Source organism: Telmatherina bonti (assembly GCF_933228915.1).
Source record: "Telmatherina bonti genome assembly, chromosome: 9".
Taxonomy (NCBI): Eukaryota; Metazoa; Chordata; class Actinopteri; order Atheriniformes; family Telmatherinidae; genus Telmatherina; species Telmatherina bonti.
This window is the reverse complement of record NC_136627.1, coordinates 11283467-11355555: the sequence shown is the minus strand read 5'-3', so window position 1 is coordinate 11355555 and position 72089 is coordinate 11283467. Positions and strand designations below refer to the sequence as shown.

At 40.3% G+C, this 72089-nt stretch overlaps 4 protein-coding genes across 7 annotated transcripts; 2 read left to right on the top strand and 2 right to left on the bottom strand.

Moving 5' to 3' along the window:
• Positions 1-1141: 1141 nt before the first annotated feature.
• On the top strand, positions 1142-2349 carry her8.2 (hairy-related 8.2; the record flags this gene model as incomplete). The annotated part of the gene is made up of 4 exons (XM_079246678.1): positions 1142-1204; positions 1341-1436; positions 1520-1598; positions 1982-2349. 4 exons carry the CDS (start codon positions 1142-1144, stop codon positions 2347-2349), a joined length of 606 nt encoding a protein of 201 aa, XP_079102804.1.
• Positions 2350-5820: 3471 nt separating this feature from the next.
• her13 (hairy-related 13) lies at positions 5821-7814 on the top strand (the record flags this gene model as incomplete). The annotated part of the gene is made up of 4 exons (XM_079246487.1): positions 5821-5907; positions 6130-6216; positions 6298-6379; positions 6661-7814. 4 exons carry the CDS (start codon positions 5821-5823, stop codon positions 7125-7127), a joined length of 723 nt encoding a protein of 240 aa, XP_079102613.1. The 3' UTR covers positions 7128-7814.
• Positions 7815-13069: 5255 nt separating this feature from the next.
• Positions 13070-31733, bottom strand: LOC306760453 (period circadian protein homolog 2-like). Of its 2 annotated transcripts, none has more exons than XM_079246291.1 (22): positions 31615-31733; positions 26327-26895; positions 24215-24307; positions 23836-23990; positions 23559-23680; positions 22643-22844; positions 22012-22063; positions 21333-21475; positions 20475-20553; positions 20248-20354; positions 19992-20145; positions 19797-19905; positions 19451-19718; positions 18992-19151; positions 18764-18900; positions 18445-18651; positions 18076-18330; positions 16849-17915; positions 16528-16747; positions 16207-16438; positions 15961-16111; positions 13070-15865 (listed from the first exon to the last, which is right to left on the bottom strand). In XM_079246291.1, exons 2-22 carry the CDS (start codon positions 26779-26781, stop codon positions 15710-15712), a joined length of 4524 nt encoding a protein of 1507 aa, XP_079102417.1. In that variant the 5' UTR covers positions 26782-26895; positions 31615-31733; the 3' UTR covers positions 13070-15709. The 2 variants fall into 2 exon arrangements, with proteins under 2 accessions (XP_079102417.1, XP_079102418.1); XM_079246292.1 differs by having other exon boundaries at positions 18076-18324.
• Positions 31734-39496: 7763 nt separating this feature from the next.
• pik3cb (phosphatidylinositol-4,5-bisphosphate 3-kinase, catalytic subunit beta) lies at positions 39497-63834 on the bottom strand (the record flags this gene model as incomplete). Of its 3 annotated transcripts, none has more annotated exons than XM_079246247.1 (22): positions 39497-39745; positions 42318-42450; positions 44931-45076; positions 45173-45296; positions 45403-45570; positions 47760-47838; positions 47973-48082; positions 48189-48385; positions 48866-48965; positions 49108-49251; positions 49435-49556; positions 50788-50976; positions 51821-51871; positions 52182-52312; positions 52436-52532; positions 52624-52878; positions 53042-53131; positions 54885-55055; positions 55405-55584; positions 58718-58947; positions 60202-60430; positions 63676-63834. In XM_079246247.1, the coding sequence occupies 22 exons, from the start codon at positions 63832-63834 to the stop codon at positions 39608-39610; spliced, it is 3243 nt and encodes a 1080-aa protein (XP_079102373.1). In that variant the 3' UTR covers positions 39497-39607. The 3 variants fall into 3 exon arrangements, with proteins under 3 accessions (XP_079102373.1, XP_079102374.1, XP_079102372.1); XM_079246248.1 differs by having other exon boundaries at positions 54888-55055; XM_079246246.1 differs by having other exon boundaries at positions 54897-55055.
• Between the last annotated feature and the right edge of the window lie 8255 nt (positions 63835-72089).

Here is a 72089-nt window from a genome sequence, read left to right as displayed (position 1 = left end):
ATTTTCTTTGCCAGTGCCTTTTCTGTGCCATGAGGACCGAAAGCCAAAATGTGTCTGCTATCTGACTTCTGTTCAAAGTAAGGATTCATGTTATTTTTTAGTGGTTTTTTTCTGATCCTTTTGGGATGTACGTATGATCTATCGCATCTTATGACAGTACTGGTCATCTACTGTTCACCTGCCAAAGCTCGCTCCTCCTTCTGCCCCTCCTGCTTGGCTGGACCGTCCATCCTCTCTGAATGTTATTACTTTCTTCAGGCCGATTAGGTTTGAATGAATTGAGCCCTTTGTTTGGTCTCGTTTCCCACGACCCGGAATTCGCCTGCCAGTCGCGTGGCTCTGAAATGGGGGCCCCAGCTTTGAGGTTGAGGAGTAAGAGGGGGGACATCTGGTCAGTCTGACATCTGTTCACCAACAGTTAAAAGCAAACGTCTAACATTTGGGGGAGCAAAAAGGAAGGTGATCGAAGCAGGCCGCAATGGGACTGCTGTGTGAGGTAGATTGCAATCAGAAGTTCCTTGTAGACCAAATTCAGTGACTTTGGATTTGCTGATGGCACATGGAGCCTGGAGAACATGAAACAATAACTGATTTTGAGAAAATCTGACCTGCAGGGTCAGAAATGCTCTCATGTGATTTGTCGGTCTATTGTATCTTCCTGTGAGCATGGAGGAAGCAGGTTTTGGCCCATTGGAGGACAGTGTAGTGTAATGTTGCTTCAGAAAAGAATGAGCAAGGGGCTCCCCGGAGTAAAGCATGGTAATTGCACACTCTTGTTCATCACTGGGAGAAAAGGAAACTGCAGATTTTCTGTTGCTGGGTGTATGGGTGGAGGGAGAGCAGTGCATGGTTTCAGGCTGGACATCTGTCGCTTGTGAGCGTTTTTCTTCTGGTTTTTTTTTTTTTGTGTGTTTTTTTTTTTTTTGTTTTTTTTTCTAGGCCGGGTCTCTTAGTCATTGAATGGAGCCAGTGACCTGTCAGTCTTGACTGATGGGACCCCGTGTGTGGGAAAATCCTGCAGGCAAAGAGTTGAAGTATTCACATGCTAATTGCGCCCTATAAATAAGAGGGTCGTGCCGCGCCGAGGACCCTAGAGACGCGCTGAGATTTTAGAGAAGACGGGACAGAACTGGGAAAAATCATGACTGCCACTTCTACGACACACAACGTGGAGAAACACTCCAGTGCGAAGGAGGAGAGAAAGGTATTTTTAATACTTGGAATCAGTGTCGATAAGTTTTTCTTTTTTTTAAAGTATAGATGAATTTTCAGCGCACTTTTATTCTCAATCTCTACATTTTTTTTGCCTCCATCCAAACACTATGTTGTTACGTTTACAGCTGAGAAAACCGCTCATTGAGAGGAAACGACGGGAAAGGATAAACAATTGTCTGGATCAGCTGAAAGAAACTGTGATCGGAGCGTTTAGGCTTGATGTAAGTGGGAGCGCACGTGTCTTCTTCCAGTAAACAATGGTGGCTGAGGAAACACATCATTAAAGTTACTTTTCTCTCAACAGCAATCCAAACTGGAGAAGGCAGATATCCTTGAGATGACAGTGAAGCATCTGCAGAATATCCAAAATAACAAACTCAACGGTGAGGAAAGCGGTGTTTTTGACACTGTGAGGACTATTAAGTTGCTTTTACCACGTTGTTTTTTAAACCTCTCTTCCACTGTAAAGTGACTGGATGGAATAAACATGAACTTATGATGTTTTGTTTAGAAGTTAGTTTAAGAAGAGGAGGTAGAAGGCAGCAGCAGCACGTCACACATTGAGCTTATATGTTAAAAAATGCTTTGACATGTGTAGAAATGTTTTTATTTTCTGAAAGAGCAGTTTTTTTGGCTTTACTTTATTGTAAGCCACTCTCAAACAACAGGATCAAATACAAGTGGTTTGAAATGCAGTTCGCACGATAGCCACCAGGGGTCACTGTTACATAAAATTCCTTTTCCATTATATCTCCCTCCCACCCAGACCCAACAGCAGGCCTGGAGGCCCAACAGAGATACAGTACAGGTTACATCCAATGCATGCATGAAGTCCACAACATGCTCCTCACCTGCGACTGGATGGACAAAACCCTAGGTTCCCGTCTCCTCAATCACCTCCTCATGTCTCTGCCAAGGACCACTGACGAGCGTACTCACTCCCATCCCACATCCAGACATGATGTCCCTCCTTCTGCCAGTCAAGTTATGCCAGGCACGCCTGTCAGGGGGAACCTCCTGCCCAGAGGGCAGCTGCAGATGGAGGCTTCTGCCTGCCAGGTGGCTGGCCAGCAGGAGAAACCATTGCTCCCCACCTCTCACCTGGGGATGCTGCAGATGTGGAGGCCCTGGTGAACTTGAGGATCAATGATCTTGTCCATTTATTTTTGTTAGACCATCCTCTGTTATGTATCTTATAGATATGCTGCTCAGAAGACAAACATGGGACGGTTGTGTTCCAGTGGTTATTATTGTAGGTGTGCTATAATAATTCTATATAGACACTTTCTCAGTACTTCCCTTAAGAAGTTGACTTCTTGTAGCCTGCTTAATAGAAGGCTCTTATTAATCTTTCATGTATTTATTGTATTAACAGCTTTATTTATTTAATAATATAAGACACGACTTTGCTTCTTAGACCACTTGTGTGGCATTGCATAGATTTCTTTATCTTCCTCCTTTGCTGAGTAATTAACCTAAACATTAATAATAATAAAAAAAATTACAATGAGTTTTTCAGTGCTATGAATTTTGTCAATCTATAGTTGTTAATTGTGTTTTTATATTTCTACTAGTCTGTAGCATAAGTCAGAAGGACCAGAGAGACCTGTAGCTTCTTTTAGTTAAACAAAGGGACCCTAAAGGTTTGTGTTTTAGGGTTTTAAGAGGCAAGGAATCCTAACTTAGACCTATAAAACATTGGTATTCAGTCATTTTGGAAAATTACTACAGGTAAATCAGACCATTTTAACATATAACAGGTAAAACTGAGGTAAAGTAGATTTTGTTAACACTTCATTTGGCCCAGTTAATATCCTTAAAAGCCATAACCCATGCATCAACCAGAAATATAAACCAACGTTGATGGCAAACAAAGAGCCATAAGAAAGCTGGACTCCCGAGGCTATCACCTACACTCAGAAATGTTAGTGCTTCCTCCTTTAGCTGAACCCAAGCAGCTAAAAGGAAAAATTAACATCACCCAGCAGTTAAACAGAATGAAGAAGAAACTTGACAGTGAAGCACTCCCATCCCTACACAACACCCTGGAACCAGCTAAGCTGCATAAGATAAGGTCCTTTAATGGCATCAGCATCACCTGTGCTTGCTTACAACATGGTTACCACGGAAACATTCGAGCAGGATAACACATGTCAAAACTGAATAGAAGAAATCAAATTCAGCCGTAACCAATTCTGAATACACCTGGGCCTTTGATGCCATGGCATGTCAAAAACAGCTTCAATATGAAACACTTTGCTGCCTGATGGTTACTTGCTAGTTCAACACTTGAGCCACTCAACTGAAGCCATGTTGGTGGGTATGTCCTTCACATAGGCTTTGTGTATATTTTGTACCCTTGAATAAACAATTAAAGGAACACTTTTATGCCTTACTGAGACATACATTATCTGTGAAGTAGGAGCTCCATAAGGAATATAGGCAAGGTGAGCAAATTACCAGGGTTTTATTTTGAGAAACTTGTTTTTGCTTGCGTTTGCGCCCACTTTAAGTTCCATCTATTAATGCTTTGAGGGCTATGAAAGAAATTTTAATCATCCCTATATTGTGATTTTAGAAATATACCAAGACTCAAATTACACGTAGAATCTGAACCAAAAAATGTTATAGTTTGATTTAATTTCAGGCAGCTGCCACACAAAAAAGAGGCACATTAAGTGGTTATGAAGGGCAAAATCCATTGCTAACTGGAAAGTGTAAGGCCATGGATCAAAGAGCTCATCAGTGAAATTTCTATAGATTCAGTTATTTTTCTTTTTTGAGACAAAACACTTTTCTCATCCAGATTGTGGTGATCTTGCCTGTCACATTCAAAGCAGCTGACAGGGGGGAAAAAAAAGTTTTAATGGGCTTTCCAAATAAACAAGATGCTTCTGGATGTGTTGGGTCAACTCCCATTCTGAACAAAACAAAAGTCAGAATGGTGTCACTGTGACTTCTGCTTATATTTTTTAATAAAGATCCAGTTCATTAATGTTTTTATTTAGAAGCTGAAACCTGCATATGTCCCCTGCATTCTCCCGTGGTTATTGCTATTATGACTGGCCGCCACATGGTGCCAGGCGGAGGGTCTGAAGAATGGGGGAGAAAGCCGGAGAGGGGGACGCCTGGTCCCTCAGTGGAGCTCTCCAACAAAAGCGAACCGGGACAGCTGCTCTCTCCACAGTCCGCACCATTAAAGCTCGCGAACGAACAGAGATCTGGGGGTGGCGAGGTGCCAAAAAAGCCTCCACTTCAAAGGTCTGCAGCGCTTCCTTTATTTGTGGGGGGCACTAGATTTTAGTAGTATTTTCGGAAATGCTTGTGGAAATACCGTGCGTAAAGGAGCACCTGAACATTCATCACTTACATCTACCTGCGGGTTGCACAGAGAGGCTACATGTTGTGTTCCCCTCCTCTTTTCCAAGCAGACGGTTTTACTCTATTGAGAAAACAATTAGCATGATAATAATGTGTACAGAACATGTATAATAACCAGGCCAGAGGGCTGAGGGCTCTCATTAGACGAAAACAAATAGACATTGTGCGCAGGAGACTATCCAAAAGAAGACCCACCCTCACTATACCTTACAAGAAAATGCTCGAAATGCACTAAAAGTGTACAGGCCAAACATGACAACCTCATATTTGTCATGTTAAGACACACACACACATGAAAACTGCGAGTTATATACAATCTCATCTCTCACACAGCAGGGTGGACAACGTGAGAACAAAATTGCTTTCAAATAAGAAGTCACTAAACAACGGGGAGAACAAACGAGGCGCAGGCCAACACCTGTCGCTTTCTTTAGAGAAGGGCCCTTAATTCCCCCGACTGATTCAGTTCAGGCCGAGGGGCCGCCAGGAGCAGCTGCCAACTGAAGGCATCGCGTTACATCCGCCAAACAGTCGCGTAAACCTACTGAAGCTCGCACACAAAAGCCAGCAGAAAGAGGGAGGGGTGGCTCGGAAAAGAGTCTGTTGAAATCCTGAGAGGCTCTGAGACAGTAAACTGGCCACAATTTGTAGCTGCTGAAATGAAGAACATTCGAGTAAAATAACCTCTAATTTAGATCATTATTCGGAATTACGCGTGCATTTCTTGTCCAATATAAACTGCATTTTAATTCAGACTCCATTCTTGTGTACAAGCACAGCGTGCAAACTGGTATCAGTAAACAAGACGGATAAAAAAAATAAAAAAAATAAAGTGCAGTCGTTCCCCAAACCCAACATATTGTCCCATTAAAGCCAGTCCAGCTCCTCTGGGCGCAGACCGAGACTGACCACAGACAAAGGGACTGCGCGCTCATTGGCTCCGGCTCCGTGCGCTCTGTTGTTCCCCAGCGCGAGCAACTCAGCCCCTATTCACATGGTAATAAGCCCCTATAAATACTAACTGCAGCCACTCAGCAGCAGCAGCAGCAGGACTCACTGGGATTGCACAATAAACACAGGGAGCCTCGCCTCGCCTGTGAGTTTGTCGATTTCTCTCTTTTTTTCTGCTGGTGACCGGTTGCATCTGCCAGTTGCACGTTGCTGACGACTCAGGGGGGCGAAAACAGGAGTGGGAGAAGCCACAGACGCGGCTATTCTACCAACATGGCCCCCTCGTCTCGGCCCAGCAGCACCGGGGTGTGCACGGAGGAAGACGAGCCCTACTGCGGGATTCATAAAGCGGACAGAAAGGTAGCGCTCATAGTGGACACACACACGCTGATACACTTGTCATGCTGTTTCCGCAATGCTGAAAGTCAGAGATGCTTGACTTGAAGGAAAATCTGATGTTTAAGTTTATAAAATATCTGAGCAGCTTTAACTAAATTCGGGGTTTTTATTTTGTCTTGCGCCGCCGTTTCACAGCTTACTTGTCACTGACGCATGACCGTGATCATGCCTCTGTCTCTGCAGACCAGGAAACCTCTGGTGGAGAAGAAGAGGCGAGCCCGCATCAATGAGAGTTTGCAGGAGTTGCGGACTTTGCTGGGTGACACAGAGGTGAGCAAACACAGGGCACAAACAGCTTCCCCTTATAAACGGAGATCGTGGTTCTGGTTGACTTTATCTGATTGTTTCCAGTTCCATTCCAAGATGGAGAACGCAGAGGTGCTGGAAATGACAGTGAAAAAGGTGGAAGACATATTAAAGAGCCGAACCCAAGGTCTGCACTGTTTTTTTTTTTCAGCCTGTCACCTTCAAGTATGAAGCAGTCAGATGTCACACACAACCTCATTACAGTTAGCACTTCACAGCATGCACTTCAGAGTCAGCAAAGTTGTCATTACTGCTCAGTAAATGTATAATTACTTTAGACAATTGCTCTACAATAATACATTCAGTGTATGGAAATATAATATGAAAATGTCCAAAATTGTTGCCTATTGAACACCAGTGCAGCTGGGCTATCAGCTCTAATTATTTGATTTGTGTCCCATTCCACAGAAACAGATGCACTCAACCAAGAAGCCAGCGAGAGGTTTGCAGCCGGCTACATCCAGTGCATGCACGAGGTCCACATGTTTGTGTCCAGTTGTCCGGGCTTGGACGCTACGGTGGCAGCCGAGCTTCTTAACCACCTACTGGAGTGTATGCCCCTGAATGAGGACCATCTCCAGGATGTGCTGATGGATTTAATCACAGACACTTCCAACAGCAACGCCGGCACTTGGCTGGGAGGTGGTGAGACGCTCAGTGCGTCTCTGGCCTCTCTGGGAGGAAGAGGCCAGTCCAGCAGCGAGGCATCTGCCCTCTCGCCAGCACCTTCCACCACGTCCAGTGAGGACTTGTGCTCTGACCTGGATGACACCGACAGCGAGCACAACCAGAGTTCAACAGATGTTATGGAGAACAAAGAGGCTTTGGGCATGCCCACCTTGACCTACACTCGATCCATGTGGAGACCTTGGTAGGATATTCGTTAATACCCTGAAACAGGAATAGTGCATTTTCTTCCATGCGACTTGAAGAGAAAGTTCCACCCTGAAACCCAAGAGCACCATTTTTTCGCTGTAGCATTTCTGGACTCATTTAACCTGATTAGAAAAGAACTGCACATGCACTGATTATCTTGAGGACCCCTGGACTCCCCACACTGATTTCTGATTTTGAAACTTACTCTATAAAGACATACAGGGACCAAATTGGACTGTGACTGTGTGGAACTGCTGATGACGTTGTGTGAGTAGTGACTAAGACGGGACTTTCTATCTACCTTCAGCAAGATGCAAGTTTACAGCCTGTCCTCTGTTTTCTGGGAACTTAGTTAACCACCGTATGACGTAGAAGTAGATGGTTCGCCTACGAAGCAAGTAAAGAAGAAAAAATGCTTTGGATATCTCAATAAATGGATATAGTTTTTTTTTTTTTTAAATGGGTGGAGTTTGTCTTCATCTCATCAGTGGGGCCCTTCCTCTCATGGGCCTCTCCAGCTTTGGGACATCCTGAAAGGACTCTCCCTTTCTTTATAGTAGCACCCCAGTTGTGAGCCCTCTGTTGATACTTCTCTTCACACCTGGAAGAAGAAGAAGAAGAAAAACTTCACTCTTAATACTTAATAACTCAACAAAGGACCAGTACAAGACACACTTGTTTCTCTGCAGAACTGTGTAAATGTGATGTTGTATGAAGAGAAAAGCTCTTTTTTTTAGAACTCAGTAAGTTTGTCAGTGTTTCTGATTAATATAAATATTTCTATGGTATTTCATAAATTCCTTTAGTTTATTGTATGTTTAGTTCCTTAAAGACCGCTTTATGTTGTAATGATGTTTAGAAATGCAAGTTTGATTAATAAAACGATGTCATTGGAAAAAACTTCTATCTGACTATTGTCATGCCTAATTTTCATGTACCAACAACATCACCAGGATGCGCTCGTGTGCGGCCATGAAAAAGAAAAAGTCACACCACCATGGAGGTGTCTTCATTCTCACCTCTGTCTGAAAGGCCGTTGACAAATTCCTGTTAGATCCTGTCTGAACCAGCCGAGAGCCCGCGGAGACCCACCGGTGGTGGCTCTTTTCCGCATTCCTCTTTGCAAGACAAAAAAAATCACCTTTATGTGGATCAGCAGCTTTATTTCACTTCTTAAGAAGCATCTTAGTTTGTTTTAGTTTATTTCACGAGATTTATTGCAAATCAGACTTTATTAACTTGGTTTACTGCCAGATGATCTTGGATTAACAAGGGGAGGAAGGGGAAGAGGAGGGTGTGAAACGCATTCAAATGTGATATCTACTGTAGCCTATGACAGATCAAAGCTTAGTGGGACAGCAGAAGTGAAGTTAGAAAGACAGTAAAAGGAAAGAAATGTTATGATGCTTCAAAGGGGCCAGGAATCTACAGTGAGCGTTCATGTACATGCTACAGCCAAATCCAAGTTGCTCCTGACTGTTTTAACAGACTAGACTACTTAAATATACAAGTATGGATGGAAGGGATGGTGTTATTAACCTTATCTTTCAGACATATGTGAAATAACCACAAGGTCACTTCAACGCTCAAACTGGTTTTTCACGTATTTCTGTGGGAGCAGGTTGGTGCAGGGGTGTGTCAAGAATATTTCTGATTAGTGGCCGTGCAGGGGCACGCAAAGGGTGGCACATGTCAATGGATTTTCATCAGCAAATGGTTTAGATATTCAGAAAAAATAAACTGATTTGTTGCAATAATAAAGTAGCCTAATAAAGGCAAAGAAAAATTTGTACAAGCAAACAGCCAATTTGGGTTTCAATTAATGCTTGTTTATTGAGAATGATTCTGCATTTTATATATTTAAACAGCAGTTTTAGATGGAAGAACGCTGGCATTTTTTAAGCACTTAAAATGGTTCGCCATAACTGTGTTGTAGCTATTGGAAACTTTCCTTTTGTTTTTATATCCAACTAAACAACGAAACTCATGTCCCAAGTTAAACTTGGAAGAACTCTTAGTATTTTTCCCGCCAGGTTTAACAAATACAGTAGAATATCTCCAAAGATGCACAAAAGACAATAATTCTCATGAGTACACGGATCAAAAATAAATAATAGTAATTTCAAAGCCATGAACAATAGTAGGCTAAAACATAATGTTGAACTAAGTGAGATCAAGTTTGATATTTCTTGCATCTAAGGGCACATTCACATCAGCCATTTTGAGTCGAATCCGAATTTGTTTGCTTCAAAAGTCCACGTCGTTTGGGGAAATGTGAATGCGCCAAACAAATTCTGATTCAGACCAAAGAAGTGGACCTGGTCCGCCTACAAACGCAGGTCATGGCCTGTTTTAAACAGACCAAATACAGAAAGTGAACTACAAAAAAAAGTCACTACCTGCATGTGACGTAGCATTGCATTGTGGGTAAACACATAGCGATCGCATTAATTATCCATTAATTGTTGCAGTGTATTTCTGCAGAATACTTGCATAAGAAAAAATAAAAAAACGCAAAACAACAATAGTTTCATCTCCATGTTTAGCTTGCAAGTGGAGGAAACAGCTTTTTTTTTTCTTCACGTAGGTCTTGTCCTCTCTTTTGCTAAATACTAGTGCAGTGCCACCTTTGGTGGGAATGGGGATATATATAACTGTAAAGGTTTAGTTCGCTTGAGCAGCATGTGCAGCATGAACAGGATCACGGTCCGCATGGATACACCCATCTACAACTGAGCCGAGACCCCAATCAGACCGAGTCTAGCGGACTATCCTGATCTGAATGCATCCTAAAGGCTAAGAGGTGATTGTTCTCTCACAGTCAAAGACAGTTGAGAAGCACCCTGTGACAGCAGGATCTCCCTGGGGATCTGTTTCAGAACCATATGCTCACCTCCGCCGTTGAATCTCTCTCACACCAACTGTTGCATCGCACTGACCTCTAATCTCAGAATTCATATGCTAAGTTGCCAACTCACAGCTGATGCTTCTGGGTCTAGAAATCCTCCTTCTTGTCTGCCTTTTCTTTTCAGAGCCAGAGCTAAATCTGCTGATGTGGCCAGCCTGTCATCTGTTATACTCAATCAGCAGACTGTGGTAATGTGATGTAGCAAAGTGTCTTCACATGCATTTCTAGCAAATTGTTTTTATAATAAATTGAGCATAAAACATTTTGACTTGTTTTTTAAAGGTTTGATCGAACATTTAAGCTTTTCATTGGATGTTTGACAAAGGTGGACGTTAGGGTGTAGAATGTAAAGCTTTGATCATCTCACACATGTTCTCATCTGCTTCCTCTTGAACATACACAACACAAATGTAAACTACCCAATAAAAAATAACAATAAATGGTATATTATGGACTATATATTAATACATATGGTGAATCTCATTCAATCCAAATTAGAAATGATGTAGAAGAACAAACACAAAAGTGTAAGGGTAAAAGGACTTTGTTGGAGTCAAATTAATCATTTTACATATTATAATTTCATTTAAAGTAAAGATGAAAATATTTAAAAGGATTTTGAGCTCTGAAAGTTTATATTTGCTAAAATATATAATTTTCCATTTCTGAAGTTACCATACATCACTGGGAAGCTGCTAATTAGTCAGATTGAAGCATAGAAGTTAGAAGCAACACGGTTTTTTATGCCCAAAACCTGCATGTTAATGAAACTACTCAAGAAGTTGCATAGATACAACTAAAAGTCTACCTGAAGATTAAACCCCTTACCATGTACTGTGTATGTTGTATGTTCTTCCACTGCTAAAATCTTAGCAAATATTTAATGTAAACTAACTTGCAGTGTGTAAACCCCAGATGTCCAGGTGCAAGTGAAAGCAGCATGTGATGTACTTCTGTACGTAGCTCTTCATCAACATCGTGTTGTTGAGCGTAATGCAGATTCATATGGCATCATCTCACCACCTGCCTCCGTTTTTGATGATATTTTTCTATTCAGTCTAATTACACTTTATGTTAAAAGTTTGTTAAAGTCATAAAAGTTCACGATGTGAGAATTGTGGGAAGAAGACAATTGTTCTCTGAGGGCCAGTCCCAAGCCTGGATAAATGCAGCGGGTTGCTTCTGTGTGATGGCTGTGTCTACAGACATACAGAGGTGGTATCAATTTGCATCACACATAAACTTAGTTTAATTTTGTTTAACTAAGATTTAACACAGACCAATATTATTTTGTTAGACATTCATTTCATTTAGCGTCACAACTATTCTGAAATAACACAAATTTTAGTTTATGTTGTAGTGGCATAATTTGTTCATTCATCATTTGTTTTCTTTTCCCTTCAGGTTTCAGTCGCTCCAGTCCTTTAGTTGTAAACCAGCAGGTGGCCACTGGGTGGAGCCAGCTAACTGGACCAGACCAGTTTAGTTAGGTTTTTGTGTGTCAACCCCTTTGGTCTGCTTTTGCTTGGGCTGATCAACCACTATTTAAGTTTCTCCTTGTGTGTAATTTGTTAGGTCAGTTTGTTTTTATTTAGTTTGGTTGAGTCAGTTACTTCCATTATAAGTTCTTTGAGTATAGTTGTTATGCTGACCTCCTTTATGGGCCCAATTTGTTCATTTGCTCAATTGTTTCTTCTTTTTTTTTTAGGTTATAGTACAAACCCGTATTTTTGAACTTTAAACCTGTGCCTTGTTGTTCTTCGCTGCTCAGCACATCACAGTCAGGAAGGGCATCTTGCATAAAGTGTACCAATTCACCTGACCAAACATTTACCGTGGCGACCTCTTCAGAGGAACAACCCAAAATTCATTCATATCCTTGGGCCAGAATTAGATGGAAACAACATAAAAACATGGATTCATCCTGTCTGACTCAGCAGGTCACTGTCAGGTCAGCAGATAGTGGTATGTGTGTGGAGGGTATTTCCTTGGAATATATTGGGTCGGGCCCATTGGTACCAGCTTAGAATAGTTTTAATTGCTGCAACATCGCTGAGAACTCTTCCTGAGCATTGAGCCTTCTTCTGATGTTACTTCTAGCCGGGAAATGCAGCATTTCACAAAACTCAAACCACCTCCAACTGCTTTCTAGAACATGACAATGAGTTTACTGTACTCCAAATCTCCTCCACAGTCGCCAGATGTCAGCTCAACAAAGCAGCTTTGGGATGTGGTGGAACCAGAGATGTCAAAGTTTGTGTAGAATCTGCAGCAAATGTGTGATATTATCACACCAATATATTTAAGTAGTCTAGTCTGTTAAAGTAGCATTTAATCTGGCAGTTTCTATCAAATCGTCAAGATTAGTTGACAGGGTCGCTCTCTGGAGGTCTAAAATGAGCTTATATATATATCTATATATCTGTATAGATGTATAGATATATATATATCTATAAATCAAGTAAAAACTTGGTTGTTAACATTGCTGTGTCCAAAACCTTTGAAATGAAGTCACAGGACAAGACAAGCTACACTCCTGCAAGATTTCTGACTGGATATATTTATCACAGGGCATTCTGACCCGTTCATCTAAGGTTGTTCCTTACAAGGGTTCTTCCTTTCGTACGGGGATATTTAAGATATGTGAGAATTGTTTCTGGTATTTACTTTAATATCCTTGTGACATTTGGGGAAAGCAACTGGTTTTACGTCAAACCTGATGAAGTGCTTGCAATAAAAGTCACTTTTTGATTTCTTGAAATATCCCCACATTTTCCCCACAATGAAACTTCTTGATGAGACCAACATCCTGTTTAGAAAACATCTGCGGTGGATTCTTGAAGTTTTACAGAGCTTCCTAACAGACATTACATAAATATCACAGATGAAGTCCTTAAAGATGCTTTGAGATGGTATGATAACCTACTTTTCATGTTGATTGTTATCTTTTATAATTCTAACAATTCAGCTGCAGTTAAATGGAAAGGAAATATTATTGTTTAGGAGTCAAACAAGTCAGACTGGTTATATCACTTCAGTTTTATTACAACATTGTTTCTTGGTTTTAAACAACACATTTTCTCGGCTACAAAATGCACAAAACTGTGCTAGTTTAATATACTGCAGACTCATACAGAGGCAATGACACAAATTTACATGACCACACACAAAATCCTGTGCCAGTACCGTGTGTATGGCTTTACAGAGCAGGGCGCCTCAAAAACTCAGCCAGTGTGTAACTTGTTTAAAAATGTTTTTCCTACTTGCACAGCCTTAAAAGATGGAAAACAAAACCAAACAGAAAAAAATAACAAAAAAAAAAAAAAAACCAGGACAAACTCAGCATGATGAACAGCCTGTTTCCACAATTTTTTTTTTTTTTTTTTTTTTTTAAAGAAAAATGAAATTCTGGGTTCCTCTGCGTATATAAACAGGTAAATATTGGAGGCCGAATGGAAACATTTTGCACAGCACTCAATAAAAGACAAAGATCAACTGCAACAGCTAAAGGTGGTGACAGGTGACTGTACTCTTTGTGCATTCATTCATTCAGTCATAGAATCCGAAAGCAGACAGAAAGAGCACACACACACACTGGTCCGTCACTTGCAGGAATCATTTAAGAGTCTGACCACTCTGTCCGCTGTGTTTGGAAAAACCTAAAGTATGCACACTATGATCTGGTTACAGTATGGCCTGGGATTTATTAGAGGTAGGGTTTGTCCTGGATGGCGCTCAAAAGCTTTTATCTTCATCACACAATAAAATAACACAGACACACATAAAAACAAGAAAAATAGAAAAGTAGAATAGTAAAAACAAAACAAAAAAAAAAAAAAAACTGACAAGATCACAAGAAAAAAAAAAAAAAAAAGGAAAAAGTCAGTGAGATGCTCTTGGTCCAGTTTGTGTTGCATTCGCAAGCCCCTGTTTCTCTACATTGGCACCACAGTTGTTCCCAGTTTCAATGGCGTTAGAGCCGGCGTTCACATTTTTGATCACCTTGTGTCTAATACAGCTTGCATTAGTAGCTTACCGAAGAAACACAGTATGATCCCCTTGTTTGCTACACACACTGCTGTTTTCCCACCATCCTGCAGACTTCAATGCGATGGTCATTGTTAATATTGACCTGAGAGTCATACACTGCGCTAAACAACAGCTTTCACAGTACACATGGATCCTTATTGCTGAACACACACCTGTAGAGGCTTATGGTGTGGCGCCCAAAATATGCTAATATCCTTACCTAAAAAAAAAAAAAAAAAAAATAGAAAAAGAAATTTGGGAAAGCAGTTCATGAAGTGCTACGTTCTATTTTTCCACCCAGAAAAATAGGTTCTTTTTCAAAAACAAGGGGAAAATTTCCTTATAGATGTGCAAGTGTAGATCCTGTAGTCTTTGCATAATGTAGAAATTCCTACTGGTTTGTTCTAGAAGTAATATTCTGCTATAGTGCTGCACCATTTTGACAGAATGAAAAATATCCAGCATGGATACAGTTTTCTCTTAGAAAAGAGATAAAAATCTGTATTAATTATACAGATTAGAGGCAAAAGGAGTCTTTAGCCAATGGATATAAAATTTTTCAGCTTTGATCCTCGTGTTTTTACAAATACAATCCTTTGCTTAATGTGCCTCAATTTTCTGATTCTGATTGTTTCATCACAAAAAAAAATATTTCGATGTCCGCTTCTTCATAGCATCCATGTTGTTTTAAGGAGAGGCGGACCTCAATTTGTGGAAATAGTGTGAAATGGACAAGCTAGCATCAACTTGTCCTGTAGCGTTTACTGTCAAATCTTGTAAAGTGTTAAATATATTATCCTATAGCTGTAATCATTTGGCTTTAGCTTAAAAAGATCTGCTCTACATACACTACCTACTGAAAAATAAATAATATACTAAACGAATAGATTTCTGTATCAGATTTTCACTGTTGTGAAACGTTATCCTCAGCAAACACACCATTCTGCGCATCGCTAAGCTAAGTGCTAACGCTGCTGAATGCAATGATTCCTTAAACACAAGCCCAAAGAGAGTGGTGACATTCAAACGCATTCACGACACAAAAGTGCAAGTGCCTGCCCTTTTGAACTGGCCTTCCACATCCAATGAGCGCCACCACCACATGGGAAAAGTACGAGTACACCGAGAAGGAAAGGTTTTAAAATGTGAAAAGTGAACGTGGGTCAAGGAAAAGAATAAAAAAAAAAAAAAAAAGAGGCAGCACAGCTTTGCAAAAGCATCACCGGGCGGCCTAATGAGGATATTTATAGGCAGTTTTATGACATCTGTTTTTGCAAAAATAACATTCCTTAAATTCAAACGTTTTAGTAAACTGGTTCCTAGATGTCCACAGCCGAAATAATAAAAAAAATATATATATTTGGGTCATTCCTTCAAACCCTCCCCACAGAGCACTGCTGCCCGCTGTAAGGTACACTATGAACTGTCCTCGGTTGCATGTTGCAACCAGCACACGCATGTACATACACAACAGGGGCACGCATCTTCACAACCATCACACAGGTAACACAGACCTCTGCTTCTTGTGTGTTTGTTAAGATGCTCAGGCACACATCCATAACGTGTGTATGTGTGGGTGTATGTGTGCGTCATGAGGGTCCACGTCGGATGGGGTGTGCCCCCCTCCGTTGGCCATGTTAATGTTCAGGAGCCAGAGTCCGACTGAGGTTGCGACTGCTCTGATTGGCTCTGGGTGCTCTGACCCTCTCTGGGTACATCTTCACCCAGCTCACCCATGTCCATGTCTGGCAGGTCCTCCTCGATGGGTGCAGCTGCTGCATCCTCACAGTACACACACTCCTAAACAAACACACATGCAGTTTGTCACCTTTGCTGCGACAGACTTTGCAGAGTTACTGTCTTTTAAGAAACACTGAATGTGTGTTGCTCCTCACCTTCACATTAATGGCTGCAGGCAGGCCGCCCCTCCTCATCCAGGGATGTTCCTCCATCAGCTCTCGCCGCTGCTCTGAGGTGAAGTGAGGCTGGCTCTTCTGCATTTGCCTCAGCCTCTCTTTGTCTTCTCGCAAAACCCTCTGAATGTCCCTGTTTACAAGATCATATAGAAGGACATACATTGGTTTGCTGCTGATTTCAGAAAATCAGCTATAAATTGCCATGAAGCACATTAGTAAACTCACCTGGATGGCATTTGATAGGTCATCATGACTTTGTCATCAGCGTTGGCCATCAGCAGCCAAAGTGGCTCCTGCAGAACATATTTGATGAAATGCTCCCCTTCCCCTTGACTTGGGACTCTGGATTGGGTCTTGCTGCTCTCAGAGCCTCCTTCTCCTCTCATTTTTGTTTTCCCCTTGGGATCGTGCTCCAGAGAGTCAACACTGCCAAAGTATTTGCTGGTGTTGCTGCTTCCTGCAAACAGTTAAATAAGGAAAGGTGTAAGTTGAGTAAAACCATGAGGTTTAATGAGCGGCGCCAAACTCCTGTAAAGCTCAGCTGACCTGTTCTGCTGCCAGAAGCTCCACTAGCTGAGGTTCGACAGCCGTTGCAGCCTGAACCTGAACCAGAGCCCGATCCTGACCCTGATCCTGAGCCCATAGAGCCAGAGGTGGCTGATCCAGTTCCAGAGTGGGAGTCCTCCTGTTCCTGTAACAGGATGTCCAGCAGGTCACAGGATGAGGAGTTACCATCACAAGGAGCTCCGTCACCTGCAGATTCCACCTGAAAAACACATTTTTTCAGTTTTAGTGTGTGAAGTGGAAGTGCCGCTGTGTGCATGAGTAACTCAGTAACTCTCACTGTTAGTTCTCTGTCACTCTCACCTGTTGGAGATTATCAGCCTTGGCTGCACCTCCACTCTTCTCTACCGCAGCTGTGCTGCTGGCCTGCCCTCCAGCAGGTGGCGCTGCGCTGTCCTGACGCTCCACTGAGCGCTGTCCCTCCTCCATGCTCAGCAGGTTGAGCTGCAGCGGCGAGCTGCACCTGGATTCAAACAGCGGCGGCGACGTGGTGGGCTCCCGCGCTCCAGAAGCAGGGGTAGAGGATCGGGAAGCTGCGCCTTCTCTGGGCTCGGCTGCGGGGGCTTTGGGTAGATCGGGAGTTATGGTGTAGGGGAAAGGGGCTTGAGCTGGGAAAGGGGTCGGGGCCACAAACTGAGTCTGCACTGTGAAAGAAGGCTGAGCAGCGAAGGGCTGCTGAGTAGTGTAGGCAGTCTGAGGTGCCTGGAAAGGCTGCTGGGCTGTGAAGGGGGTCTGAGCAGCTTGAAATGGCTGTTGGGGAGGGAAGGCGGTCTGCACAGTGAACGGCTGCTGGCTGGTGAAAGAGGTTTGTGTTTGCATGGTGTAAGCTGCCTGGGGGGATTGAAACGACTGCTGGGGGGCGTACGCAGCTTGCGTCTGGGCCTGCTCGGTGAAAAAAGCCGGTCTTGGTGCCGCTCCCAGTTGACCTATCTGTCCCAACTGTCCTATTTGTGGAAACAGGTAATTGGGCAGCACCAGAGCTACCACAGGTGTAACAATGGGTGCAGGGAATGGCGTGGTGGTGGGTGGAGCTTGAGTGCTCTGACCTTCTCCAAAACCGGCCGAAAGTGTGGCGTCAGGGCGGGTAGTCTGAACTGGAGCAGCAGGTGTTGGTGGGTAGAGCGGGTATGCAGGCACCATGGTCGGGTAGGAGACATTAAAAGCTGACTGAGACGCTTCTGATGGAGACCACGAGGTCTGGTTGAGACCCTGGAGGAGGGGTCGGGGTTTTCGGTTGGACACAGTGCTGTCTGACGAGTCAGGGTGCTTCAACCGTGGCTTTTTGGACTTCCTGTTGCGGTTGCCCTTCTTGGCAGTGGTCTCTGGCCTCGTGGCGCCTTGTTTGGCAGCAACTCGTAGTCCTGATGGTTCTAAGATAAATTTAGAATATTGGAAATGGATCTTGTATTTAATCAAATTTTACATAAAGATGACTAAAACTTTAAGATCTAAGTTTAGTTTTATCAAATAAAATAAAATCAAAGATACTTTATTTATCCCCGAGGGGAAATTCAAGGTTCAAGGTATTACCTTCGGCGTTGGCTGGACCTCTCTGCTTGTGCAGATAGGAGGAACATTCCTTCTGGAAGTTCCTGGCGTTGCGGAGCTCTCGGCAGCGGTTTAGAAAAGCCTGCTCTTCTTTCTGAGTGTGTGCCGCTAGCACCTGCTTCGTCAGTCCCAGTCTCTTGTACGGCTCCTTCTCCTGGGTGGGTGGAGACACCATACTGACTGGTACTGGAGTTGGTGGCGCTGGGCTCTCTGCAACATCCTCGATGATCTCTGCACCTCAAAAAAAAAAAAAAAAGCCAAAAACATCAATAACACTTTATTTGCTAACACAGGTGTGTGAAAATATGTGTTTAGCTCTGGTAAGGGATTCCACCGGGCTTAAAAACTCACCGGACTCTGGTTGAGGCTTCTTGTCTCCCACATGGACGATGGTGCTGCTGTAGCTGCATTGCGAGGTGATTGACACAACACTCTCAGCCTTACTGGGCAGAGTAAGGGGTGCCAGGGTCCCCCCGACTACAGCAGCTGCCCCAGATGGAGGCTTCTTAGGTGCTTTCATATTCGACAAGCCTGGCTGAGAATCTAACATCAAAGCATCTGGACGAAAAGAGGAGAAATTTTTTTACTTAGCTGATAAGTGAGAGTCCTTACAGGTCTGCTTAAAGAAAAGACGAAGCTCTAAAACAAAAGATTATGTCGAGATACACACCTGTGTGTGTGTCCTGAGGCACTTGCATTCCATCCTCCGACCCCCTCTTGTCATCATCCGAGTTGGATGAAGTAGTGTTTGATGAAAATTGGTATTTCCTTTTCACTGTGATGGGAATATTACAACTCTCCAGATACCTAAGAACCAAAAATGGGTTGAAATCAGAGAGTTGATTACATACAGCAACAAGTGTGTTATCAGTCATGAACACAAAACGCGAGCACTTACCTGATGACGCTGTCGAGGCAGCTAATCTGCTGGTAGGAGCAGACAGTCCGGTCTTTGCAGGTGAAGTCCTCCATGCTGCCTGCAGTGCTGTCTCTGAATTGCTGCGGAGGAGACGATTCCCTCAGACGCACCGCTGAACTTCTATGAGTCGCTGTTGAACCTGGACAGAGAGGGTGGAGGATCACATTTTGTCGCACGTAACGGCACCGTTTCTTTTTCTACATTTTGTTGTGGTTAATGTACCTGTTGCCACAACAACAACAAATCATCTGATTGTCTTATTTTAAGAAGGAAGTGCTCCCATAGGTCTGTATTTGTTTAGTCAAACGTGAGGGAGATTGTTTATTTTGAGTTATTAGTATGGATGTGCATGTAAAGAAAAACTCCATATTTGTGTCTAATTCTAATGCTTCATTAGACTCCGGACTGGAAGAGCAACCCATTATGAGCTGAACTTACTATCCATGGTCCTCCTCTGCTCGTGTTTGGATGACCATGGGGAGGGGGAGCGCTGGCAGATCTGAGAGTCCTGGTTCTTCAGCATGTGGACTCCTTTACAGATTTCCTGAAACGTCCTGGAGGGCTTGGTCTTGCTGGTTTCCTCTGCTGTGCTTACAGCTGCAATATTTCCGTTGCTTTCACTGGACGAGCTGATGCTCACCTGCTGCTCATGAGAGCCATTGCTGCCATGGCTACCATACCCACTGGAGCCCATGTTGTGAACCGGCTGAGGAAGAAAAGACTGTTAAGTAAAGATACAAACGCTTCCCATGTGCAAGTAACCAGATTAAGTGTATTTGCATACTTGGAGTAGCAGTCTGTGGATCTGCTCGCTTATTTCCTGGATGTCAGAATCCATCATCTTCCCTCCATGGAAAGCTGGTGCTGCAAAAACGTCTTCATTGACAGGACCCCTAAGCGCACCGAGACACGCCATCATTCATCTTGTGCAAATGTCTCCCGTAAAGCTCTGTATCTAAACCACTAAGGAAATACTCACATGCGGACTTTGTGCCTGCCGATCACAAAGGAGACCTTGCGGCTCCAGGGATTGACAAAGCTGGACCAGCTGGTGTCGATGGTGATGTACTCGCCGTTTCTTGCACAAAAGCGGATTGACGAATGGTCAAAGGGCTGACCAGCATACTGCAGAACTGGGGAGAAACAAGAAACATAAAGGTTTAAAGAACCACTCAAATTAGAACTCTTTCCAGAAACTTGTTTATTATAAGATGTAAATGAATAAGTATTCTTACTTTTTCTATGTACAGCCAGCATTAAGGGCCGGTCACTTGGGTGCAGATTGAGCAGAATGGGGGTCCCGATTAGGTCCTGAGGGAGGTAACCCAGCAGAGGCACAGCCCTGTTGGAGGAATAATAAATTAGTGTAAATTAGCATAAAACAGCAGAGAAACTTAAATTCACACCGTGACAGGGGAAAAAATACTTATGTAAAGGTTTCTCAAGTTAACAGTCCACACACCTCTCATCCACATCTTGGAACACACAGTTCGGTGTGTGTGTAGTGGTGAAGATCCGCTTGTCGGGAGGGATTCTGGGGGCTGAGTAAAGACAAAGAGGTAAAATTACTGAGCACGAAAAAAAACCACATTGTTAGGATGTACAGCAGTGTTCGGAAGGATAAACAGGAGATGACATGAAGCAATTCATACGACATGTAAATATAAACAAACAACCGAAATACTCATTTTTCAATCCAGCACATTTCCAGAAAATGCCAACAAGAAGTCTGCTTGAAGACTCTGATTGTCTCATTAAATTGTTTGGTAATAATCACATGCTGCAGAGATTGTTTGTGTACTGAAAGTCCTGGGCCTCTTATCTAATTACCACAGCAAGAGCTCTATTATAAACACACACACATACAAACATTATATAAAGCAGCTAATCAGATTAAGTCTTACTATCTGTTTAATGTCTCCAGAGAATTTGGATAAAGCTGATGAGACCTGGTAAGCTAATAACTGAGCCAAACAACTAGTAGAGCTTGATGCACAACTAGTGTGCTCTCTAATTATTTAACTGACTAGTCATTATGCAGACATAAAGACAATAAACCCAGTTATTTATCATTACATATTTCCTCAGGAATGTTTTTTTTTTGGTGGATTACTGCTGATTAAAACTGACTTAATTCTTTATATAAAAATCGCCTGAGGATATGTAAATTATTCCCTTCCATCCAATTATTAGTTGTTTTTTTTTAAATGAGGAATTATAGCAAGAAAATAAAATTAAATTAAATAATAACAGTAATAATAATGGCAAAGAAAATGGATGGATGAATGGATGGTTAAAGTAATAAAAAAAGGGTTCTTACCTTCATATCCAGAGTGCACCCTTTCAGCCAGCAGGAGGCAGCAGAACTGCTCCTCAGCCAGCTCAGCATCCTGCACCTTCATCAGGTACGGAGTCATGCGGAAAGGGTAGTACTGGAGATCCCCCTCGCGCTCCTTACCACCACTGCAACATAGACATACCGTTGTAATAGTGTTTCATTTTTCCTAAATTTCACATTCAGTAAATTTCTACATTTATCTCAATAACCACCAACAATGTTCCCCTTGTAGCCATAACCAATTAGATGTCTTTGTCTGTTTACTGTCAAAGACTTAACAGAGACTTAGAACGCTAAATAACTTAAAATATTACTGTCATTATCACTGAAACTACTGACCTCTGGTTTTATGCTTTGTTAGTTTGGTCTTACTGAATAAGTAATAAATCTTAGGATAAATGAAAAATTACAACAAGCCTAAGATGGCATTTTGATTAATATCTGTCATGATATCACGTGAGTAAAAAGTTTTTCATATTTTGTTAGACTAAATTGTGTAAAAAAAAAACAAAACCTGTCAACTAAAGTTCTTTGTTGTTAATGTGGGTGGTTACTCGTCATCTGGCCACTAGATGGAGCTGCAGTTCAAGCATCCTCCCTCCCTTCAGCTCTCACAAAGCTGGTTTGAGCAGGAAAGAAGGGCTTGGCCAATATCACTCACCTGATGCGGCAAAAGAAGGATTTCTCCTGCATGCACTCCGTGGGAGATGACTCTGAGTAAGAGATGGGAAGAAAGTGTGATGAATATACAACCAGATTAATTAGTTCCACTGTTTCCAATCCAACAATTTCCAAAACAAAGACAGACAGCTTAACAGCAAAAGTTAAAAGACACAAAATCTAAAAAAAAACAAAAAAAAACAAAAGAGAAGAATTCTCCACTTTTTGATAATAATAACATTTAAACTGAAGATGTAACTGGAGAGTTTTTGTGTTGCTTTGCATGTAAGTGTTCAGTTTTTCCTTAAAAAAAAAAAAACAACCCAAAAAACATGGATTTTCTGCTTGACACAAGATGTGACTGAATTTCCAGCCAATATGCGACAGTTGCATGTGAGTGGGTGTGCATTCATCAATGTGTGACTGAGCATGTTAATGAAATATGTGCAAAGTGTTTCCAAGCATGTGTGTGCAAGGGTGAAAAATAGATAAATAGATTCATGTATGGGTGATATGGGTTACGTTTCATGTGGATTTGCAACGTGCACAGTTTTGAGAGACGGAAATCTACCGTCTGAACCTGTGATGATGATAAAATGAAATAGAATTAAGAATCCAGTGATGGCCTGTACCTGCTCCAGTGCACATGCTCCACGAGGGCAGGCGGTAAGGTGTGGTGAAGCTGTAGAAGACACTGACGTCCTGCGGCGTCAAGAACTCCACAAACTTGGCATTTTTGAACACTTCCTGTTTACAGTTCAAGATGGACGCTGCTTGATCCGAAATGTAAACAATCTTCCCGGTGATGAGGGAAACAGCTACAGCAAATATATCCTACAGGTAAAAAGATTTTATGAAAGGGGAAATAAGTGTTAACTTGCTCCAGCACATATATCAATAAATCACCTACTGAGTGGTAAAGTTTGATGGTGCCCTGGTTAGTACTTCTGTGTCATGATGTGAGCTTGACTGCACTGCAAATCTAAGATTAAAAATCTTAAATTTAATACACTTTTCCTTTTTTTTTTTTTTTTTTTTAAAAAAGGTAAGATAATTCTTAGTTTTTATGCCAGAGAATTCCTCTTGTTTTAAGGGTATTTTTTTCTTGTTCTGGGAAGTCTAGACAAGCCAAATTTTCTTGTTCTGTTGGCAGATAATTGATCTTTTTTAAGCAACATTTACCTAATTTTTGTATATTATTTTCTTGTTTTTTAAGGCTGAGTTCTTACAGTGTAAAAGCTGAGGCCTTTCTGAAGAGTCTGTATTAATAAAAGGCCTCAACCAGTGCTAGTGTGGAATTTCAGGGGGCTGTGACTTCTCCCCACTAATCAAAGTCATTAGTTTAAACATTAACATGTCTAGTTTTTATGTTTGTCCTTTGATAGACAGGCGACCTGTTTGTGGCGCATCCTGCTTTTACCTAACCGTCAATCAAAAGGAAACTTATTTGGTATCATGTATAAACTAATAAACTGTATGTTGGTTGGCTGTTAAACCTAAATATCTGAACAACCGCTGTGATCTGAGATAAAGGATGGTTGTACTTACAGTGTTTTTGAGGGTGTACTCTGAAGTGATAGTGTTGATTTCCTCAATGGTGTAAGATGATACATCAAACCCTGGTGGCTGGCTGTCATTTATCATAAGCATCTGGTAGTATTCCTCATTGGCTGCAAAAGCAAAACAGCAGGTCAATGCAGGCATCAGCTCACATCACTTTCAAACACATCTTATTTATGTTCAAATAATGTGACCTATTCTCAAAATGTACAACTGCTGATACTGGGATGTGTATGAAAACAAAGCCATAGCCGCCGAGTCTTACCTTTCACCTGCTTGATACATCGCAGCGCATATTTGAGCGTGCTGACAGTGTTGGATTTGCCCTTGCTCCTCTTTTCTGAAGGTAAATGCATCTTCAGCTCCTTGAGAGTCTTGAAGAGCTCCTTCTGAGTCTTAGCCTTGGCTGACTCTTCGCTGCTGTGGGGTGCAACAGAGACAGATACACGTGTGTCAAAATGACAAGGTCTCACCAGTGATGTCACACTCTGCATGGGGAGCAGAATGGGGGGTGGGGGGGGTAGCTACCACAGAGGAATGGTTAACAGTACGATTCACACAAGAGCTTTCTAGAATTGCATGGAAGTAGAAACAAACATTGTCCAAAAATGTTGCATATGGTACTGATGGTGCTGTAAACTAACCTGCAGCCACTGGTTGAAGGGTTGTCTTGCTCGGAGCTCACCAAACTGAAGGCGTTGGAGCTGCTTGGTGGAGAGGGGCTGTGGGAGTTGGAGCTGTAACCACCAAAAACATGTCATGTTAACCGAAGCACGATAAAACAGGTATGTTTGAGTCAAAGTCACAAGTATGATCTCTGCTAAAAGAAGCAAACAATGGTTCTAAAATGTTGCCCTTCCTACAAAGATACCAAGTTTCTTTTACTTTATGCATTTGATTTTTGCTTCGTGCAATCTGCTGTTCAGGGATTATGATGAAACATTAGATGTTGTCAAAGCCATCTGCAATAGGAGCAAACTTGCAAACAATTTCTGATTTCACAACCAGTTTGGAGGCTAAAGGACAAAAAGTTTTTAGAAAATAATTTAACTTCTTCAATAAAAAAAAAGCATTTAAGAAAAAGCACCCTGGACATCATCACTAATTACTGCAAATTCAACCAATTAGATTAACTTTTTCAATCCAAAACAAAGTCTTATCATATTCTTATCTTTCTAATGACATATTGACTATACTTACAAATACATAACATATTATTTATTTGGATGTATGCTATTTTGATATTAATCCAATGTAGTGAGCAATAATAAAACATCTACCTTGAATATTTTTCAACTACTGATCCATTTATATTAAGCACAGTGGCTCCAAAACCACAACAACAACAACAAAATCTTCCTAAACTGGAGCCAGCTACAGCTTGGAGAGCCTTCTCTGGTTTCTCTGGAGGCTAAAACACATGTATGCTAGATTATGTAAAACCTGGGATGGACTCCGGACCTGTCCAGGATGACCCCCTCCACCGATTCCTGCTGGTGCTCTGAACTCTCTACCACCCTCTATAGGACAGAGCAGGTATAGCCACTACAGGACTTTAGCTGACTGTGTCTATTAAATAAATGAATAGAAAAATAATTGACCTTCTGTTACCTCAGTGTTTTCTGAAGAACTTGAAGCTGTTTTTGTCCTGGGTTTTGAGTATGTTAATGTAACATGAGTGTTTCTTGCAGTTTTGGAACCAGAACTACAAGCCAGATGGATGGATCTGGACTCTACTTGCTTTTGGATCCTGCTCTTCAGGTCATAAAAGGAACTTCCTTTTGTGACAATTTTATGTTGATTTCATTTTTCAACCTGCAGGTCAGCTTTTTTCCAAGTGCAGAGCATCTGAACCCCCCCTGTCACCTCCTTGTATAGGGATAAACTGAAGGTGAATTTTACACATTTCAACCTGTTTTGTGTCAGTGCTGTTTTATTTGTGAAGTATTCAACGCTCCCCCTCAATGATGTGAATGAAGATGGAGTAACCATTAACACTGTTTATGTAACATTCAACCAGCAGTTAATGTGCCAGTTTCTTTAGACAATAGCCAAAGTAATGTGGGGGGCATATCATTAGCAGTCTCACATGTCTGAACGGCATGTGGTGAATTAGCAAAACCAAGTACCCCAAATTTCACCAGAAGAGAGAACTCCAATTATATTTCATAACATGTCTTGAACTTCATTATAATCTCCAAAAAGCTAACAGAGTGTTACCTGATTATTCCAGATCACACTTTATTTTATGATGCCTGCAAATGAAAATGTGTATAAAAATAGAAAAAAAAAATCAGATTATTTGAAGAGCTTGTATAACATTTACTTCTCAACTTGTTTTGGAGACAATAAGTGTCTTGGAATCTCTTCCAGCTGTGTTTGCCTGATTTTGTTAATCATAATCAGGAAAAGTAGACTCTTCAATGGACCTAGTCCATTGAAGAGTCTTGGGGAAGCTGGATCAATCCGAGCAACCATTGGGCGAGAGGCAGGGCACACTCTGTACAGGTTGCCAGTCCATCAAAGGTCCTACTGCTTTTCTCTCCATTAAACACTCACCAACCAACTGTGAGAATGACTCAGTTACCCATGACAGAAACAAGAAAAAAATAACCTTTTGCCAACTCCACTTAACCTTACTTCCGTGACCTAGGGGGTCCAGACCCCCACAGTGGAGGAAGGAGAATAAAAATAATCAAATCATCTGAATCGTTTAAAATGATTCAGATGATTCAGTGCATTTAATGGGATCTCACCTCTTGTTACTCCCTGAAGACTCCATAAGAGCGGAATCCTTTCCATTGCCATTTGAGCTGCCCACAGATTCATTGCCGTGGGACTCATTGCCATGTGACTCGTTGCCATGGGATTCTGTTCCACTCCCACTCGAACCGCTGCCTCCCATCTCTACATCCTCGTGTAAAGGAGTCCGTTGTCGCTTCCTGTCGTCATGGGGGGATCCCAGCGATGCTTGGTGCTCATGGCTGCTGTCACTCCCTTCAGACGCCAGTCCTAACTGGGGGTCAAGTTCTACCCCATCCTGTCCGCCACAGTTTTTGTTGTAACTGCTGGCCATGCGGTGAAGTTGGCTCATAGAGCCACAGGGAGGGCTCTGCTCTACCTCAGCTTGGAAGCCTACCCTTTCACGGGTCCGTTCACGCCCGTCCAGAGTTGGGTATCTGTAGTGTTTTGGATCACTGTCCTCAGACATGGGTTGGGCCAAAGGTCAAAGGATGTGAAATTAGGTCATCTTCCACATGGCGATGCCATGAAGTGCATAGCACTGGAACAAAAGCTGCTGAAGTCTGAGAAGCTAGACCACAATCTGGGGAGGGGGGAGACAAGTGACATTACTCATAAAACCCTTTACAATACAGGACTCTTCAACTGAAAGCAGATCAATAGTAAAACAACACAGTCCTAATATTAGAAGTAATCAATATAGATTAAGACAAACCATCAAAACCACACTTTGATCTGATCAGCCAGCCGTCTATCACAGCATTGCTAAAAGTCAACCATATCTGAAAGCGCACACAGCTGAAAGTGAACTAGTTTTCACACACACAAGCATGCACTTATACACACATGCACTAAGGCTTCAGCCACCTAGCTTTCAAATGGACTGTACAGTGACCAGACAGTTGTTTGCCCTTTCCAGGGGGATCTAAGACCCCTGACGACTGTGATCTATCTCGAATTTTCAAAGAGAACTCTTCAGAGGTGAAAACGCGGCTTAAAAGGCATGGCGGGAAAGGATCTAACTTGTATGGAAAGCCTGAGAACGTATATCTGGACAGAAAATGTCAGGTTTCCTCCTGCCATGGAAAAAACTTCTTCAAGAGTCTAAAGTGAATACTAGCTCAGAAATGTAACACAACTTAACAACATGGTCTCGTAGGTTAAGCTTGGCCAATACATTTATCAACTTTTAAATTTATTTAATCACACAATAACTTAATATTCCAGTCCTATTGAAAAGCCTTATATTATATATAATATATACCTACTGAAAAGTCTTATATTCTAAGTAGGGAAAATTGAATCGAAAAATCAAAAATTGGGATTTTTTTTTGCTGTTTAAAAAAAATTGATTTTTTTTCCAAACAAAGAAAAATAATGCATTATAAAATTTTTGTCATTTTTATTGTTTTTATTGATTTTTTTTACTCGGCATTATAGCAGCAGAATGATGGTCTGGCTACTGGGTTGTTTTTTCCCTAACTTAAATAAAAAAAAAAAAACGACGAGCAAAAAAATAAGCTTTATACATTTATTTTGTTTTTAATCTACACAAATCAGCAATATTGAAGAATTGTGAGAATCGCAATTTAAATTGAATCAGCACCCAAAAAAATCTAAATCAAATCAATACAAAAACGTATAGTCAGAGCACTAATTCTAATTAAGAGAGCCCCTTAAGCTGCTCCATCAGGGCTTTCAAATATAAGCCCCAGCTTATTAGGCTAAATAAATGGGTATTACTAACTAAGGGGCAGAGCAAACAAGTAGGATCACAGCTGATGAAAGGAGTCAAATTCTGTATATTCAGTCAGTTCCTTTTAATGAGAAGCTAACAATTATAACTGCTCAGTGTTTTGGATCTTGAATGTGAAATCCAGGAGGAGCAGTGCACTGTTGCAATGAGGCGTGACAGAAACATTCATTCATCAGCCGACCCTCTTAGTCCGAATAGGGGTCGCGGAGAAGCTGGAGCCTATCCCAGCAGTCTTTGGGCAAAAGGCACGGTACACCCTGGACAGGTCGCCAGTCCATTGCAGGGGCGTTACAGAAACAGACCTATAGATATCAGGGAAATGTCCCATGTTTAAAAACCCGTTCTTAATGTGATTTTCTCTCATTGATTAACTGGCAGCTGTCCATCATGCTTCTATTTATGGTTTCCAAACAAGGACTGCATCAAGGACTTATCAGTGCCATCTGTCTGAGATTGAGCTGCAGATAAAATAAAGGAAGTACTTGAGAATAAAACTGTAATTTGTGTATTTTTTGAAAGCTGGTTGTATGGAAATATGTCATTGGGTGCTAGAGTGAGTGAAATAGTCCTATTGAATGTGACTGGTGTCAACATTTAAATTAGCATGGTAGAATGAGGAGTTGAGCCACGAGTCTAAATCCAAGCTTAAAATCCAGATGCTACAATAAGAGCCACGAAGACAAAGGGTGCTGTTCTACTGTCTCTGGTGGTATTTCGACCGAACCATGTCAAACAGATTTCATTAAGACCTCAGAAAACAGAGTCAGCATGTTCAAAAGAAAAGGCCACAGAGTTCATGAGCACTATAAAACTGTTTATACACATCTATTTTTATGACCTCGCATTTTAGAGTCCTTAACTAACCAGTACAAGTTTTAGTTCAGACACAGTTTGATAGCAGAATTAGCGGGAATGCTAATGAAAACATTTTTTTTACTTGCTTATGAAAAGTCTAAACATTACATTTTATTCCTATTTATAGGATTATGTATTAGAGAATATCTGCTTTCTTAAAGACATCTGATAAAAATACAAAAGCAGAAACTTTTCCTAATCTTTACAGCCTCCTCCACCCTCCATAACAGAATCAATAGCTTGTGCTATTTATGTCCGTTAAACAGGAAATACTAGCAGCAGGTACTGAAGCCAACCCCCCCCCCCCCCATAAAATCACCATTTTTCCTGCTGTCTACTATCAGATTGCAGCTATTTATGTAAGCATGCACATTCACCAACCTCTCCGGTATTTCTTCTTAGTTACATAAAGTAGCTTTATGTAACTTCTACATTTTAAAGGAAGTTGTTCATTTTAAAAGATGTACCAAAAATAAAACCAACCCATAACAGACTGTTAAACAGCCCACCTATTCACTACAACGTCTGGAGATGACCCACTATCAAATTTAACTATTAGAGTAACCGAGCCGTCTCACAGGACTTTCTATTGGCTGCTGCTGATGGCCAATGAGGTGAGAGAGAGGAGTGACAACAGGTTAATATGACATCATCTAAAGGGAAAAAAGAAAGTCTTGGAGAAGAGGGGTTCGGCTAAGAAATAAATGGAAAAAACCCACAATATCTTTATATAATAAGAATGACTGCTAACAATAGAGCAAAGCTTATTTTTATTTTTACTTTTACTGAGACCTTCAGTCAGTCAACAAAGTATGCAAGAAATATAAACTAGGTTAACTTGATATGAAACGCTTTTCAGTGATTATCTCTGAGTAGTTTATTTCTTATCTTAGCAAATAGACAAAATCGAAATAAACCATAAATCTTGCAGTATCAGTAAAGTCTGTTATCAAGTTGCTCTCCACAACTTTGGATACAGGTAAAATATAACCAAAATCAAATCTGAACATGGTTCGCATTCCTATGAATTTAAAACACAAATAGTGCTTACATTATAGATCTGGACTCACCAGAGAGATCTTCCTCATTGAGCATCACAAGAACCACCAAAATGTCAGAATATTCCAAGAGCAATGCCTCTTTCCCTCAAAATCCAAACTCTTCCCAAAAGATACTACATTCACAAAATGGTTTAAATTTTAAAAGAACACAGAAGAATGACTTAATGAAAGTGAGCTGCCTCCGCTTCTAGCTGAGCCCTGTGTCAGAGTGAGCGCTGAAAGAGCCAACACATTAGCACAGATCTCCGACATTATACAACCCTGCTCCAGTCACATGGATTTGTGCAGCGCAAAGCTGATAGCCCTGTTTCATAAAACCACATGTTTTTTCTTCTGACCCACTACTCTCCAGTGCATTCATTCATGAAATTTGAGACAAACATAACATTAACATTGGTAAAAGCACTATGTTATCTTTTGATTTTAATGTGTTAGTGCTCATTCAAAACTAAAATTCAAAAGTGGGAAAATATTCGTCCCATTTTACTAGATAACAGAATACTGACAAAGATTTGACATTTATGGGATAACAGATTAGTTATGAGTATTTTCATGCCATATCATGTAAAAGATTACCTCAGTATTTAATTAAGATGACATCATCCTCACAAAATCTGTTATTATAACTTGGTCATACACACAAATTTAACATGTAATATTCCGACATTGCATCTAAAATTGACTTAATCTCTCTGTCTTACTGGCAAGCTCTGTTACATGCTATGTGGCAATATGGAGGCCACATTTCTGCCATGAATAAGTGTCAAAATCAGTCTAATGTCTACCTCTTCTTCCCATACATCCATATCTGGATCATACATTTAATGTGAAAATTAATTTTGACTTAATATTCGCAGGTAGAGTCAGATAGGGGCCAACAGTTTTATGTCAAATTGTATGGGTTTCAAGCAGGTCTCTGTATGAAATGAGGACCTTAAACAGCAACCATATTGAATTAAACCAATTTCCCTGTAATTCCAACATATTTGTTTAAATCATTTCAATGACAAACACAAACTGCATTAGTCTAACTATTATTGTAAACGAAAGCAGTTACTAAAGAATATACATGCAAGACTGTGGCATAGAAATTTTTACCAATGCCTCCTGAGCCCTTGCAAGACAAATTGTTACTGGTATGAACTGAAACTATTCTTATTATATAATTATATTTTTTTATTCTTCAAAAGCTTCTATTTATTAATGGTTAAATTAAAACAAATACAGTTTAAAACTAAAAATAAAAAAAAAGTTTATTTTAAAAGAGAATTAACATCCCTCCCCCCTCAGCTCCCATTGACCTGCTATTCAAAATCCACACACGTTGACCTGCAATCCAGTGCACGGTACACTGACACAGTTATGTAAAAGTAGCCATTTCGCGAAAAACGCATCGAAAAATGAGCTAAGCTTACCAACAAACGACACATTTGACAAAAGCTGCAGTTCTACTTCCTATGTGAACGGACAGAAAACTCCTACCGGTATTTATTAGTTATAAAAGTACAATAAGTAGAGCAATCACGATTTTCGCGCATGCGCAAATTGGGATTTCGTTATGCAACTTATTTTTTGCATTCGAGTATTCATTCCTACTTTAGCTAAAATGTTTAAAAAGAAAATAACCAACCTGTGAGGTCCGAATAAAAATCGTCTTTCTGTTCGTCCAGACACAAAGCAAATGCCGAGCCGGGCGGTGAATAAAACATAGAACCATTACATCCAGTATTCCTCAATGGGAGATGGGCTTCAGACTGGTTGACACACTAGCCGTGGGTTCCTCCCCGGCTTTCTCCGGCAATCGTCCACTAGCCAATGGGAAGGCTCCCTGCGCGACCTCAATTTAGACTCCTCCTCCAGCACCAGCTGATTGGCTGGTAGCAAGAGGTTTCCGTGGAGAGTGTTACGGAACAGCAACTACAGAAGCTGATTGGTGCACAGTGCTGTCCATCGTTTTATATAAAGAAGTTATTCACTGCACGTGTAATCTCATGTTGTGTGTCAATCGTGGGTTGTACGAGCGGGTGCGGTAACGATTATACAGACTAATAGAGTTCCTAACAACGTATCCAGTTTGGAAATTACATAAATGTGAAATGCGCGAGGAAGCAGCTCGGAGAAAAGCGAAGTATTCACGTCACTGTGTGGTGTCGAACAAACCCACAGAATGGGACAAGTCGCTGTCAAAACTGTCCAAGTGGAGTGATGTTACAAATCTAAAGAGACACGGAAATGTGATAGAGTCGTAACGAAAAAGCCGGGATATAGATTGAACTTTGGGTGGGATAGCGCGGTACTTTTCCATAAAGATTTGCGTCACATCTGCTTCACTGTTTGAAAAGATGCACATCCATAGACAGATGCAAGTTGTTTGCACCGAAAACCACATTCGTGCAACCAACAGCCATAGTATTTTGGCTTATCATTTCTTGGAAAGTATTTCTAGAAATCACGTTTATCTCCCACTACTGGATTGCATAATCGCATGTTAGAAACACCAGACTTTATTTTTTTGTTGAACATCTATTATAAGCCGGACTATGCGCTTTGTGCCAAGCAGTTTGTGTGACTGAAAGCACAAACTGTGCCCTTTCATAGGTCTGGTAATGTAGCCACAACAACAAATTTTCCCTCCTCGAGCCAAGAACCTCAACAGAATAGCTCAGCTTGGCTTTTTGGAGTTCTGTTAAGTGCCAGTTTCAAGTGGCAGCCACACACTCCCCCCACTGCTGAGGAGGCAGCCTAGTCACAACAGCCCCTGCTGTTTGCCTGATAATGCTCAGCGCCACTCAGCAGGACAAGTGACAATCTCCCTCATCCACCCATTTTTTTTTCAGTCTAACACTTCAAAAGGATACACTCGAGTCTGATACCGTCAAAAATCTGTAGTGAGGCTTTAGCAGGCATGTTGGGAGTGAATGATTTGTGTTTTCAGGAACCTTCCTCTCCTCACTGCCCCACCCCAACCCGCTGAAGATCCACGCACATCTTTTGCAATCTTGTCTAGTTAGTGTAGGTGGATGGATGGGCCATTGGTTTGAAAAGGTGGCAGTGTGGGACTGATTCATGAATCACGCAATTCACCACCCTGTTTTAAAACAGCACACCTCATTTGCTGGATGCAGCAGCCTGGATCACCTTACAAGTGGGTGGAATTCCCTAAACAACTGTGAGTCACCATGTGGGAGGCTTTTAAGCACAATAGTTCTGTAGTGGTCACAAATAACGTGATTACATAAGCAGAAATCCTCAAAATGTAAAACAAATACGCCAAATATCAAAATGTCATACATAGTTTACAGTTTGAATAATGATGCTATAATATTGCGCATTTTATTGATGCAGTCGGTATTTTATACTTTGAACTATAAGGTTTTAAAGCGCTGACGAAAACCAGGAAGACAAACCCTCACCATTGCATCATGGTAAATGTAGTGCATGAGATTTACTGGGGAATTTTATTTCTTTGCTCCGGACAAACATTTCTCCACATGCTAAAAAAAAAAAAAAAAAACCTGAAAAATGAGTAAGTTACTCATAACTCATTTTCCTGCAATCCAATGTATTTTGCTTCCAGGAAAATAAATGGCAGTAATTATCAACAGACAGATGAAGGGAGTGGGACGTGGAATAAAACCAGTTTTAACAGAGATGATACAAAATGAGGCCGCAGAACGACCAGTAACATATGCATAAAAGAGTTAAAATGGTATAATCTGTTCACCCTCAACACAAGTGTGTTAAAAAAAAAAAAAAAAAAAAGTGTTATGAATTTTAGATTGGATTGTAACTGATTAGGGAATTATGTTATGATACAGGTGATCCAGATATGTCGGATTGTTTCAGAAGGTTTGACAATCCCCTTAACTCATAACACATGTGCTGTGTTTATGGTTTATTTTTAGTGGAAACAAATCAGCATTTGCTTTTTTTGTGCTTCTGTGACAGTAACGCATCCAAACCCCGGACCACGTTATTGTTTGCAGAGATAATAATCCTTCCCATCTTGTCTAAATGAACATGACAGATCTGCCAATCAGAAAGAGATAAACTGTGCAAATCTAAGTTTTTCAAGCCATGACCTATTTCGGATTGTTGTAAAGCTCTTTTAAAAAACAAAATGAATGATGAATACTTCTCAAAAAGAAAAAATAAATAGTTTTTAAATATTCTTTAAATTTGTGTGCATATGGATACAAAACTCAACATATTTTCAACATGCTTTGTTAAAAAAAAAAACTTCTTTCTTTTAGCTAATCTACAATGATAAGATGACAAACGACGAAGAATGTCTAAGAAAACACTACTTATACAGAGGATTGGTCAGACTTGTCAATTATTTAGAAAGTTCAGATCATCAACTTTGTAATTCCTTCCTGCATCTTGGTCAATTATTCTCACATGGCTCTAATTCTTTAGCCCTCTATAACAGAGGTGAGGTTTGCTGGTTCATCCCAATTAACTGATATAATTCATGTGATTGTCTTTCTCATAGACTGATATTTTCTCTTTGCCTTTTCACCCTGTAAAAGGTCAATCCACCGCTGTGTCCACAATTCCAATGCAAGACAGCTTTGCTCAGCGTGTTATGTAACTGTATACTGCATGTAGATAGTTTACACTGAGCAAGGACTATAGCTATGAGTGACAGGAATGAATAAATGATGATCACTGGAGGGAAATACTTTTTCTACAGAGTGAAAAGTATTTCATTGTCCAAGTTATGCTTACAAGAAACGGCTCAGATAAAGAGTCTGCACATAATGTAGCTTTATAATCAGTAAAACGGTACTAGATAACCTTTTTCAATTTAATCTGTACTGGTGTGGAGGAGAAACACTGATATGTGGGAATGTACATGGCAGCTTCTTACATATTTTTTATATAAAAACTTCTGAAGAACATTTGAGCTGATACATATTTCTAAGATAATAAACTCAGATACACCTTCTCATCCATGATATAAGCAGAAAAGTAATTCATCACACTGGACCATCTTTTCCCGTGGTCCAGTTCTGATGCTCAGTGTAGAAATCCCATGGAGGGCTGAACGTAGGCTTGACGACGACTAGCAAGCTAGAATATATGGATTTTGTGAAGCCTTTGTATCATAACAGTAAAAACTTCAGGATTCCAAAACCAAATGCCAGATGTTCAATACCTTGTTAATGCCAATATCTAATCAGCCAATCACACGTTAGCAACTCAACACATTTATCCATGTATAGATGGCAAAGACAACTTGATGGAGATCAAACCAGGCGTCAGAATGAGGAAGAAAAGGCGTTCAAGTGACCATTTGTAGCACGAGTGTTTCAGAAACTGCTGATCCATTGGGATTTTCACACACAACCATCTCTCTGGTTCACACAGATTGGTCTGGGAGTGAGCAGCAGCTGTCTGACCGAAATGTCCTGTTGATGTGAGAGGAGAATGGGCAGACTGGTTTGAAATGAAAGAAAGCCAACAGGAACTTGAATAACTAATGGTTGCAATAAAGATATGCAGAATACGATCTCACCATAGTGCCTGACTCAGCAGGCCAGGCTGCTGGTGGTGTAATGTTTGGGTCCTGTAGTACTAACATAGTTTCTTAGCTTACCAGTATTGTTCCCACTTATGTCTGTCCTTTTATTACCACAGAGTATTATCTTCTGATGGTTATTTCCAGCATGATAATGTCGTAAGGCAAAAAACTTCAATCATCTCCAGCTATAGCTTAAAATTATTCATATTCCTGGCAAATTCAGACTTTCAGGCTTTTGTTTTTTTTAAGATTGATGTATATAAAATAAGTGTCACAGACTTTAGTGAAAAAGTAACAATACATATGCTTAACTTACATGTCCAAAATATGCCTACCCAATGTAAATTACCAGTCAATGGGAACATTTTCAGGGTTTATACCATTGTCCTCCATGCTGCTCTAAAGTATTACCCTGATCGACTGAGAACAGCTGTTTGCATCAACACAACAGATGAAAAGCAGCAGCGCTGTGCAGGTGGATTCTGGCAAGTAATGGCTAAAATGAGCGTAATGAGGGCCTGCAAGAGTGCATTGTGGCTGCTTACAAATTAGGAGAGGGTTAGAACGCCATATATAGGTTTAATGGCCACTGTTCAAAGTATTACAAGCTGTTCTAAGATAAATACCATATAAATATAAATATGATTATGAAATGCAATCTGTTTCACACTATGGGAAAAAAATCAGAGGATGTTGTAGAAAGTCAAAGGTGACACCTGCACTGGCAAGGCTGATGGTGGTAGAGGCCAAAGAATCCAAGGATCACTACCAAGGCCATCCTGAAGCACATTGCTGGCAGCATTTCAAGGCACAGTCTAACAGATGCTGAATGCTGCTGGATTCCACAAATATGGATCAAGGAGGATGCAACTTCCCCAACCAAGGCACATCAAGGCCTGCTTGGTCTTTTCAAAATCTCCTCCCGAAAATAAAGAAGACTTCTGGTCTTCTGTTTTGTGATCAGATGGAAAAAAAAAGAGGCGTTATGTAGCCATGGGAATGTAGCCTCCATTTGTCATAGAAAATGAAAAATTAACCCACAAGAACACAATTATAACACTGAAGCATGGTGGTGTAAACAGTGCTTTGAGGGTGTTTTTCAACCATTAGGCCAGCCAACCTAATCAAAGTATATGGCTAAATGGAAAAAAAAAAGAGGACTTCATTAAGATTCTGAACAGCCATAAGTCTAGAGAAACATTTTAGCATGAAAATGACCCAAAGCACAGCAAAGGTTAGTCGACAAAAATAATAATGTTTAGGAGTGAACGAGCTAGAGTCCCAACTTATCCAATGTAGAGTCTGTGGAGGGATCCAATGATGAGAGTCAGAGCAAGAAGGACTTCCAACCTGGTCAGTGAGTATGTGCTGACAAGCAGCAGTAAGCTGGAAGCACCTGTGCCTGTTGATGCTTCTCCGGCTTTCCTGCCATGGACGTCATATGATTTACAATAAAATAGGAATGATCTTTTTTTACAGATGTGTTTTTCTTTTTTACTGGTTCATTAATAAATTATTTTTACTTAAGTAAACGGACAGCAGTGATATGTAAATAATTTTCTTTGATTGTTTCCCACTGTTTTTCTCTTCCTCTGATCCACTAACCTGTTAACCCTTTCATGCATGAGCTAATAAAAAAACAATGCAACATTTTTTAAATACAGTATTTTACCTCTACAGACACATGCAATACTTTTTTCATTTATTAGTGATATTTAGCATTTATCATGATTTATTTTAGTGTTTTCTATAAAACATTTATAAAGTAAATAATTATAATTATGTAAATCTTTAGAAAATATAGCTGTATCGTTTTCTTTTCCTATTTATCACTATTTATGGCAAACTTGCCTAATTACATTATTTTCAATTGTTTCATATATTTATTTATTCTCCAGTGAGTGGAAACGTATGGGATGACCCACTAACATTCACTGAAGTGGTTCATTTACAAAAATACCATCTTCATTCATGAATACGCAAGAAAAACAAGCTTGTAAATAAGTGTTCACTATATGGCCACTATGCATGAAAGGATTAATGTCTGATACTGTTGTGTGTCCAACATCCTGATGGGAAGTGGAACTGTGATCAGAAAGAGATCTTAAAAAACAAACAAAAATGAAGACATTGTGTTGGGTTTTTAAAAAAATATAAACTAATTAATACCAGGTTTTATTGTTGCATGTTCTGGTTACAAATAGACTTTTCTATGCTGCAAACTTCAAAATAACTATGCTTTTATTAAACTAATGTTAGAACACCATTTGCTCCTGCTGGTCAAGAGCAGCACATCTACCACCTTCAGTTTGGCTGTAAACCTTTTTCCAAAAATACTCTCTTGCAAATGCATCAGGCAAAGAAATCTCTGATTATATTTCTGTCCTGAAATCAATAAAAACTCATCCGAGCTCTTACAGCAGAAACTAGCATCCACGCTCCTGCCCCAGGTGGGCGCACATTCACACATCCCACACACAGAGCAGAGCAAGAAAAGCAAGCACAGGCGGAAATGCAGCAAAGTGGAAAATAACTTTAATAAAACTCCTATGAAAACAATAATCAGCAAAACAATAGAAGCTGTACATTTGACAATCCAGTGTATGAGTCTTCTGAAGGCTACTGGTGCGAAATACAGCTGTGTCACACATAAACCAGCAGACAGAACGATTATAGGCCCGGACCTGGGCCCAAGGTTTATATGATACGATATAGGTCGAATAGTCAGATATTGCACAAAAAAATCAAAACAGATGCTGGTAGAGCACCATGTGTCAAAAACAAAGTAGTTCGCATCGCAGTGTAATTAATGTCCCCAGTGATAAATCCTGCCCACACAGGCCCCAGACTCTGCCCACATCTGCTCATATAAAAACAAATACACTTAATAAAGCGGCGCATTTTTGCACATTCAATTTCCGAACAGATCATTAAAAACACAGTATGAAACAATAAAATTACTAAACATCTGCTTTTCTGTTTTGGTCTGAACAAATTAAAAGCATCAGTCGCAGCGAGTTTAAAACGGCCCTTTAAAACGATGACAAACAGGGTAGAGATAGTAATGCTTTTGATTTCACAATGTTAAGAGAAACAACTGGAAAAAAAAACTAAACAAAAAAACAAAGTTTAGTTCATTAAAAGACTTTCTGGATAATCATTATTTGTCTTTCCAAAAAACCTTCCAGTGTTCAACGATCCAGACAGTGGACCAAAAGGCTCAGAGCATCTTCGTCTCTAGTCAGTCCTTCGCTTTCAGTCACATTTCCCTCACAAGTGTGGACTACTATAGTAGTCTGGCACATCAATGTCACGTGACTAAATTATTAAACAGCAAAAAAAAACCAAAAACAAAAACTTAAAAAGAAAAAAAAAAAAAAGTAATGTACAATACAATCTTCCTGCAGTTTGGTGCCACACTCTAAGACAGCGAGAGTGAGTGTCAAAGTGCACTTCCTGTGGCTGTCGTGTGCATTGTTTCAAGACGTGAAAGTCATGTTTTCATCTTTTCCGCTCCGCCCTTCCCACACACCTCTGTTATCACTGCCCTGCTTGAAACACTCTCAGGCTGTAGCCAAATTGTGCGTCCCCCTCTTTCTTTCAAGCAGAGCATAAGGTCAATGACAGAATTAAGCCACTCCCAAACTTTACTTTGGATAACTGTTGGTTCAGCCCCCGCTCCATTTCAACAGGTCGTCTCTGAAGATGTAATGTGGGCAAAGTGGGTGCTTCAGTTCCCTTCCTTTGGCTGCGTGCTCCAACAGCTGTTGTGCCTGTGCAAAACATGCAATGACGTCACCCACTGTGACTCCACAGAAATGTCATGACACTGAGAATTCAGAGGTTCGTAGGACACCATGCCAGGGTGATGCAGGGTAAAGAGGGATATAAGTGTGCGGGGTAACTGAACCGTATCTTCGGCATGGGGGGGAAGGGGGCGTATCATGTGCTCATGTTCCAGATTTCAGCTAGATTCCCTTCTTATAATCAGGGTATCCATCACCCTGTATCCTTGGCACATCTCAGCCCTTCCCACTAGTTCCCTCGTGGTGTCTCTTGGCCCCTTGCCCCCTATCTTTTGGGGGTTGCAGCAGTTCTAGGAGCGGTTGTCTTTGGCCACATTGTGGGCCATCCAGTTCACCTTAGTCGTCCAGCTCTCTCTCAGGGCTTCGTCAAACTTCTGGCGGAACTGCTTCAGGGCCTCTTCGTCTGTTTTTCCCAGAGCCAGAGAGTCCTGGAGGAGGACGAGAGTTAGAGAGGAGAGGGGTCAGGTCTGGGCTGTAACATGTTCAATAGCTGCTCAGTGATTCAACAGAAACAAAGAGTAGACTCATTAGTACTCACTTTCTGCACTGATTTAGTTTATTTTGTAGTCGAAAGTTGGCTTAAAAAGCAACATTTTGACACATAAAACAGCAATGAGAGCAAAAAACCTTTTACTTTTTATGACATTACATACGAGAGAAATACTACCCAAACCGAAGAAAAGAAAGATCTTACCAATTAATCATGACCAGCAGATGGATATTCACAGATAAGGATCTTCTGATCTTTTGATCGCATAATTGGATAGATGATCTTTTATCCAATTATACGAATTTTAGTGGGCATAAATCTGCTCTAAGATGTGCAGTATTTCAAATTACATCTGAACTCTGTAAATGATCAACAAGTAGATTTTTAGGGGTCATCGTTGATGAGAACTTAATCTGTAGAGAACATGCAGACTGGGTAAATTCTCAAGTTTATAAATAATCCTTATTAAGGATTTTACCACCTTTCAGGTTTACATATGTATATATATATATATATACATATATATATATATATATATATATATATATATATATATATATATATATATATATGAAATGGGTTCAAACAAAGGGACAACTCCAAATAACATTTTGTGCTATTTTAAAATTGCATCCTCATGTAACTCATCAGCAGATCTTTATTTTTCTCGGTCGTTAAGTTTCCAACGAGAAACGGAGCAGCTAAAATATGAAATAATATTTCTTGAACAACTGTCCTAATATAAAAAGTTTTAAGAAAAGTTTAAAAGGTGATTTGATTGTGGATTTATAATCTTTTATGTATGCATGCATCCCTTTAAATCCGGGTTTCTAGTTCCACTCCTTGAGGACCACAATCCTGCAGGTTTTCTATGTAACCCTGCTCCAACACACCTGAATCAAATTAATCAGTCACAACTTCATAGGTTGCTGGATCCATTCAGTGTAGGTCGTGTGTGTTGGAACAGGGATATAAAAAAAAAAAAAAAACCTGCAGGACTTCAGCCCTCCAGGACTGACTTTGGACACTGCTGATTTAAATATTGCTTTGTTTTATCAGCTTGGATATTTAGATTTATATGGCCTAGTTTTATGGTGGAGGCTTCACATAAGCCTGTCTGGCTTCATTTTTTGTCTCTTCCTGGACTTTGTGACTTTTTTTTTCTATGAACAGTAAATTATAAATGTGCTCAAGAAAACAAAAGAACACTATCTAAACAAAAATTATCTTGACAAATTCATTGCTCAGACTTTTGACTAGTGTGGTTTAACATTTGTTGCTACAAGTAGCCGTTGCCATATGAACCAGCTGCCACATGTAGTCAATGGTGCACCAGTTAAAAACATCCGTTTTCCTAAACATAGTTAGTGTCTTAGTCAGAGATAAAGCGCACTGCAAGAAACATCTTGTCCGTTTTCTTCCTAAGAACAATGGCAGATGATGACCTTATAGGAGGCTATGGACCTCATACGTATCGTGTATCGCAGCCAATCACACCTGCAAATGTTGCTGTTTGCTGTGGTCCTCCATAACCCTCAGCAAGTTTTAAATGAAAACATCTAACTTTCAAAATGGTCATTTCTACATTTCACAACTTAAAAAACTTGGGACCATATGGGGAAAAAAGAAGCAAGAATGGATTTATATAAAGAAAATATTTGAAGTTAATCTGCAAAAATCCTTAGGATCACTCTGCAATTCTGAAATGATGAAACTCAAAGCCAACCTGCTTTTTTTTGCTTAAATTTAACAAACATCTCTTTTTATTAATAATTCAGGGTTGTCAATGCAGCTGTGCAGACTTTTGCCAGTGCAGTCACAGCTAGGCGTGAATTGAGTCACTGTAGTCACAATGAGCGTTTGTTACATAATACACCACACAGGTTCATATTACAGCTCAGTCACTCTCAGTAGGTCAGAGGAATTTCATGCATCATTATGAGGTAAACATAAAGTAAACAAACATCTCACCGCAATTCTTTTTTTCCAAAAGCAGTGAGCATAAACTTTTGGAGGCCCTACTGCTCTCATATCTGTACACAGCAGTTGTTCACACAGTTTAATCTCTTGACAGTTTAATTGTTTTGTGGAGAAAAAAAACCCCCCAAAAAACAAGCATTTGTTTTTTCTGTTATTTTTGGTTTCTTAAAAGGCAAATTATTCAACACAACCAGTTCTTTGGCTTTAGTTTCTAAGTTGGAAACAAACAGAGCTTTATATGCAGTTGAGACAAGTGCACAACTTTTGCTGAATACTCGAGAAGATTAAAGTATTAGGATTATTATGAATGTTAAAAACACAATTTCTTTTGCTATAATGTAATTGAAATGACATGTTCTGATTTTCATCAGAAAAACTGCAAACTTCCCACGTTTATCACTGATTTAAATAGCTTCAATTAGAAATATCCCATGTAGGTCATCACACAATGACTGTAACTGATGTTTAAGTACATTTAGACTTTTCACACTCTAAAACACAACATTTCACTACATCTGTGTACATCATACCTTTAGGTATTGAATGTCTTTGACTGAGGTGAGCTCAGGTAGTCCAGCAGTCAGCATGAGGGCAAACAGCGTGATGAAGAGGTTACCATTCTTCCTCAAGATTAGATAAGCCTCCTCACAGTATTGACGGAAACTATAAGAAGCATAAAAGACACACACAGTTGTTTACCTCATCGTATGTCATGAACAATTATGGTACAGCTACATTTCTGAAGTCTTTTTTTCCTTTAATCACACACAGATAGCAAATAAAGAGATCTGTTGCATTTGATTCAGGTGTGTATTTAATCATTTTAATGTCACATGCATTGTTTGAAACTGCAATAAACATTAAATGATAGAAAAGTAGAATTCAATAAATGAAGTAGTTTGAGACTGTTTATGCTGACTCTTCATATATGTAACTTTTTTTCCCCAAAAGACGAGACAAAAACATGCGCTGTAAGTGCTGCACTGTGTGTACAGGAGGTAACGTATGTGGGAAGGTGGTTTTGGGGCTGTTGTTGAAAGTTTTGTTTTCACTATTTGCTATCTGTGGATCAATGACTGAGCTAAATAAAACCACCCACAAAATGTTCAAAATAGGTGACAAACAATTTTTTTTGTCTAAGATCAACCACCCAGTGACTGAAAACACACTTTTTGTTGAAGTGAAGTGTGTGCAGAGGGAAATGGTCGTTTCAGAGTGATCAGAACTAACAGGCATGGTTTCCCCTGTTGGAGCCACATGCACCATTCAATGCTAAATTGATCTATTTATCTGCTTATCTTTTCTTACACCTTGTTAGGTGTATAGATAATCATTATCTGAAGAAAAGCAATGAAACACTAACATCAATACTCAGGTTTAAAGGAAACTCTTTCAGCACTTCTACTGTGGTTAAGCCGTGGATGCACTGCAACGGATCCTGAAGAACGATCATTGTTCAGTTCCACTTTCACCCAATGATCGTACATGAGCTGCCAGTCTGGGTACAAAATGTACAGTTTCTTGAACTCAAATGCACCACATTGCTGAGGCAGCAACCCACAAAATCTTTACTTCTCCTTTTTATAGATAAACAGCTTTGGTGTGGGTTAAGTAGCTTCGCCAAAGTGTAAACTTTGCCAGCATCCTACCATCATGATGCTCAGCAGCTTGACATGTAGGTACTTTAAAAAGCAAATATAACGTAAATAATTAGTCTGCAAATACAAATTTCTTAAAACTACGTATGATTTTTACAGTTACAGGCTGTTTCTAGTCTGTGCTATAAAAAAGTGACATTCAGTATGGTGCATCAGAGTCAGCACCCACCAAACACAGGGGTACTCCTGAACACTATCATGTATATATATATTATTTTTGCTTAAATAATATTGTCGTTGCCCGGTGACCCTTCATTGGATTAAGCCGTTAGGATAATGAATGAATGAATGAATGAATGAATGTTGTTGATGTTTCAGATGATGGTAAAGTTGTTGACCTTCGTGGGGCACAGCTATGATGTATATATGCAACTAGGCCATAACAACACATTCCTATAACACACTTCTTGGGTATTTCCATGTACGAGAAATGACTACGCTTGACCCATAAAAGGTGTTTACTTGATATTCAACGCAGACATCAATGCTGCTTTCTGAAACCTTTACACGCTACATTGGTATGCCACAGTGCACGAACATGAAATTACGGCAAGGGTCAACAACAAAGATGCACATTGTTGGTTCCTATAGGATTATATCAGAAATAAACAATGTACCTGAACATACCCATCTTAATAAACAATTGATAACTTTAAGATACATCATGAAAGATATTATCAAAGTTATGCATTTGATTTATAATTTTGTTTATGTTTCCATCTGAGGTGGAATCAGAAGCACACATGGATGTTTCTAACACAAAAGACCAGCTATTTAAAGACAACTTAGACAATCAATAGAACATTTGCTTGTTTAAAGTCCTCAAAGCAACCCACTGATAACAGTTCATTGTACGTATGGATGTGTCACAAAAGCTTAAATCACTATGTTTACATCAATATACCATGTGCATGAAAGTAAAAAAGCAAGTGTTTTGCACTTAATAATAATATTACAATCAACATGCTGAGTTTGGTTCTTAGAAAAAGCATGCTTAAAGAAATCTCCATGTTTGAATCACTACTGCAGCCTGCTGGTAGAAGGAGGTACTGCACAACCGTCCGCTTGTCTATAGTTTTGCACGTTGAGAAATATTCTTGACTTCTGCCCTGAAAAGTCAACAGAACTTCATATTTATACCCTTTTATTGACACAACTTGTTCTGGGTTTAATAACCAAAGCATTAAAAAAAAAAAGTTTTTGCGTTTCCTGTCAAAGAGTTTACTTTTTATAACCTCCTCCTTACGCCTTTTGGTATTAAAAACATTTATGCCCAATAAAAAGTAAACTAATACCCATCTCAAAGCCGAGAGGTCGTCTTTTTGTTCATTAAGGTTTGCCATCACCTCCACAATAGGCTTGTATACAATAATGTGGTAGATAAAACAATTACAGACTAATTAAGGCACTTTCATGTGTTTTTCACCCAAACAGACACATCTGACGGACTAAAAGAGGGAGAAAAGAGGCAGATGTGGAACAAACCTGCCAAACTTTTCAGTATATCCTGTTTTTCCCTGCTGAATGACGTGAATAAAGTCGTGTGTGAGGATAAATGGTACACGCTCCCTCTTGATGCCAAACTTAGACTTGAAGTTGCCCAGGATGTGACCAAAGTCTATGTGAAAGAGCTAAAAGAAGAAATACAAGGAAACTAGTGAGGAACATGGGGAAACACTAAGATGTAAATTAATACAGCGTTAATAAATGTCTAAAAATGACCGAACCTGTCCGGTGCTGCGGACCATGATGTTGTCACTGTGTCTGTCTCCGATGCCCAGGACGTAAGTGGCTACACAGTAGCCTGCACATGACAGAGTGAACTCCTCGATGGCTCGATCAAGAGCATCACTGGCAAAGGAGAGCACACACAGCACAGAAACATGTGTTAAATGTTTGCTCTGAACAAAAAAAAAAGTGACTGTGGTCATTATAGTTAATCTATTAACATACTCACCCAGAATTTCTCTCTTTCAGCCAGTTTAGCAAAGCATCCTTGTTGAATGCTGCAGCAGCTGCAACATTGCTGCTGGTCAACTGGATATTTGCGATTGTGTCTGCTGACGAGACTACCTCTATCAGCCCTGCCCGGTCTCCTGTTGCTAGGCAACCATACGGCACAATTCTGAATAAGAACAAGGAGAGGAGAGGTTAGCAAGTTCATTTAAGAGTATATCCATCCTCAGGCATTTTGTCTGTAAATACTTCAAGGTGGAAAATGTCACACACAATAGGTCTCGTCTGACTGATGATTCATGTTGAATTTAGATATTCTACATCTCATTCACAGCCCTGAAAACCATTCCCATCTCATATGGTTCCAAAGCTCTTTTGATTTATCTGTGTTCCCAGTACATTTTACCAACAGCTTTCTGTCTCATACATTTGGGAATTTAATCAAACTGCAGTCTTGAGCTTGGACAGCAGTGGCTTTCTCTCCACACTGTTGCTTGTTGTAGTTCTCCTGATGGCCATGAGAGGGAGCCCTGTGGTTTATGGACATGGGTAACAACGGTATTGAGTTTTTTCAGAATTAGACACCATCCGGCTGCAGTTTGGGGTTGGCTTACCAACATTAAAACATATGGAACCAGATTTGTTTCAGAATCTCCAAGCAAAACTTTTTAAAACTCAAGCAAAAAACAATTAAAACCAAAACTTTCGCAAACTCAAGTAGAATAAATGATCTCAAAATAAAAAATGATCAATCATCATAAAAACTATTAGGCTTTTATTTGGTTAAATTGAGTAGTTTTGTTTGCAGTTTCCTATTTCTCTTTCTCTCTTCTCGCTATTTTGGTTGCGCTTCACAGTCTTTGGTTTTGAGTCTCGATTCTTTGGTTTAATTTCTGACACAAACCTTTCATGAGCGGGCTCTTTTCAGGGGCTCTTTCCGATCGGCTGGTGAGTTTTTGAGTGACACCATAAATTCCATTAAAACACAACTCAATAAACTTGCAACTGTATAAAACTATTTGCATTGCAAAGCTATGTGAAGCTGTCTTCCTTATAAACAGAGAGGGAACAATATCTGATAGTGAACTTCCAGCCATCAGGTGTTTCCCAACTGGAACAGACAGAAAGAAGGGTTGGAATCTCAGCACTTTCACACAGACAGGAACAAGGTTATATTTCAAGAGAAGAATAAATACTCAAAGTCTCTTAATAAATGCGTGAAGCGAGCACAGTGTGTCAGGAACAAGTTTTAATTGAGCGCAGGCTTGTTTTCCTGCGTGGAAACATTCACATAAACCGTTCCATGTGAGTGCTGCAGCAGTCGACCTACAGATGCTCTCAAGGACTGAAGTTTGGGATCACGGCGACCATGAAATGCCGGTACTATATCTCCTGTGACCCCGGTCTGTCTGGATGTGATTTTGATAAAACTGTGGTAATGCCTGATAGCACAAGTATCTGTGTTAATGCATAAAAAATACAATGAGTAGAAACAACGTGAAAACTACACAATATTCTACAAATGATCAAGCACCACTGTACAGTAGTCTCTGGTGAAACTCAGACTCGGTCCGTTATGAGCTTCCCAGTCAGACTGAATAAACATGGTTCTGTTCATGATCATTTGAGGGAGAATAGATGGAGAACCTCAGAATCAATAACATATGGTAATAAAGTGATAATGACACCTTCCTCATCATTCTTTTCCCCAAAAGACGGTAGCGCCACTGTTATTATGTACTGATACGATGCCTCTTTTCCATCTGATAGCCATGACTCGGCCCTCAGCACAGATTTACTCTCTTACTTCGCTTCTCCTGCAGTCTGAAAAGGATTTAATGGAGACCAAATGTCTTGAAGGCACCTCTTATTCACCTTAATGGGTGCTGATTTTAAGTAGATGAGAAAAGGGAGAGCTGACAGGCAAGGTTCCATGCAGTTTCATTACACCATCTTGGCTTTTGTTCCCAGTGTCTAATCACTGTGGTCGAACTCTGAACCCATGCCCCTGTAATCTGAAGCACTGTCCACAAGCTCAACTGTCAAAACAGCCCTCTCAAAGCTCAGCTCCAGATGTGGGAGTGTATGATGACGAGAGAAAGTGTGAAAAGTGTGGATTTGATTAAGCTTGAACATAGATATTGTATCCGACTGTGGGGGTGTGTATAGATATCTGTGGGTGTGCAAAGGTGAGAGGTCAAACTAGCATGGGGTAATTAAGTGCGTCTCCTCCTCTGATGCACCCAACCAGAGCTTCCCCTTCCCCACAGAGAGCAGGAAGAAACAAGCCTGTCACAGCCTGTCCTCATGGAACATATATGCACATGAAGACGCAGATGGATGCAAAGAAATACACACCTCAGGTCCAGACTCGCCTCCTTCCAGAGAAGATCCATTAACCTCAAAATCTGTAGGGTCAACATGTCTTGCCGTAGGTCTGAACATGAAAGTGAATGCAAAAAGGTGAGAAAGTGCCGTCATTTGAAAAGGAAATCTCTATTTTCTGAAAGAACAAAATGATTTGATTTTGAACGTTTGCGCCCAGTTCTCTGTCACGTCGGCGTCCCCTACCGTCTCCGTTTTTGAAGATGATTCCCAGTGTGTCTCCGCCCATCAGCTTGTTGTTATAAACAATCCAAAGCGGCTTCATCTTCGAGTCCATGTAGCGACACTTCTCCACACTGATGGGACAATGACAGAAAGGAAATGGTTATCCATGATTCGACATGTGGGCCTATCTGCTTCCTGCCAGAGGACAAATTCTTAAATCAGTAGTAGTTATCTTACTTGATGTCCGACAGAAGGACATTGGGGTTAAGAGGAGAGTGCAGGTCTGACAGAGTCTCTGAGTAGCCGCTCTGTCTTAAACATGTCATCATGGCCTCCTTGGTCAACATTGCCTCCTTGGTTTTACTCCGAGCGTTCTTAATGGTTCCCAGTTTAATTAGCTCATTGACTGACTTTAGCTTACTCAGCGCTTCCACCTGGAAACGAGAAGGACCGTGCAAAAGAAGAAAATGTTCAAACGATTGGAGCAATGTTTTTTGATTTATTTGGTACCAGCAAATGAACCTTAAGAATAAATCACTCCTATTGTTGACAGCTGAGAGAATTCTCTCCACACAGACAATGTCTTTGCTTCTCACAACAGGAAAAAGCTGAGCTAAATGATGAGGAAGTGGCAGGAAGTGTCTGAAGGAGTGATTGTCAAAACCAACATTGCAGAGGACGAAGGTTTAGAGGGCAGGAAGGGTGAAGCTGCTGTCACAATCTTAGGCAATAAAAATAAGAATAGACAATACCATCCTTAAAATATGTTTGTATAAGCTGCACCCAAAATAAATGAGAGAAAGAAATTTAGCAACATGTCCATAATGAGGAGAGCCGTTTCAGTTTGAAGAAAAAATTGATTTTGGTAAACTAATCTAAGAGCCTATTAATAAAAGAGTGCACGTATGGCTTACCTGTTTCTTTAGGACCTCAATATGAGGGATGCTGCCTCTGCAGTAGGCCTCCAGGATGAGGGCAAACTGGACTGAAACCGCAGGCATGTGAATCTCTGACCTGTAGAGGCAAGCACAGACATACACACAGATGAGAAATCTGTCAAATCTAGCGTTTTTTAAAGTTAAACATTTAATAAAATAAAAAATGCAATGCTTAATTGCTCAATCGCATGTACACGTTTATGCAAAAGAACACATACCGTAAATGCCAGAAGAGGAAGTGTCCAATCTTGCGGTTTCCTTGAGCGCGTTCCAACAGAAAGTGAGTGAGGGCACAGTCATAGTAGGGCTCATAACGCAATACCTGCACCAACTGTAGCAGGTACTGGGACAGTTCTTCGTCACTGATGGAGGGAGGGAGAAAGAATCAAAGATTAATAAGTGTATGAGGACCTTTTGGTAATCTTTTTAAAAGCCTTAAGTGTGTTTCTGTGGAGAGAAACAGGTGTATTGAATTAGATTGTGGGCAATGCAATGAATTAGGATGCTAGGGTAAACAAAAAATATCATCAAGTGTATGCATTTACCTCATGTCGCGTAGACACCTTACAGCGTATTCTCTGACATACTGGTCAGGGTAGTTAAAGTCCAAAAGCTCCAGAGCATCTCTGGGGCTCAGTTTGGGCCAAATCTGAAGCAGTGCCTGCAGCTGAAACACACAGACACAAACATTCACAAACTAATATTCAATCAGTTACAGACAAAAGCAGCCCTCATGTAGACGAGTGGTTATTAAAATAGCTCGATGACACAAGTGCTCACTCTTATTAACACCCTGGAGGTATAATGGAGTGTGTGATGTTCCTCTCAGTAAATAAATTCAAGTTGATCTGGAAACTAATATAAAGTTTAATTATGTTGCTATGGTGGATTGTTTGCTCTTTGCAGCCTGTCAGACACGTCTTTGTTTAATGTTCAAAGTGTGGGCTGTATCGCTCAAACAGGCATCGCTTTTTGTAATTAGTTCTGAGTAGGTGTGTTTACATAGGAAAAGCAGAATATATGTGTTCATAAGGCTCTTTGTGTCAAATGCAATAATGAAGGGGGTTTCTGTCAGTGTAGGACAGCACATAACGGTTCCCTTTTTAGATTTAAGTCCATTACTTCAAGTCAACATTGAGCAAAACAGCTGAAACCTGGATATTTGCCAAAAGTCTTATAAAAACCCTTCATATAGCTGAAACCACTAAAATATAACATCACATAAAACATTCTACAAACTAAATTTATGCATCATTTTCAGAAGTTTTGAGGGGCTGAAATGTCTTTTGAACCAGATCTTCCTTTGATTTTAGATTGAAATATCAAAAAGTCTTAGTTAATTAGTTGTATTGATACTCAGAGACATGAACTGCAAATTGGAGCCAAGTGAATTTGTCCTGAATTACCCCTCTCCAGCAGGAGGGGAGGAAAAGAAACTGCATCCGATTTACTGTTTAGTTTGTTCATTATGGGCTACTGGATTAACACAGTGGTGCAACATCAAGAGCAATAAGGACAGCGACAGGGTTCCTTATTGTCCTGCAGGTTTTCAATGTGTCCCTGTTCCAACACACCTGGCTTACATTAAATGAATCCAACAGCCAATGAAGCTCTGCACAGTGACTAAACATTTGACTCAGGTGTGTGTTACGGGAACCTCAATACTTCTTTCCATGCAAGATGCTTTTTGTATGCTAAAGTATCTAATGTTTTCATGGTTCAGTACAGATATATGAACTGCATTTCCATCTAGAGATGCCTGCAGATGTGACACAGTGGAACTAGAAATGATCCGTTTTGGCTGAATGAGTGACTTTTACCGAAGATTTTTATCATAACACACTTAAATATCAAAGTTTTGTTTAATGTCTTTCAGTAGGCTCATAGCAGTGACCAACCTGGGCCATGTCCTCGTGTTTGCTCCACTTGACAGACAGCAGCAGTTTGGGTAGCGACTGAGGAAAATTATCCCGGCAGTCGTTTCGTAGTGTCCAGATCAAATCCTTCTCGTTTTCGCACAGCTGAGAGAGCGGGTCACGCTCCATGATCTCCTTCAGTTCTATGTGGAACTTCTTACCCCCACGGCCCTGAGAGCAACGGCGAGGAAAGAAAAACGGTCAGTTTAGGGGGATGTGTTTGAGAAAAAAGGGACGACGAAGACGCAGCGGGCAGAGATGATAAGTGAATAAGTCAGGTTGTGAAAGGAAATGACAGGATGAAGTTAAGTAATGACAGTAACTATAAATAACCACAAGAGGGCAGGAGTGCATCAAAGCATTTCCAAGTTCCTACCGACTGCCTTCAGTATTTTTATTCATTCGTCTCACTTCCATACCTCCACACTGTTTAACTTAACAACACAGTTCATTTCACAAACCAGGAGTGTGAATTCAAAGCCAGTCTATCCATGCAGATGTAATTTATAATTTCTAACAGCCAGCTTGCGCAGAGCTTTGCCATGTAGGAAAAATAAGCAATCACTTCTAGCAAGTGGTGATCCATACTTTCACACACATCAAACTTTTATGAAAGAGGCTGTGTGCAGACTTGCCCTCTGTGCAGCACTGGGTTACATAACCAACCGTAACACACCCGGCAGTAGGTTTTTAGATGAGGGGCGTTGAAACAGGAACAGACACAGTAATCTGATTAGTCTCTTGTTTTGAATGATAGAAGGTGGGAGGTGAGTATTCAATATTTTTGCATCTACACCCTTTCAAAGATTACCAGGTTTCCAAGGAAACTAGCAATAGGTGCAAGTTTGAGAGGTGTCATTTGTGCTGTGTGTGAGCAGGCAAGATGTTTGCTACAGGCTTAATTTTAACAAACCTTAGAGCATATTCTAAACTGCTTTGCCCTCACATGAACTTTGAATGTATGGAATCGTCTAAGCATGCTCACACATTTATTGCTTATTCAACAATAACTTACCATGGGTGCACAGTCACTTGAGCCGACAATCTCTGCAGCTTTTTCCAGTATCTGCAAAAAAGAAAAAAAACAAAAAACTAAGTGAGACCATGCACTGACACATCACTTCCAGCAACTGTGCATTAAGCAAGCGGTGCACGTCCTGATCCTCTCATGCTAATAGCCACCACTTCATCATAATCACAAGGTGCTGTTATAAGAAGCACTCAGCCACGGTGGTGACTGCAGTCGTGTCTTTTACAAAAGGCCTCACCAGTTCCACTGAGTTGCCGTACTCCAAACAGTTCTGAGTATGGCTAAATCCCAGCAGCTTTGACATACATTCAGAGTTACAAATACAACCTAAGTGTCATGGACAAACCTTGTCGAAGGGTGGGAAGACGATGGAGTGTGATGAGTATTCTGGGAACTGGATGTGAAGTGCTGTAGCGTTCTCAGTGTATGGGTTGGTCTGAACAGTTCCTATTGGGTTCAACATCTCTTCAAGTTCATCTGGATGGGAAAAAACAAACACAAGATATACACTTTGCTTAAATCAATATGTTAGAGTTGAAGCTAATTTAATTCTAGTTTAATAATTAAACATGCAGTATGAGTTAATGTGATTGTGTGTACCAGGAAAGGAAGACCAGCAGTGCAGGATGATCTCTCCAGTCTTCAGCTGCCCTTTGTAGTCAAACACCATGGTGTTGACCCAAGCGATGGGGTAGTGCTAGATAAGACAATCAGTTATTGGTGAGTGGAAAAACAGACTGCAAATCATTTCATATGAGCACCCACAAAAGTGTAAATGGCGTATTTACCACTTTTCCCGCCTTGCGGATGGTCTGGTACTTGTTAATGTGAGCATTTTTGGTGGACTTCTGCTTCTTGACTTTATCCATGACGGCATATATGGCAAAGCAGAGGCGGGTCATGCGTGGCAGGTCGCAGACGGAGATGTCAAACTCCAGCGTGCTGTCTTTCCACGTGTGGTCGGAGCGCCTGCTGCTCTCGCTGCTCACCGCCGGCTTGCAGAGCAGCTCTGCGCCGTGAAAGAGCCCCGCCCTCACCTGGACCTGTTTTTGCGGGTATACCAGCATTATTTTTATTATCTTGTGATGAATTTGACTTTTTACAAGCAGCCTCCACATGACTGTGTTTAGAGGTTTTGTGGATGTGAGTTCAGTGACGTGCTACAACAAACAAAACCACACATGTGGAGAGATCAGACAGATTTACCTTGGCAGTCTCCTCTGCGTTCACCTTGCTGCCTTTTACCAGGACAATCTTAAATGGGCTAGTTACATCCCACACACATGTCTGCACTTGCTGAAAATGAAGAGTGAGAGGAGAAAGAGAGAGTTGCTGTGACGGAGCAGGATTAGCATTATGCACTGTGAAAATATGCACAGAACTCTGCTTCTTCACACCCACCAGTTCTCTGCACAGACACAGAGACAATGAGAGAGGTCAGGCGGGTCACTGTGATGTCAAGCCAAGTGGATTTGCGAGGGTCAGCAGTCAACAGAACAAACAGCATCACATGACTCCTAGAAACTATGAATATGACTAACCAGCACACTTCCTACTGTTTGTTGCCTCTCTTTCTTTGCAGACATTTACTTCGTATGTTTAAATTCTCACACGAGGACGAACCATTTATAGCTATATAGCTAACTATATTTCTAAGCTTTATCATTAAAAAAAAAAAAAAAAAAGAACTGCTTTGTTTTCACCAATTATCAGCCAAGTTTCCAAAAACACAAGACTGTATTAAGGTTCCTTTCATGTAAATAAATCTCACTTCCTGTCAGATAGCCACACTTCAGCTGCAAGCTCTTTCCTTTATGGCAAGCCTACATGTCTATCTACTTCCTTTATTGTACTGTTCATTTATAGCATTTCAATTTCTTCCAGTCTGGCCTCAAAAAACAGTTAGTCGTGCTTAAAAAGAAATCCAAAAAATATTCAGAAAAGAAAAAAATCAAATCATATAAACAAATCCACTTTCTAAATAAGAGAATCAGAAAGGAAGACCTCATTATCGTCCTGGTCTCATCTGGTAACCTAATTAATCTAAAAAAGGAAACAAAAAAAAGACCAAACATATGTAATCCAGTCCCTATTAAACAGAAGGATTTATCTGATCATCAAAACAAGATAAGCAGAACTGAAGACTGGATGTAGAAAGATAAAAACAGTGTTGAATCCACTGGCTGGTTAATGAATTAGATTAGATACAATTTAGTGAAGACTTGAGAAAAACTTGCCAAATAATCAGCAAGTAAAAGAATTATTTATCCAAAGCATCAAAACTTATCAATACAGCGGAACTGAATATATATCATGATAATGACAGTCACTCGGTAAATGAAGTTATCATAGAAAAAAGTGGAAATACTGTGGTTTGTTTTTACTGTAAATCAACATAAAGAAACAGTATGAACAAGTGATGAAGTTACTGCTCCAACAGTCCTCTTTCCTGCTGTGACTCACACCTGTATTATTCATCATCTTTCTAAACCACACATCAAAGGGACACCAATGGGCCGTGCAGCTTCAGACTATTAAACTCCAGGAGGCTTGATAACGAAGACATATTTCATTGAGCCTGCCATCTGAGATGTGGATGTGTGCGCTGAGCAGTGACGTCATCGTGCACCTGGAAGCAGGAGTGAGGCGCTGCCGATACTTTCTGACAACGTGGCAAATGCTGGCGGGATGCTGTGGGCTTGCTCTGACACTTTGAAAACAGCCTCATAAAAGACAGGTGGCAGCTGCCTGGCATGTATTTACTTGGTAAAACACACCTGCCCAGTTCTTTGCAGGTGACAGAATCAAACTGAGATGCTTTTTGTTTTGTCGCATTGACACCCTCAGTTTTGTCCTGCTGCACATAAATCGTACATATTAGCAAAAAATTATGTAAAAAAAAAAAAAAAATATCCACATGAGGATATGACCTTTGTCTGAATGGCCTGCATATGTAACTGATCAGCAGATGCTGAATAGACACATCCACCACCAAAAAAAGAAGAGAGAAGTACATGCAATCACACTCATTCTTTTCCATCATACACACTACTGGACTGACCCTTCTTTTGGGAGGTAGCGGTAAAGGAGGGTTGGAGGTCTTGCGGCTGACAACTGCTCCGATGGCAGACATTTCCTTGTCAAAAAGGGCCTTCACGGAGCTGGTGTGCACCAAGGTAAGGTGAGGAGGCTCCTTGGCTTGAAGGCAAGTGCGGATGTACTGTGCACAAGACAGGGCAGGAGTATGCATTTGCTATGTGTTTATTAAATCTGCCACGCTGAAGAGCTGCTTTTAGAAACAACAAAAAAACACGCAAGTCATAAAGGCCTGTAATGTTTGTCAGCACATGATATAACTAAAAGTCAGATATAATGTAGAGGAACATCTACTCTGGCATCCCACAATACTGGTTTAGCTCTACCCATGAGTTCCATCAGAGATCATAAAACACACTACTGTTCTATTTTCTTAGAGCTACATTAAGCATGATAGATAACCTGCTGATATACAAACAAACAATAAAACCTGCTCTGCTTCCTGGCATCAAGTCCGATGTGCTGCCACTGACCTTGTACTGAATTAAAGGGTGGTCACCACAGAGGAACTCCAGGCAGTGGCTGACTCTCAGCACATACTGGCCCCTCCACGCTTCTTCCTCCGGAGCGTGGGTAGCCAGCCACTTCTTCACAGCTATCTCCATTAGCTTAGAGGGGGTGCAAGACGACGGCACTTTCAGACTGCTTGAGTCCTGCGAGACGAGAACAGAAAACAGAGAGAAGTCACATTCGGGTCAAAGTGAAACCAGAGAAATAGAGTATGTTTTTACTGCTTGTTTTTATTTAAAACATACAAACATCCAATAATCTAAAAAAAAAAAAAAAATCTGCAGATGTCAAAATGATAAACAGCTAATAGAAACCTGGAGAAACTTTTTCTTTATTTGAGAAAATAACAACAATCATGATAATTCTGCATAAAAGGTGTGTGTACATAAACAGAGAATACTTGAGCACACACACACACACACACACTTGGTTTTAAAACGTGTTTAAATACATAAAGCTTGAGTCCTCCATCATTTATCACTCACAGCCTAATATGCTCATCAATTCCTGCTATTAATAGCCCAGCACTGACCTGATACCAGAGATGAAATTATAATTTCCTGGAGGTTCAATAAAAATGTCATGTATTAATAATTTACAAAGCCATAGCAACATTATGGGAGGACAGCGACATTCACAGCACACCCAGGAGCTTACCAACCCTCCACCCAAAAAAAACCCCACATCACTTATTCTGAACCACAGAAACTTTTACTCATGTTTTAAAACAAGAAATATTTGAAAACTGTAACAACACAGGAGTTAAATACTGTGAAAGTCCTGATGGCACACATTATCCTAACCCAGATCACTTTAAAACAATAAAGCTCTCCACCACACTTCCTGTCTGTTAAGTTTCTTATTGTGTCTGACCTTCCAGAGAAGACTTCCTGCCAGTGTCCACCTGAGCGCAGCGGCATAGATCGGCCGTGTTTGTGTGTGTGCGCGTCTGATGTTGATCAAAGCTGATATACAAGAGTCTGGAGGGACATGACCATCTGTTTTATTATTAGATAATATCATCTCTGTTCAAGAGGCAAAGAGACAGATGGAGGGACGCGGACAAATGAGTTGAGAGGAGAGGGAAAGAGGTCCATTTTAATCAGTGTTTTGGTCCCTTGAGCTGTAATGCTAATGTGTGAGAGTGTCTGAGAGAACGGCATAATTTCACTGATGGTTTTGACCCACTTTGTGTTGTCACATGTCTTGCTAGTTGGACCCGATCACGTGACTTTTGTGAAGCTGCCAACTGTGAAGAGAAAGGCAGGCTGAGCTGCAGTAACATGAGCATGCGCCAGTAGAACCACATAGCTACTCTTGCTACTCAGACAAGGTGGTTTTGTTTTGTAGCAGTGGACTGTTCCTCTTGTTGAACAGCTAGCGAGCTACGGATGGGTAATGGTTTTATGATTACACTGGTTTCTTTTAGAGAATTACAAAAATAAATTACAACATAAATTAAAGTAAGACTATGAATCCTCTCATTAATGTTTTTACATGCTAGCTGACTGGCAAGACACACAAATCTTTTGTTTTAGTGTCATGTTCTATCAAAGAGCCACTGCACACATAAAAATATATTAAAGCAGATATAAAAGTGTAATTTTTGGCTGGTTAATTGTAAAACTGAAATTTAATTCAAAGTCAGATTTATAAAGCAGACGTCTAAAGTGCACGATTTAACACTTTCATTACCAGCAATAGTATTTTGAGTTCATTTTTTTGTTTACATTTTTTATAAAAAATTTTGTTTAAAATGATCCCATTTATAATCTGTATTTTTATAACAATAAAATCTCTCAAATCAGATATTGATCAGGCATCAAATATCCACGAGATAATTCAAATTCCAGTCAGATATTACCAGTTGTAAACCAGCAGTGGTGTGGTGGTAAGTAATTAAGGTTGCTGGTTTGTTCCTCATGGGGAGCTCGACCAGTAACCTTCCTGGACAGTTTGCTTGTTCTCTCTATGTATGCGTGGGTTCTCTCCAGGTCTTCTGGCATGCTCCCACCGTCCAAAGACATGCACGTTAGGTCAATTGGTTCCCCTAAATTCTCTGTAAGTGTGAGTGTGATGGTTGTTTGTCTCTCTGTGGGGGCCCTGTGAGGGACTGCCGACCTGTCCAGGGTGTACCTGCCTCTTGCCTGCTAATTGCTGGGATAAGCTCAAGCTTCCCCATAACCCTGAATTTGAGCAGGCGGCGTTTAAAGGACACAAGTAAACATGTTACAATGCCATTATAAATTTATAGAAGTGTTTAACTGGTTGAGTTCATTAAATCAATCTAAATTTCAGTGGTTTAAAGCTGGAGAAGGTAATGTTGAGGAGCTAGCAAGATGTGAAAGTAGCACCCTGTCTTAGCTCCTCCCCCTTTGCTTCTTGCGTAAGCCGAAGCTTTTTTCTTATCTCCGCCAAGGAGGTTATGATTTTGCCAGCGTTTATCTGTTTTTGTTCAAGATAACTCAAAAAGTTCAGGATGGATTTTATTAAAATTTTCAGGAGTTGTTATAAAGTTAAAAAGAAGAACTGATTTAATTTTGGTGGTGATCCGGATCACCGATTGGATCCAGGCATTTTTAAATGCCGTGGCGGAGATTTGTTCTCTCAGAGGGCTTTTCTAGTTTGCAGCTTTTTCCACCAACAATTTTCTCTCTCGGCTTTTTAGCAAGAGGAGACAAATAAACCGAGCCGGTCGGGGACAGAGGCAACACAGCAGCTTCTTTAAGGGTATATATATTTAAGGGTAATATGCTGAAGGGTGAAAGTAATGAACTAAACAAAGTTAATGCATAAACTTTGAAGCAGGCTGAGGCACAATACACTTCAGACAGACAATTTAAAAGCAAAAGTGAATTTAGAGAAGTTTCCTCTGTGTCACCAGACATGCTGGACAACCACAATGTTGAAATTTGCAGACTGTAGGAAACTTCAAGCTTGTACTATAAACATATATAAAATGTATAAATACATATCAGAAACTGATGTGGGGCCAGTTGCTACAAAAAGATAAATTATTCTACAAGTTTTACTACAATAGTTCTGATCTTGGACATATCTGTTAAGTCTTGGTGTGTACTGGGTGTACACCTTCACACGCACCTGACAAGGTTCAGGACTTTATCTGAAAGAGTGAAGTTTGACCATTGTCGGTTTGCCATAAATGTTTTATTTGAACCACTTACTTCTCTATTTAAAGTATGAATGCAGGTCATTTTCTGTGCTGATTTCTCTCCTTACAGTGTAAGCTGTGCTCTCTGGCGTACAAACCCTCACCTGGGACTGGGCAAAGTGGATAATGACTTTTAGGTCCACTGGCTGGTCACTGACTCCATCTGTGATGTCCATCCCCGCCGCTGGCTCCAGCTGTGGGGGGAAGCAGGTCTGCAGCCACTCTATAAATGACATCATCTGCGCCCGCAGCATCTTCTCTTCAGTGGTTCGAAACATCTTGCTGCGAAAGTCCTTCACTTCCTGGTCATTTATGGCATCCAGTTCATGAAGACCTAAAAATAATAAAAAAAAAAAAAAAAAAGTCGGATTGGGAGGTTGTTTTCATGTTACAACTGCTCGTGAAAAATGACCTACTATCTACTTGTGATAATAAGAATATAAAATAGATGACAAACATTAACCTTACATAAAACAAAAGGAAAGTCTTAGAACACTTACACCAAAAGAAACAAGTCGATTGGCTTATCGCAATAATCAATTTCCTGCTTAACTAGTCTTTGCATTTATTGAAAAGCTGCTGCAATGTTGCTTTCTTGGTAGTGAAAACACATTTACATCTACAACATTTCCACATTCCTCTGACTGAGTGAAAGTAGAAGTATTCTAAGAGTCTCAGAAAATCATTAGCAGTGAAGCCAGTTTGTCTGACTGTGATTCTGGAAGTGAAAAAAAGTTGTTTGTTTTAATGTGTTATTGTTTTCTTATTATGCAATGCAAGAGGCAGTTAACTCTGTGTGCCTATGCAGCTTCCCCTTTATTCTCACAAAAAGCCTTTAACTTATAAGAGACCAAGAGGGGATCCCTGCTCCTCAAGGGCTGCAGCCCTGCAAATTTTAGATGTTTCCCTGCTCCAACATTTCACTGTGTACAACTTGATAAGCTGTTTGATTCACTGGGTTTGAATCAGATGTGATGGAGCAAGTAAACATATTAAACCTGCAGGAATGTGGACTTCAAGCACCTTAATTCCCTTAACTTTCTGAACATTTTTTTTTAAAATTAATCACTAGAAATGACACTTGATGTTAATTTAACAGAGTGGATTCTAATTTTATCTTCATTTGTAAATAATTTATCTTCTTGTGCAAAATAAAAATTCTTTATGCACATTTTACTTTTTCTCTGGGAGGTGCTAAAATGCAAGTATTACATCCCTCTGATGATATGAAATTTCAAATCTAGCAGCTGCTATACAAAGTGGCCTGTAGTAGAAAGCATGACAGGAACTCAGCTTGTCAACCTTCATGCCTTTTCATTAACCACCAGCGGTACTGATAGGAACCAGCTGCATATGAGCCTTAGGTCTGATGGCTGAGGTAAAAGTGCCAGAGTTACTCATTGTACTGGAGGTGACTTGCTAAGTGCAGGGAAAGACTTGCTGTCCTACTTACCAACTCTTCTGTGCGGTTCATAATTGGGAATGTAAAACAGGGGCAATAATGGAATCACTCAGGGATGGTGACAGCTATGAATGACAATCTGTTCCTTCAAACTGAGTGGGATTCATAAATTTAATGAAGCCTCACCTTTGCCAATGAGCACGCCAATTTTAGAGTCAAGCAGGCGCTCTGCCCGTCCGCAGTTCCGAATCACGAGCTTTAGAACCGGCAGAAAAGGCCGAACATCACACAAGCGACGGGTTTCATCCTCCAGTTCTTCGTGCACTGCTTCCTGGTTGACACATTCGAACATGTGACTCTCCATTTCGCCAAGCGAGGGAAACAGTGGGAAGGTCTGAGCCTGCTTCCATAAGAGCTGCAAAGGACAGAAAACATAAAAATATAACATTTTATTGGCTCCATTAACACTTATAATATGAATAACTGGAATAAACAGTATGTTTGCTTTTGAATTGATGGTCATGGATAAACTGGTAGGGTCTGATATGACCTGCTTATGCGCGTGTAACCCACATGTAATGATAAGCAACATGCCTTTCTCAGGATTAGGGACATACGTCAGTCATTGAGTCATTACACAGCTTCTGGGTGAGACAACCACAAATTACCAGCCAGAGTTGACATGATTCATGTCCCTGCAGCCCAACTGTATAATCACATGGGAGGGTGTCAAGTAGCACATCTTTCTACAATCATAAATGCTAAAACAAGACTAATTACCATGATAAACAGTTAAGTTTTAAGATTGCTCACATAATGGCATGGAAAATGCATAAAATACTTGATCATTAACTCATAATCTTGAGCTTCATTATTCATTTTCAGAAAATGGTCAATCTCAAGCATAATCCAAGAAAATGGTTTTATGTTCTCATTCCTCACAAAGTTTCTTTGTTTTTCTCCGTGTTAATAAGGAAGCAGTCTCAAGTAACAGCAGACAAATAAAGATTTTCAAGTGTTAGTTTAAAAAAACATTTCAAAAGGGAGTCTGATTTCTAGGAAAAAGTATCTGTTCTTGATCATGAATGCAATCTTATGAATGAATGAAGCTCAGTCATGCATTTGCCTGCTCATCTTGGCTCTCTGACCTTTGCAGACTTTGATCACTTTATCAGTGATCCAAGAAGTATTCCAGCCTTAAGCTAAACCAAAACCCCACTCGGCTTCCTTCTAAATGCCCCTTTTAAATTTAGAAGAAAAAGTATCAGAGGCCTCTCAGTCTCCCTGTTTTCAGCTGCCTCAGCACATATCAAATTCAGAGAAAGACAGTCTCTCACGTGTCTTTGTCATCAGACAGCTTTCATGCACGTACAACCTTGTAGACCCTCAGGCAAGGGGAAACTACAGGAAAACATTACTGCGAAGAGCAAATATCAATAAACTGTGCCTGCATATGTGGTTATGTTAGAAGGATGACACAGAAGTATTCACAGGAAATACGCACAAACTGACTTATTTGTGTGCTAATTGGAATATGTTCAGGCTTTTTCACAAGAAAACAGCCGAGTTTGTTTGTCTGTGCAGAACAAATTATGTTTTACAGTAAAGTCAAGTCAAGTCAAACTTTTAATACTTATAAATGAAAGAAAATAGAAAATTTTAATAGAAAATGAATAAGCAACTTGGAAACACATTAGCATCACAAGTGTAAAAACCCTATGTTACATATATTACCTTTTTCTTGATGTAAACAGCTTGTTTTGTTGGTCTGTAACTAGTAGCGACTGCACTGTGTTGGAGGTTTGCTTTACAAACTATGCTAACTGCTGGGAAGTCACAACACTATGCTACTATGCACTAGGCTACTCTAAAGCAAACAAGCCTCTGTTTCTTTTAGAGAGACTGGCTGTCAGATTCATGAAATCTTAACTTTGGCTTTCCTGGTATATCTTTAAATATGAAATTTTGGGCTGGTTTACATACCATTTCCCTCTCAACATTGGCAACGTTTCTTTATCAACAACCTTTTCACTGGTACGAGTCAAGATAGCCGACTGAGCCGCCACCTTATTGTGGTGGAGGGGTTTGTCAGTCCGGAAGATCCTAGCAGCTATGTTGTCGGAGGCTTTATGCTTCTGGTGGGGTCACCCATGGCAAACAGGTGTCTAGAGGAGGGACCAGATTAAGTACAGCTCAAAGACCCCTAAGATGAAACGACCATGGGTGGAAATGTTCACTTCACCGGGACCCCCCCTCTGGAGCCAGGTCTGGGGCACGAGAGCGAGCCTCTGGTTGCCGGGGCTTTGCCCATGGGGCCCGGTCGGGCTCAGCCCGAAAAGGTTACATGGGCCCCACCTCCCGTGGGAGGAGCCATAGGGGTCGGGTGCAATGTGAGCTGGGCAGCAGCAAGAGGCGGGGACCCTGGCGTTCTGATCCTCGGCTGCAGAAACTGGCACAAGCATGAGCTTGTTAAGCGGTTCCGGCTAAATATAGTTGGACTCACCTCGACGCATGGCTTGGGCTCTGGAACCAGTACCCTCCAGAGGGGCTAGACCTTCTTCCACTCTGGAGTTGCTCATGGTGAGAGGTGCCGAGCAGGTGTGGGCATTCTCATCGGCCCCCAGCTTGGTGCCTCCACATTGGGGTTTACCCCAGTGGACGAAAGGGTAGATTTCCTCCACCTTCGAGTGAGGGGTTGGGTCCTGACTGTTGTCTGTGCTTATGCACCGAACAGCAGTTCAGCACCCTTTCTGGAGTCCTTGGAGGGAGTGTTGGAGGGTGCTCCTTCTGGGGACTCCATTGTTCTGCTGGGGGACTTCAATGCTCACGTGGGCAATGACAGTGAGACCTGGAGGGGAGTGATTGGAAGGCATGGTCCCCCCCCCCCCCCCCCCCCCCCTTCTAAACCCAAATGATGTTTGTTGTTGGACTTGTGGGCTTGTCATGGATTGTCCATCACAAATACCATGTTTAAACATAAGAGTGTCCATATGTACACCTGGCATGTCCCCCTGGGGAGACCCTGGGGGAGACCCAGGACACGCTAGAGGGATTATATCTCTCAGCTGGCCTGGGAACATCTTGGGATCCCCCCCCCCCAGAGTTGGCAAATGTGGCTGGGGAGAGGGAAGTCTGAGCGTTCCCTGCTTAGCCTGCTGCCCCCGCAACCCAACCCTGGATAAGGAGTAGAAGATAGATGGGTGGATGGAGTCAAGATAGTGTTGGTGGGACACCTCAGGAAGTGGTAAAGTAAAGAAAAAATAAGTATGATGTCATGAGCTAGTGGCTTGCAAAAAGGGAAAGTCTCAGGCCAGGAAAACCAAACAAAAACACTAAACCAGTTATTACCTGCGTAAAAACAGGCATTGGGTCATGTCTGACTACTGACCAGCTTTGTAATACTCAACATGTTTGTATGTATGCTTGGGTTGTAGCCTCTGCTTTCCCCTTATATGACAAAAGGGCCTAGAAGATGTGTAAAATATCCAAAAAGAAAAGAAATTGATTACTTTCAACTTAAAAATTTATAAGCTAATGTTATTATAAGTCCTTTGTCATCCAGTGTGTCACAACCGCCAAAACTGTCAGCTGGAAGTTAAACTAATTGTTGGAATCCAGTCTGAGCTTAACCCATGCTGCCAGTGACCCAGTGTCACTTACCAGTTTGATGTGTTGAATTGTGGCCTCGCGTGGAACATCCATCTGGATGTAGATACCAGTAGGCAGCAGGAAGTCCACGGTGATCTGGTCTGGAGCATGTCCAGCCAGGGGCGAGTGGGCCGCCCATATGTCCAGGAGGTCTGTCATGGCAGGAGGCATGGCAAGGGGCACCTAACTCCACCTCAACCATAAGGACCTGCCAGGATGAAGGACAGAAAAGCTCATGTTAATGGTTTTAAAATGTGTGCTGGGAAAAAAACCGAATAAAACGAAGTATTTCAGGTATTATTTTTCTATGGAAGTCATTTAATGACTGAAGGACCCCATGTTTTGATCTGTATTTAAATTCTATTAAAACAGAGACAAAAAGGTTAGCTTAGTTTGGAATACTGACAAAACCACTTCATTACAAAAAGAATACAAAGAAGTGTCATGAGTCAGGTCATTTTAAGATAACATTTAATCCATAAAGACCCAACCCATGAAAAATGTTAGAATAAGGCCAATTTTTTAATATGAGGTCTTAATTTGTCCCTTTATGAAAATTTAAAATAAAAATGTAACACATTTTTAGTAATATTTACCATTTATTACCATGTGATATGTCATGCAGTTCTCTGCTTTTAGGTGTCCATTAAGTGGCAAAAGACAAAAATCCCATTGTGTTCCACAGGGTTTTGAATAAAGTTTGTACCATAAACCATAAAGTGATGCCAGTCTCAATCCGTATGTATCATATATGTTACGCTGGTTTCTTATGGGTTAAAAGAGAGCATGCCACCAATGCATACTAATATGTGGTTATGCATTCACACTCCAGCCTTCTGCCTGGCCCCAAAACCAGACAAGTCAAAAAGTTCAGATATCTGCTTTTATATCCTGTTTAGACCACCCTGCAAAAAAAAAGAAAAAAAACTGAACACAAACTCATTAACCAACATTAAAGTCACATGTGCCAACATTGTGATGATGTTTTTACTCTCATATACTCATTAACAAGATGTTCATGGGCACAAAGGAGTTTGTGTCACTGTGCCCCTGTGAGGGCAGCACTGTGCGGTGTCCAGTGGGAGGCCGCTGGATTTCATTTGGATGAGGGCCAATGCTCAGAGGAATGCCCACTAAGCAAACAGAACAAAAAAGTCCAGCCTGCCTTCCCGTCATCTGACAATCTGGTCCCATTGGAACACAATGCGCAAACAATGAAAACACTCACACTTATGAGATTGTTACCGCATGCATAAAAGTGTGAGCAAATACATAAGCACAAGCCACACCATCTCTACACACAGGGTGCTGCCAAAGTACTTATCAAAAGCAAAGCAGAAGGAGAGTATCCTGCCATGGTTCCTCTGCATGTTTTCAAAAGCACAAGCCAAAAAAGCCAATTTGCTTCTGCAAAAGTCAGTCAGTGTAACAATAAAAACGTGTATAAAAGATTCACCTGTGGACACAAACATGCGTGCACGTCATGGTAACTGTGCGGAGTTGCATTGAAATGCATAAAGTGACTTCCCAGCAGTGGGTGTAAAACCGCCTAGTTTACATTTAGGCTTGCGCCTTGGCCACTGACATCCTGTCACATCACTTCCATTTCATCTCCTGACCTCGCCCCCAAGTAACCTTACACATTAACTCTTCCACTAAGCCACAGGTCCATCTCCATTAAGGCTCAATCTGCCCATTAAAGATGACAGCCTTGATTGCCTTTAATGGTCTTTCCCCCTCTCCAAGTAAAGTGCTCAAGCAACAGGCAGATGAGCTGCAGGATGGTGCAGCATCTGTGGTGCATTTGGAACCACGATATCAGCCACTTAACATTATCAATGAGCCAAATGGAAACAAACACTGTGAGCATGTTTGTGTTACTCAGTAGACTGCTGTAGGAACATCTCACTTAAATGGACTCCTGCAGTTTTTATTTATAATCTGCTAAACAGAAAAAACAGAGTGACAAATGTGCTGTTCATACAGAAACATCTGAAGATTACAAAAAGCAGTCATTGGACAGACAACAGAAAACTTGTCACAAAGGTGCACAGTTCCAAAAACTGAGAGGTAATGTGACACCATGTCTGTGTGAAACACTGACAGCACTGTGTTATCAGGGCAGGATGGGAAAGTACATGTGCAAGCACGTCTACCCATGTAAACTTCTCCATAATTATGGGTTTCAAGAGTGACGTTTTCCCAGAAGACAGCTTGAGCACTGTGTCATAGTGCTGTGATGTCAACACACTCAGCCTCTTTCTCCTTTCAGTTCTGTAACAAACAGACACACACTGTACATACACAGGTGAGTAGAGTTATTGAGGATGTGGTGGCAGACGGCCAGAGGTCTGCTGCTAGGTCAGGTTTCAGCGGGAGGATCAGAGGATCTCCTGGCGAGATCAGGAAGAAAAGAGTGTTTATAAGGCAACAAACAGACAAGTCTGAAGAGATGAGTCCAGTTAGCGAATGCTGGCTTCAGTAAACAATGTGTCACTATGCAGGCACCCTGTGCATACTCTGAAGACTGCCTCTGTTTGAAAGTGCAGAAAAAAAAAAAAACAGGGACGATTTGAAGATAATGTCCAATACACACAAGTAATTATAGCTTAATGCACAATTTAATTATCTTGTCATCAAAAGAAACCAGTCTCCTTTTCAAATCTTTGTTTCATCACATCCTCTGATGTAGCAGTAAAGGGGTGTGACAGAAAAACCAAAGGAGAGAAGAGATCAGAGCTACGAGAATTAAACTGGTTTGGTTTTCTGAGAAAAAAAAAAAGACAAAAGAAGAGTTTTATGATAGCTAAGGTAAATCCAGGGCACACTTGCCACTAATACCACAGAGTGAATCCTTGCTTCCTCTGAACCAGTGACATGTTGTGATAGCTTTCATGCCCAGATGCATTTAACAGTAACGCTGGTGTTACTCAGCACTCTCTTTCTAAAGCACTCTCTGTCTGACAGTAAGCGGCCTGTGAGGCTCCCTACAATGGATTGAGTGTGTCCACGCGTCCCTGAGTGTGAATGATTGAAAAAGAAAGGCCTTAAACAAATAGTGTGTGTGTGTAAGAAGTTATGCCTGGTGATTAAGGGTCCTGTGACACATTTTCTCCAACACTGCGCTAAAAATAAAGTTCACAAAGAGGATCTAAGACCTCTTCACCTCTCCACAACAACTACTGCACTCCCATATGTGACCATAGAGATATACATTAACTGCCTGAGTCAGCATTTCCACTTCTGGGGTAGTTAGTGTGTGTGTGTGTGTGTGTGTGTGTGTGTGTGTAATCTCTTTACAAGATTATGTTGTTTATTCTTCTAAAAATGAGTGATTTTATTTTACTGTTGCGTACAGAAAATGTTTGTGTTTTCATATTTACCACATGATATTTATCTCACAAGTGATATGCTGTGGAATATCAACACCCCCCACCATAAACCTCGTTTCAGTTTCACCACTAACCACAATGGCACAGGAAGGAAGTCACTGGTAAAACCGTAGTGATTCAGCAGTACATGGTATTGATTTTCACAAAACAAAATGATGAGGACAGACATTGATATTCAAAGTGGCAAGGACAAAAACATGATTTTTATGTCAATCATAAACTAAGAACAGGTTAATGATACTCCGTGTTAAAAGAACGCAAGTACTGGACATTGTGTCTTTAATATCTAAAGATACATACATATATATACACAGATTATATATATATATACATACACACACACACACACACACACACACATATATATACACACACACACACATATACATACATACGCACGCACGCACACGCATGCACGCACACGCGCGCGCACACACACACACACACACACACACACACACGCGCGCGCGCACACACACACACACACACACAAAAACACACACACACAGTTGTGTTCATACGTATTCATATGTATTCATCCCCTTTCATTAAAGAAAAGGCTGCATTTACAACAGTCACTCAAATAACTGGAGACTTAAAAAAGGAACAAATACAAAAAATTTGCAACAATATAATTTAGTAATATAAGACACTGTTTTTCCATTTAATTGAGCTGAAGAAAGAAAAAAAAAAAAAAAGAAGAAACAAATGGGTCCTGGACAAATTAGAGCACTTTTCTGTTGAACAGTGGGACAAAATACCTGTCAACAGGTGCAGAAGTCTGACTGAGAGGAACAGAAAACACCTGACTGTAGTGGAAACATTAAAGGATTGTTCAACTAAATATTAGTTTATGAGTGATGTAATATGTAATAGATTATCTTATTTGTTTGCTTTTTAAAAAAATATTTCTATTGAATCGGAATTAGAAAATAATGTAATGATTTTCATAAAATCTTTTATTTATTATTATTTTAGTCAATTTCAGCTTATTTTACAGGCAGCTGTTTTTTTTTCCTTCTTTAATGAAAGGGTATGAATAAACATGAGCACAACTAATATATATATATATATATATATATATATATATATATATATATATATATATATATATATATATATATATATATATATATATATATATATATATATATGGACTTCTCGATGTATTTTCTTTTTTTTAACATGTGAAGACTGATGAATAGTGGCTGAGCTGTTAATGACATGTACTGAAAGCTAAATCTGAAATTAAAAAATAAATGTTGAAACACAAATAAAGGCGATACTTACAGCCTACATTTTATCTAATATTTTTATTTGGATCCAGCAGCACACCTCTCGTAATGTCTCTGCCATGAATTTACTGACAAAGACCTGAAACAACCAAAGACCCAGGACAGCAAGTCAGTTTCAGGAAACATGACATCATCCACAGCAACGGGATCTCTTTGGAATTATGCAGCTCTACTCAATCAAATGATAGGACAATAAGTGAACATTATCCCTGCAAAGACCATCTCTGATACAGTGAAGCAGAACAAAACTAGAAAAGTTTTAGTACAGACAGTTCAGGCAAGGCCTCAGAAATCCGTGACTTGAGCCGTTTGACGTAAAAAATCTCAGGTTTTCAAAGGTTAATGTTTGTCTCTGGTTAAGACAATAACATCTTCTCACAAATTACAACCACAACCAACATGGCGTACGTCACCTCTGCCAACACTATACAACGATTTGCTTCAAACATATCAATAGAAAAATACCTAAATAGCATTTTTTTCTTGATCAATTCAAATTTCTTTGACTAAAATAAACTTTTGTGGCTGTTGTGCTGAAAAAAAGTCAGGTAAAGTTAATTTCTCTGTCTGTACTGTGACACTGTGTAAGATTATCAGTTCATATAGCTGTATATCCACGCGACTGAAAACTGTTACTGTTACTGGCCGTAATCAGTAAAAGATCATTTATAAAGGTATTATAACTTCAACACTGCAGGTACTCAGTGATTAATGTCCCAGTATTATTATAACTTTGTCTTGTTTTTTTGTTATGCCACAGTCTTTACTCTTAAAAAAAACAAAAAAACAAATTAACTATTGATTTATATTTTTGTTACATTACAACAGTTTATTGCTACAGTGCCTCATTTTCCACATGCAGTTTCATCAGATGATATAAAACCAGAGTCATCATCAGCAGTGCTGAGAACTGAAGCAGTGTGGCCAGAAATAAAATGTGGAAGTACAAACTGAAAAATGTTCAGTGCTTTTAAATAATCCTGAGTCTGAGAAGAAATGCAAATCAAGCAAACGAGTGGGTGTATGAATGCGTGTATATTTCTGTCATTAAAGTCTATGTACACAAATAAACTATATCTGGGCAGCAACCTGACCTCTCCTGCTGACACAGTGGTATACACCCACTAGTCAGACAGGAAGCAATGACACTACTCAGGAAGTCAGTGACAAATAGTCACCACAGGAAAAAGTCACGACTGGTCATTCATAAAAAGCTGATGAGCACTGAATCAGAGATGTACTTTTCTAATCACAGAATTGTTTTTTTCAGCAGTATTTCTTTAGCTGTGGTCAAATCAGTGTTATCCCATGCAGAGACACTGCAGCTGAAAAGCAATATTAGAGACATCACAATCTTTTATATGCAAGTATGCCAATTCATGACTACATCTGTTCATTGAACAAGAGCATAATAAGCAGATTAACAGGCAGGAACTCTGAAGGGCAGTGCAGCGTTGTTGCTGTGGTAACAGACCATAAAACAAGTGAGAAACATTCAACACAGGCTTATGTGCCAAACAAATTGCCATAATGATTTTAATAAATCATGCATTTATGTTATCTGGCTACTAAATGCTGTACTCAGAATGTGCATGTTTGCCATTTTAATTGAATTATGAATTTAACTTCTCAGCTTTTATTCATATATTGGTTGATCGCTAAGGGAGATATACATTATAGAAAAAAATGACAGATAACCACATCGGATTTAGCCTCTAGGTTAATTACTAGGGCTGTGACGATATGCTTTTGTACCAATTCGATTTGATTCCAATTTTTTGGGTTTAAATTGCGATTCTCACAAATCTTCAATTTTGCTGATTTTTGTAGATTCAAAGCAAAAAAAAAAATGTATAAAACTTTTTCTTTGTTTGTTATTTTTCTTTATTTTACTTAGGAAAAAAACAACACAGTAGCCAGATCATCATTCTGCTGCTATAATTCCAAAGAAGACAAGTAAAAAGATAAACAAAAACAATAAAAATGACAAAAATTTTACAATGGATTATTATTTGAAAAAAAAACAACAAACAATTTTTTTAACAACAACAACAAAAAAAAGATACATATTTTAAAATTGTGAAGCAAAAATTCCAGATTTTTTTTTTCCCCATTTGATTTTCCCACCCCTATAATTACCATCTGTAGTCTTTAGTCTTTAACACAAATGGAAAAAAAATAAAAAAATAAAAAAAATCAGACGAATGGATGCTATCTGTGGGGATAACATCTGTTGACATGATACACATTTGGTACCTTTAATGCTGCCATGACTGGTTGCTGAGGAGCTAATCTCTAACAGTGCATGAGAAACTGAAACAACCAGAGGTCTCATCTGATTATAGTCAATCCCATTTTCTGGTAGCCTTGTTGGAAAAGGCTGACTGGGAGAAGGCAGACCTTTTTTGGCCTGGATGCAGACTCTAAATTTAATCCAAAGTTGCAGTAAAAAACAAAAAAACAACAAAACGTATGTATCAGTGAAGTTATTGGACATTATCTGATATTACTGCCTGAACTAAATAAAAAACAAACAGAAACGTATTATTCCTACACTGTTCACTTGATTTGAATGCAAACACCCTCAAATTAAAGCTGAAATCTGCAGTTAAAGCTGTGAACCTTTTTTCTTTTTTAAATGTCTTTTTTAAACATATGCAAGTTGTTACTGTTGGGTGTTAAAATATGTCTGATGTGTGTGTTTCAGATGGCTCTCTTAAAATTACAGCCTCAAACTGTTGGGTTTAAGGGAAGATGGCTTTGCCTACTGAAAAGAAATGACTGACATGCTTCTGGTGATGGGATTTAACAAGCTGTACCTGCAGCAGCGCAGGAGTTCGTGGTTGCAGGGGTTCAGGATGTAGAGGAACAGTGCAGATATTTACAACATGCTCTACTACTTGTTGAAAAACTAAATATTAAAATGTTCTTTTTGACATTCAGTCAAGTTTTAATTATTAGATGCATCTACAGTCTGTTAGTCCATGCCAAAGCCATGTGCTCCAGAATCATCTTCAACACTGCACATCAACAGAAGCAACAATAAACCTAAAGGACCAATTGGATCTCGCTACACTGGAGAGATAAAACATGGAGAAGAACTTTTTTCACAAAACATGGAAAGAAAACCTTAAATATGAATCATATCTTCTTACTGAGCAGTCCACTAAAATGTAATGCAGCAATTCTAACCAAAGACAAAGCTCCAGTTAAACTGTGATAAGCAAGCAAGCGTGCATTTCCATCCCTTTCTCCATGTTACATTTGTTCTTTATTTCTATCCACCTGTCTTTCCTATTTTTCTTATCAGAAATCAATTAACAGTTGCCATTTGTATATAATTATGATAAATAGTCTAGCATGTAATGCTTCAAGCTACTGCAGCCTTGATTCCTAAAGGCCTAATACTTTGATAAAACACATCTTGGTCGACCGCTTATTGGTGTAATGGATAATAATGACGTTAGACATTATGTACTGAGGAACATAAAACTTCCAAATGCATTACAGTGATAACATTTACAATTTGGACCAAAGAGATGTTCCTGCACCACTGTTAATTCACAGTGACACTAATCACATCTAAACCTTGGTGGCACTTCTCCAGCACAGGCCACAAAATGAAACATCACATCGGAAGAAAGCCGCATCTTCTTTAACAGCCTTGTCATAAAATCTCATGTGACAACTATGGGCTACCATATCAAAGTCCTTCTATCCGTGACATCTCAAGGAGCCT

What these genes read in the sequence shown, in the direction of transcription:
- LOC306760453 (XM_079246291.1), bottom strand. Translation starts at nt 26,781, where the DNA reads ATGTCTGAGGACAGTGATCCAAAACACTACAGATACCCAACTCTGGAC. An exon ending in TCTTCAGGGAGTAACAAGAG is followed by an intron (nt 24,308 to 26,326) that starts GTGAGATCCCAT and finishes TGGTGGTTACAG; the next exon opens with CTCCAACTCCCACAGCCCCT. An exon ending in GCAGAGGAGGACCATGGATA is followed by an intron (nt 19,152 to 19,450) that starts GTAAGTTCAGCT and finishes CTCTCTGTCCAG; the next exon opens with GTTCAACAGCGACTCATAGA.